The sequence below is a fragment of the Ambystoma mexicanum genome, chromosome 10, assembly GCF_040938575.1.
Source record: "Ambystoma mexicanum isolate Mex_15411 chromosome 10, UKY_AmexF1_1, whole genome shotgun sequence".
Classification (NCBI taxonomy): domain Eukaryota; kingdom Metazoa; phylum Chordata; class Amphibia; order Caudata; family Ambystomatidae; genus Ambystoma; species Ambystoma mexicanum.
In genome coordinates, this window is record NC_090932.1 from 580,787,521 (window position 1) to 580,859,609 (window position 72,089).

Below are 72,089 nucleotides of genomic sequence, written 5' to 3' on the forward strand. Positions count from 1 at the left end.
GGTTTGGTATTAGAAGTATTGAGATATCACATCTCATGCTATAGGAAGGGTCTCAGGATTGGAATGGGAAGGAGTTGGATATCACATCTCATGCTAAAGGAAGGGTCTCAGGTTTGGTAGAAGCATTGAGATATCACATCTCATGCTATAGGAAGGGTCTCAGGATTGGAATGGGAAGGAGTTTAATATCACATCTCATGCCGTAGGAAGGGTCTCAGGATTGGAATGGGAAGGAGTTGTATATGACATCTCATGCCGTAGGAAGGGTCTCAGGTTTGGTATAAGCATTGAGATATCACATCTCATGCTATAGGAAGGGTCTCAGGATTGGAATGGGAAGGAGTTGTATATGACATATCATGCCGTAGGAAGGGTCTCAGGTTTGGTATAAGCATTGAGATATCACATCTCATGCTATAGGAAGGGTCTCAGGATTGGAATGGGAAGGAGTTGGATATCACATCTCATGCTATAGGAAGGGTCTCAGGTTTGGTATAAGCATTGAGATATCACATCTCATGCTATAGGAAGGGTTTCAGGATTGGAATGGGAAGGAGTTGTATATGACATCTCATGCCGTAGGAAGGGTCTCAGGTTTGGTATAAGCATTGAGATATCACATCTCTGCTATCGGAAGGGTCTCAGGATTGGAATGGGAAGGAGTTGGATATCCCATCTCATGTTATAGGAAGAGTCTAAGGTTTGGTATTAGAAGCATTGAGATATCACATCTCATGCTATAGGAAGTGTCTCAGGATTGGAATGGGAAGGACTTGGATATCACATCTCATGCTATAGGGAGGCTCTAAAGTTTGATATTAGAAGCATTGAGATATCACATCTCATGCTATAGGAAGGGTCTCAGGATTGGAATGGGAAGGAGTTGGATATCACATCTCATGCTATAGGAAGGGTCTCAGGTTTGGTATAAGCAGTGAGATATCACATCTCATGCTATAGGACGTGTCTCAGGATTGGAATGGGAAGGAGTTGGATATCACATCTCATGTTATAGGAAGGATCTCAGGTTTGGTATTAGAAGCATTGAGATATCACATCTCATGCTATAGGAAGGGTCTAAGGTTTGGAAGGGGAAGGATTTGGGTATCACATCTCATGTTATAGGACCGGTCTCAGGTTTGGTATTAGAAGCATTGAGATATCAAGTCTCATGGTATAGGACGGGTCTCAGAATTGGAATGGGAAGGAGTTGGATATCACATCTCAAGCTATAGGAAGGGTCTCAGGATTGGAATGGGAAGGAGTTTGATATCACATCTCATGCCATTGTATGGGTCTCAAGTTTTGTAGAAGCATTGGGATATCACATCTCATGCTATCGGAAGGGTATCAGGATTGGATTTGGAAGGAGTTGGATATCCCATCTCATGCTATCGGAAGGGCCTAAGGTTGGAATGTGAAGGAGTTGGATATCACATCTCATGTTATAGGAAGGGTCTCAGGATTGGAATGGGAAGGACTTGGATATCACATCTCATTCTATAGGAAGGCTCTCAGGGTTGGAAGGGGAAGGAGTTGGATATCACATTTCATGTAGAGGTAGGATCTCAGGTTTGGTATTAGAGGCATTGAGATATCACATCTCATGCTATCAGAAGGGTCTCAGGATTGGAATGGGAAGGAGTTGGATATCACATCTCATGCTAAAGGGAGGGTCTAAGATTTGGAAGGGGAAGGATTTGGACATCACATCTCATGTTATATGAAGGATCTCAGGTTTGGTATTAGAAGCATTGAGATATCACATCTCATGCTATCGGAAGGGTCTCAGGTTTGGTATAAGCATTGAGATATCACATCTCTGCTATCGGAAGGGTGTCAGGATTGGAATGGGAAGGACTTGGATATCACAATTCATGTTATAGGAAGGGTCTCAGGTTTGGTATTAGAAGCATTGAGATATCACATCTCATGCTATAGGAAGGGTCTCAGGATTGGAATGGGAAGGACTTGGATATCACATCTCATGTTATAGGAAGGGTCTCAGGTTTGGTATTAGAAGCATTGAGATATCACATCTCATGCTATAGGAAGGGTCTCAGGAATGGAATGGGAAGGACTTGGATATCACATCTCATGATAAAGGAAGGGTCTAAGGTTCGGAAGGGGAAGGATTTGGATATCACATCTCATGTTATTGGACCGGTCTCAGGTTTGGTATTAGAAGCATTGAGATATCAAGTCTCATGGTATAGGACGGGAGTTTGATATCACATCATGCCATGGTATGGGTCTCAGGTTTTGTAGAAGCATTGGGATATCACATCTCATGCTATCGGAAGGGTATCAGGATTGGATTTGGAAGGAGTTGGATATCCCATCTCATGCTATAGGAAGGGTCTCAGGTTGGAATGGGAAAGAGTTGGATATCACATCTCATGTTATAGGAAGGGTCTCAGGATTGGAATGGGAAGGACTTGGATATCACATCTCATGCTGTAGGAAGGCTCTCAGGTTTGGAAAGGGAAGGAGTTGGATATCACATTTCATGTTAGAGGTAGGATCTCAGGTTTGGTATTAGAGGCATTGAGATATCACATCTCATGCTATCAGAAGGGTATCAGGATTGGAATGGGAAGGAGTTGGATATCACATCTCATGCTAAAGGGAGGGTCTCAGGTTTGGAAGGGAAAGGATTTGGATATCACATCTCATGTTATAGGAAGGATCTCAGGTTTGGTATTAGAAGCATTGAGATATCACATCTCATGCTATCAGAAGGATCTCAGGTTTGGTATTAGAAGCATTGAGATATCACATCTCATGCTATAGGAAGGGTCTCAGGATTGGAATGGGAAGGAGTTGGATATCACATCTCATGCTAAAGGAAGGGTCTCAGTTTTGGTAGAAGCATTGCGATATCACATCTCATGCTATAGGAAGGGTCTCAGGATTGGAATCGGAAGGAGTTGGATATCACATCTCATGCTATAGGAAGGGTCTCAGGTTTGGTGTAAGAATTGAAATATCACATCTCTGCTATCGGAAGGGTCTCAGGATTGGAATCGGAAGGACTTAGATATCACATCTCATGCTATAGGGAGGGTCTCAGTTTTGATATTAGAAGCATTGAGATATCACATCTCATGCTATCGGAAGGGTCTCAGGATTGGAATGGGAGGAGCTGGATATCACATCTCATGTTAAAGGAAGGGTCTCAGGTTTGGAAGGGGAAGGATTTGGATATCACATCTCATGCCATTGTATGGGTCTCAAGTTTTGTAGAAGCATTGGGATATCACATCTCATGCTATCGGAAGGGTATCAGGATTGGATTTGGAAGGAGTTGGATATCCCATCTCATGCTATAGGAAGGGCCTAAGGTTGGAATGTGAAGGAGTTGGATATCACATCTCATGTTATAGGAAGGGTCTCAGGATTGGAATGGGAAGGACTTGGATATCACATCTCATTCTATAGGAAGGCTCTCAGGGTTGGAAGGGGAAGGAGTTGGATATCACATTTCATGTAGAGGTAGGATCTCAGGTTTGGTATTAGAGGCATTGAGATATCACATCTCATGCTATCAGAAGGGTCTCAGGATTGGAATGGGAAGGAGTTGGATATCACATCTCATGCTAAAGGGAGGGTCTAAGATTTGGAAGGGGAAGGATTTGGACATCACATCTCATGTTATATGAAGGATCTCAGGTTTGGTATTAGAAGCATTGAGATATCACATCTCATGCTATCGGAAGGGTCTCAGGTTTGGTATAAGCATTGAGATATCACATCTCTGCTATCGGAAGGGTGTCAGGATTGGAATGGGAAGGACTTGGATATCACAATTCATGTTATAGGAAGGGTCTCAGGTTTGGTATTAGAAGCATTGAGATATCACATCTCATGCTATAGGAAGGGTCTCAGGATTGGAATGGGAAGGACTTGGATATCACATCTCATGTTATAGGAAGGGTCTCAGGTTTGGTATTAGAAGCATTGAGATATCACATCTCATGCTATAGGAAGGGTCTCAGGAATGGAATGGGAAGGACTTGGATATCACATCTCATGATAAAGGAAGGGTCTAAGGTTCGGAAGGGGAAGGATTTGGATATCACATCTCATGTTATTGGACCGGTCTCAGGTTTGGTATTAGAAGCATTGAGATATCAAGTCTCATGGTATAGGACGGGAGTTTGATATCACATCATGCCATGGTATGGGTCTCAGGTTTTGTAGAAGCATTGGGATATCACATCTCATGCTATCGGAAGGGTATCAGGATTGGATTTGGAAGGAGTTGGATATCCCATCTCATGCTATAGGAAGGGTCTCAGGTTGGAATGGGAAAGAGTTGGATATCACATCTCATGTTATAGGAAGGGTCTCAGGATTGGAATGGGAAGGACTTGGATATCACATCTCATGCTGTAGGAAGGCTCTCAGGTTTGGAAAGGGAAGGAGTTGGATATCACATTTCATGTTAGAGGTAGGATCTCAGGTTTGGTATTAGAGGCATTGAGATATCACATCTCATGCTATCAGAAGGGTATCAGGATTGGAATGGGAAGGAGTTGGATATCACATCTCATGCTAAAGGGAGGGTCTCAGGTTTGGAAGGGAAAGGATTTGGATATCACATCTCATGTTATAGGAAGGATCTCAGGTTTGGTATTAGAAGCATTGAGATATCACATCTCATGCTATCAGAAGGATCTCAGGTTTGGTATTAGAAGCATTGAGATATCACATCTCATGCTATAGGAAGGGTCTCAGGATTGGAATGGGAAGGAGTTGGATATCACATCTCATGCTAAAGGAAGGGTCTCAGTTTTGGTAGAAGCATTGCGATATCACATCTCATGCTATAGGAAGGGTCTCAGGATTGGAATCGGAAGGAGTTGGATATCACATCTCATGCTATAGGAAGGGTCTCAGGTTTGGTGTAAGAATTGAAATATCACATCTCTGCTATCGGAAGGGTCTCAGGATTGGAATCGGAAGGACTTAGATATCACATCTCATGCTATAGGGAGGGTCTCAGTTTTGATATTAGAAGCATTGAGATATCACATCTCATGCTATCGGAAGGGTCTCAGGATTGGAATGGGAGGAGCTGGATATCACATCTCATGTTAAAGGAAGGGTCTCAGGTTTGGAAGGGGAAGGATTTGGATATCACATCTCATGTTATAGGATGGGTCTCAGGTTTGGTATTAGAAGCATAGTGATATCACATCTCATGCTATAGGAAGTGTCTCAGGATTGGAATGGGAAGGAGTTGGATATCACATCTCATGCTATAGGAAGGGTTTCAGGTTTGGTAGAAGCATTGAGATATCACATCTCATGCTATAGGAAGAGTCTCAGGTTTGGGAAGGGAAGGATTTGTATTTCACATCTCATGTTATAGGATGGTTCTCATGTTTGGTTTTTGAAGCATTGAGATATCACATCTCATGCTATCGGAAGGGTCTCAGGTTTGGTATTAGAAGCATTGAGATATCACATCTCATGCTAAAGGAAGGGTCTCAGGTTTGGAATGGGAAGGAGTTGGATATGACATCTCTTGTTATAGGGAGGGTCTCAGGATTTGAATGGCAAGGAGTTGGATATCACATCTCATGCCATAGGAAGGGTCTCAGGTTTGGTATAAGCATTGAGATATCACATCTCTGCTATCGGAAGGGTCTCAGGATTGGATTGGGAAGGAGTTGGATATCACATCTCATGTTATAGGAAGGGTCTCCGGATTGGAATGTGAAGGATTTGGATATCACATCTCATGCTAAAGGAAGGGTCTCAGGTTTGGAATGGGAAGGAGTTGGATATGACATCTCGTGTTATAGGGAGGATCTCAGGATTTGAATGGCAAGGAGTTGGATATCACATCTCATGCTATAGGAAGGGTCTCAGGTTTGGTGTAAGAATTGAAATATCACATCTCTGCTATCGGAAGGGTCTCAGGATTGGAATCGGAAGGACTTAGATATCACATCTCATGCTATAGGGAGGGTCTCAGTTTTGATATTAGAAGCATTGAGATATCACATCTCATGCTATCGGAAGGGTCTCAGGATTGGAATGGGAGGAGCTGGATATCACATCTCATGTTAAAGGAAGGGTCTCAGGTTTGGAAGGGGAAGGATTTGGATATCACATCTCATGTTATAGGATGGGTCTCAGGTTTGGTATTAGAAGCATTGTGATATCACATCTCATGCTATAGGAAGTGTCTCAGGATTGGAATGGGAAGGAGTTGGATATCACATCTCATGCTATAGGAAGGGTTTCAGGTTTGGTAGAAGCATTGAGATATCACATCTCATGCTATAGGAAGAGTCTCAGGTTTGGGAAGGGAAGGATTTGGATTTCACATCTCATGTTATAGGATGGTTCTCATGTTTGGTTTTTGAAGCATTGAGATATCACATCTCATGCTATCAGAAGGGTCTCAGGTTTGGTATTAGAAGCATTGAGATATCACATCTCATGCTAAAGGAAGGGTCTCAGGTTTGGAATGGGAAGGAGTTGGATATGACATCTCTTGTTATAGGGAGGGTCTCAGGATTTGAATGGCAAGGAGTTGGATATCACATCTCATGCCATAGGAAGGGTCTCAGGTTTGGTATAAGCATTGAGATATCACATCTCTGCTATCGGAAGGGTCTCAGGATTGGATTGGGAAGGAGTTGGATATCACATCTCATGTTATAGGAAGGGTCTCCGGATTGGAATGTGAAGGATTTGGATATCACATCTCATGCTAAAGGAAGGGTCTCAGGTTTGGAATGGGAAGGAGTTGGATATGACATCTCGTGTTATAGGGAGGATCTCAGGATTTGAATGGCAAGGAGTTGTATATCACATCTCATGCCATAGGAAGGGTCTCAGGTTTGGTATAAGCATTGAGATATCACATCTCTGCTATCGGAAGGGTCTCAGGATTGGATTGGGAAGGAGTTGGATATCCCTTCTCATGCCATAGGAAGGGTCTCAGGTTGGAATGGGAAGGAGTTGGATATCACATCTCATGCTAAAGGAAGGGTCTCAGGTTTGGTAGAAGCATTGAGATATCACATCTCATGCTATAGGAAGGGTCTCAGGATTGGAATGGGAAGGACTTAGATATCACATATCATGCTATAGGGAGGGTTTCAGTTTTGATATTAGAAGCATTGAGATATCACATCTCATGCTATCGGAAGTGTCTCAGGATTGGAATGGGAAGGAGCTGGATATCACATCTCATGCTAAAGGAAGGGTCTCAGGTTTGGAACGGGAAGGAGTTGGATATCCGATCTCATGTTATAGGAAGGGTCTCAGGTTTGGTATAAGCATTGAGATACCACATCTCATGCTATCGGAAGGGTCTCAGGTTTGGTATAAGCATTGAGATATCACATCTCTGCTATCGGAAGGGTGTCAGGATTGGAATGGGAAGGACTTGGATATCACAATTCATGTTATAGGAAGGGTCTCAGGTTTGGTATTAGAAGCATTGAGATATCACATCTCATGCTATAGGAAGGGTCTCAGGATTGGAATGGGAAGGACTTGGATATCACATCTCATGTTATAGGAAGGGTCTCAGGTTTGGTATTAGAAGCATTGAGATATCACATCTCATGCTATAGGAAGGGTCTCAGGAATGGAATGGGAAGGACTTGGATATCACATCTCATGATAAAGGAAGGGTCTAAGGTTCGGAAGGGGAAGGATTTGGATATCACATCTCATGTTATTGGACCGGTCTCAGGTTTGGTATTAGAAGCATTGAGATATCAAGTCTCATGGTATAGGACGGGAGTTTGATATCACATCATGCCATGGTATGGGTCTCAGGTTTTGTAGAAGCATTGGGATATCACATCTCATGCTATCGGAAGGGTATCAGGATTGGATTTGGAAGGAGTTGGATATCCCATCTCATGCTATAGGAAGGGTCTCAGGTTGGAATGGGAAAGAGTTGGATATCACATCTCATGTTATAGGAAGGGTCTCAGGATTGGAATGGGAAGGACTTGGATATCACATCTCATGCTGTAGGAAGGCTCTCAGGTTTGGAAAGGGAAGGAGTTGGATATCACATTTCATGTTAGAGGTAGGATCTCAGGTTTGGTATTAGAGGCATTGAGATATCACATCTCATGCTATCAGAAGGGTATCAGGATTGGAATGGGAAGGAGTTGGATATCACATCTCATGCTAAAGGGAGGGTCTCAGGTTTGGAAGGGAAAGGATTTGGATATCACATCTCATGTTATAGGAAGGATCTCAGGTTTGGTATTAGAAGCATTGAGATATCACATCTCATGCTATCAGAAGGATCTCAGGTTTGGTATTAGAAGCATTGAGATATCACATCTCATGCTATAGGAAGGGTCTCAGGATTGGAATGGGAAGGAGTTGGATATCACATCTCATGCTAAAGGAAGGGTCTCAGTTTTGGTAGAAGCATTGCGATATCACATCTCATGCTATAGGAAGGGTCTCAGGATTGGAATCGGAAGGAGTTGGATATCACATCTCATGCTATAGGAAGGGTCTCAGGTTTGGTGTAAGAATTGAAATATCACATCTCTGCTATCGGAAGGGTCTCAGGATTGGAATCGGAAGGACTTAGATATCACATCTCATGCTATAGGGAGGGTCTCAGTTTTGATATTAGAAGCATTGAGATATCACATCTCATGCTATCGGAAGGGTCTCAGGATTGGAATGGGAGGAGCTGGATATCACATCTCATGTTAAAGGAAGGGTCTCAGGTTTGGAAGGGGAAGGATTTGGATATCACATCTCATGCCATTGTATGGGTCTCAAGTTTTGTAGAAGCATTGGGATATCACATCTCATGCTATCGGAAGGGTATCAGGATTGGATTTGGAAGGAGTTGGATATCCCATCTCATGCTATAGGAAGGGCCTAAGGTTGGAATGTGAAGGAGTTGGATATCACATCTCATGTTATAGGAAGGGTCTCAGGATTGGAATGGGAAGGACTTGGATATCACATCTCATTCTATAGGAAGGCTCTCAGGGTTGGAAGGGGAAGGAGTTGGATATCACATTTCATGTAGAGGTAGGATCTCAGGTTTGGTATTAGAGGCATTGAGATATCACATCTCATGCTATCAGAAGGGTCTCAGGATTGGAATGGGAAGGAGTTGGATATCACATCTCATGCTAAAGGGAGGGTCTAAGATTTGGAAGGGGAAGGATTTGGACATCACATCTCATGTTATATGAAGGATCTCAGGTTTGGTATTAGAAGCATTGAGATATCACATCTCATGCTATCGGAAGGGTCTCAGGTTTGGTATAAGCATTGAGATATCACATCTCTGCTATCGGAAGGGTGTCAGGATTGGAATGGGAAGGACTTGGATATCACAATTCATGTTATAGGAAGGGTCTCAGGTTTGGTATTAGAAGCATTGAGATATCACATCTCATGCTATAGGAAGGGTCTCAGGATTGGAATGGGAAGGACTTGGATATCACATCTCATGTTATAGGAAGGGTCTCAGGTTTGGTATTAGAAGCATTGAGATATCACATCTCATGCTATAGGAAGGGTCTCAGGAATGGAATGGGAAGGACTTGGATATCACATCTCATGATAAAGGAAGGGTCTAAGGTTCGGAAGGGGAAGGATTTGGATATCACATCTCATGTTATTGGACCGTTCTCAGGTTTGGTATTAGAAGCATTGAGATATCAAGTCTCATGGTATAGGACGGGAGTTTGATATCACATCATGCCATGGTATGGGTCTCAGGTTTTGTAGAAGCATTGGGATATCACATCTCATGCTATCGGAAGGGTATCAGGATTGGATTTGGAAGGAGTTGGATATCCCATCTCATGCTATAGGAAGGGTCTCAGGTTGGAATGGGAAAGAGTTGGATATCACATCTCATGTTATAGGAAGGGTCTCAGGATTGGAATGGGAAGGACTTGGATATCACATCTCATGCTGTAGGAAGGCTCTCAGGTTTGGAAAGGGAAGGAGTTGGATATCACATTTCATGTTAGAGGTAGGATCTCAGGTTTGGTATTAGAGGCATTGAGATATCACATCTCATGCTATCAGAAGGGTATCAGGATTGGAATGGGAAGGAGTTGGATATCACATCTCATGCTAAAGGGAGGGTCTCAGGTTTGGAAGGGAAAGGATTTGGATATCACATCTCATGTTATAGGAAGGATCTCAGGTTTGGTATTAGAAGCATTGAGATATCACATCTCATGCTATCAGAAGGATCTCAGGTTTGGTATTAGAAGCATTGAGATATCACATCTCATGCTATAGGAAGGGTCTCAGGATTGGAATGGGAAGGAGTTGGATATCACATCTCATGCTAAAGGAAGGGTCTCAGTTTTGGTAGAAGCATTGCGATATCACATCTCATGCTATAGGAAGGGTCTCAGGATTGGAATCGGAAGGAGTTGGATATCACATCTCATGCTATAGGAAGGGTCTCAGGTTTGGTGTAAGAATTGAAATATCACATCTCTGCTATCGGAAGGGTCTCAGGATTGGAATCGGAAGGACTTAGATATCACATCTCATGCTATAGGGAGGGTCTCAGTTTTGATATTAGAAGCATTGAGATATCACATCTCATGCTATCGGAAGGGTCTCAGGATTGGAATGGGAGGAGCTGGATATCACATCTCATGTTAAAGGAAGGGTCTCAGGTTTGGAAGGGGAAGGATTTGGATATCACATCTCATGTTATAGGATGGGTCTCAGGTTTGGTATTAGAAGCATTGTGATATCACATCTCATGCTATAGGAAGTGTCTCAGGATTGGAATGGGAAGGAGTTGGATATCACATCTCATGCTATAGGAAGGGTTTCAGGTTTGGTAGAAGCATTGAGATATCACATCTCATGCTATAGGAAGAGTCTCAGGTTTGGGAAGGGAAGGATTTGTATTTCACATCTCATGTTATAGGATGGTTCTCATGTTTGGTTTTTGAAGCATTGAGATATCACATCTCATGCTATCGGAAGGGTCTCAGGTTTGGTATTAGAAGCATTGAGATATCACATCTCATGCTAAAGGAAGGGTCTCAGGTTTGGAATGGGAAGGAGTTGGATATGACATCTCTTGTTATAGGGAGGGTCTCAGGATTTGAATGGCAAGGAGTTGGATATCACATCTCATGCCATAGGAAGGGTCTCAGGTTTGGTATAAGCATTGAGATATCACATCTCTGCTATCGGAAGGGTCTCAGGATTGGATTGGGAAGGAGTTGGATATCACATCTCATGTTATAGGAAGGGTCTCCGGATTGGAATGTGAAGGATTTGGATATCACATCTCATGCTAAAGGAAGGGTCTCAGGTTTGGAATGGGAAGGAGTTGGATATGACATCTCGTGTTATAGGGAGGATCTCAGGATTTGAATGGCAAGGAGTTGGATATCACATCTCATGCTATAGGAAGGGTCTCAGGTTTGGTGTAAGAATTGAAATATCACATCTCTGCTATCGGAAGGGTCTCAGGATTGGAATCGGAAGGACTTAGATATCACATCTCATGCTATAGGGAGGGTCTCAGTTTTGATATTAGAAGCATTGAGATATCACATCTCATGCTATCGGAAGGGTCTCAGGATTGGAATGGGAGGAGCTGGATATCACATCTCATGTTAAAGGAAGGGTCTCAGGTTTGGAAGGGGAAGGATTTGGATATCACATCTCATGTTATAGGATGGGTCTCAGGTTTGGTATTAGAAGCATTGTGATATCACATCTCATGCTATAGGAAGTGTCTCAGGATTGGAATGGGAAGGAGTTGGATATCACATCTCATGCTATAGGAAGGGTTTCAGGTTTGGTAGAAGCATTGAGATATCACATCTCATGCTATAGGAAGAGTCTCAGGTTTGGGAAGGGAAGGATTTGGATTTCACATCTCATGTTATAGGATGGTTCTCATGTTTGGTTTTTGAAGCATTGAGATATCACATCTCATGCTATCGGAAGGGTCTCAGGTTTGGTATTAGAAGCATTGAGATATCACATCTCATGCTAAAGGAAGGGTCTCAGGTTTGGAATGGGAAGGAGTTGGATATGACATCTCTTGTTATAGGGAGGGTCTCAGGATTTGAATGGCAAGGAGTTGGATATCACATCTCATGCCATAGGAAGGGTCTCAGGTTTGGTATAAGCATTGAGATATCACATCTCTGCTATCGGAAGGGTCTCAGGATTGGATTGGGAAGGAGTTGGATATCCCTTCTCATGCCATAGGAAGGGTCTCAGGTTGGAATGGGAAGGAGTTGGATATCACATCTCATGCTAAAGGAAGGGTCTCAGGTTTGGTAGAAGCATTGAGATATCACATCTCATGCTATAGGAAGGGTCTCAGGATTGGAATGGGAAGGACTTAGATATCACATATCATGCTATAGGGAGGGTTTCAGTTTTGATATTAGAAGCATTGAGATATCACATCTCATGCTATCGGAAGTGTCTCAGGATTGGAATGGGAAGGAGCTGGATATCACATCTCATGCTAAAGGAAGGGTCTCAGGTTTGGAACGGGAAGGAGTTGGATATCCGATCTCATGTTATAGGAAGGGTCTCAGGTTTGGTATAAGCATTGAGATACCACATCTCTGCTATCGGAAGTGTCTCAGGATTGGAATGCGAAGGAATTGGATATCCCATCTCAAGTTATAGGACGGGTCTCAGGATTGTTATTAGAATCATTGAGATATCATATTGCATGCTGTAGGAAGGGTCTAAGGATTGGAATGGGAAAGACTTGGATATCACATCTCATGCTATAGGAAGGGTCTCAGGTTTGGTATAAGCATTGAGATATCAAATCTCATGCTATAGGAAGGGTCTCAGGATTGGAATGGAAGGAGTTGGATATCACATCTCATGTTATAGGAAGGATCTCAGGTTTGGTATTAGAAGCATTGAGACATCACATCTCATGCTATAGGAAGGGTCTCAGGATTGGAATGGGAAGAAGTTGGATATCACATCTCATGCTATAGGAAGGGTCTCAGGTTTGGTATAAGCATTGAGATATCACATCTCATGCTATAGGAAGGGTCTCAGGATTGGAATGGGAAGGAGTTGTATATGACATCTCATGCCGTAGGAAGGGTCTCAGGTTTGGTATAAGCATTGAGATATCACATCTCTGCTATCGGAAGAGTCTCAGGATTGGAATGGGAAGGAGTTGGATATCCCATCTCATGTTATAGGAAGAGTCTCAGGTTTGGTATTAGAAGCATTGAGATATCACATCTCATGCTATAGGAAGGGTCTCAGGATTGGAATGGGAAGGACTTGGATATCACATCTCATGTTATAGGAAGGGTCTCAGGTTTGGTATTAGAAGCATTGAGATATCACATCTCATGCTATAGGAAGGGTCTCAGGAATGGAATGGGAAGGACTTGGATATCACATCTCATGAAAAAGGAAGGGTCTAAGATTTGGAAGGGGAAGGATTTGGACATCACATCTCATGTTATATGAAGGATCTCAGGTTTGGTATTAGAAGCATCGAGATATCACATCTCATGCTATCGGAAGGGTCTCAGGTTTGGTATAAGCATTGAGATATCACATCTCTGCTATCGGAAGGGTCTCAGGATTGGAATGGGAAGGACTTGGATATCACAATTCATGTTATAGGAAGGGTCTCAGGTTTGGTATTAGAAGCATTGAGATATCACATCTCATGCTATAGGAAGGGTCTCAGGATTGGAATGGGAAGGACTTGGATATCACATCTCATGTTATAGGAAGGGTCTCAGGTTTGGTATTAGAAGCATTGAGATATCACATCTCATGCTATAGGAAGGGTCTCAGGAATGGAATGGGAAGGACTTGGATATCACATCTCATGATAAAGGAAGGGTCTAAGGTTCGGAAGGGGAAGGATTTGGATATCACATCTCATGTTATTGGACCGGTCTCAGGTTTGGTATTAGAAGCATTGAGATATCAAGTCTCATGGTATAGGACGGGAGTTTGATATCACATCATGCCATGGTATGGGTCTCAGGTTTTGTAGAAGCATTGGGATATCACATCTCATGCTATCGGAAGGGTATCAGGATTGGATTTGGAAGGAGTTGGATATCCCATCTCATGCTATAGGAAGGGTCTCAGGTTGGAATGGGAAAGAGTTGGATATCACATCTCATGTTATAGGAAGGGTCTCAGGATTGGAATGGGAAGGACTTGGATATCACATCTCATGCTGTAGTGAGGCTCTCAGGTTTGGAAAGGGAAGGAGTTGGATATCACATTTCATGTTAGAGGTAGGATCTCAGGTTTGGTATTAGAGGCATTGAGATATCACATCTCATGCTATCAGAAGGGTATCAGGATTGGAATGGGAAGGAGTTGGATATCACATCTCATGCTAAAGGGAGGGTCTCAGGTTTGGAAGGGAAAGGATTTGGATATCACATCTCATGTTATAGGAAGGATCTCAGGTTTGGTATTAGAAGCATTGAGATATCACATCTCATGCTATCAGAAGGATCTCAGGTTTGGTATTAGAAGCATTGAGATATCACATCTCATGCTATAGGAAGGGTCTCAGGATTGGAATGGGAAGGAGTTGGATATCACATCTCATGCTAAAGGAAGGGTCTCAGTTTTGGTAGAAGCATTGCGATATCACATCTCATGCTATAGGAAGGGTCTCAGGATTGGAATCGGAAGGAGTTGGATATCACATCTCATGCTATAGGAAGGGTCTCAGGTTTGGTGTAAGAATTGAAATATCACATCTCTGCTATCGGAAGGGTCTCAGGATTGGAATCGGAAGGACTTAGATATCACATCTCATGCTATAGGGAGGGTCTCAGTTTTGATATTAGAAGCATTGAGATATCACATCTCATGCTATCGGAAGGGTCTCAGGATTGGAATGGGAGGAGCTGGATATCACATCTCATGCTAAAGGAAGGGTCTCAGGTTTGGAAGGGGAAGGATTTGGATATCACATCTCATGTTATAGGATGGGTCTCAGGTTTGGTATTAGAAGCATTGTGATATCACATCTCATGCTATAGGAAGTGTCTCAGGATTGGAATGGGAAGGAGTTGGATATCACATCTCATGCTATAGGAAGGGTTTCAGGTTTGGTAGAAGCATTGAGATATCACATCTCATGCTATAGGAAGAGTCTCAGGTTTGGGAAGGGAAGGATTTGGATTTCACATCTCATGTTATAGGATGGTTCTCATGTTTGGTTTTTGAAGCATTGAGATATCACATCTCATGCTATCGGAAGGGTCTCAGGTTTGGTATTAGAAGCATTGAGATATCACATCTCATGCTAAAGGAAGGGTCTCAGGTTTGGAATGGGAAGGAGTTGGATAAGACATCTCTTGTTATAGGGAGGGTCTCAGGATTTGAATGGCAAGGAGTTGGATATCACATCTCATGCCATAGGAAGGGTCTCAGGTTTGGTATAAGCATTGAGATATCACATCTCTGCTATCGGAAGGGTCTCAGGATTGGATTGGGAAGGAGTTGGATATCACATCTCATGTTATAGGAAGGGTCTCCGGATTGGAATGTGAAGGATTTGGATATCACATCTCATGCTAAAGGAAGGGTCTCAGGTTTGGAATGGGAAGGAGTTGGATATGACATCTCGTGTTATAGGGAGGATCTCAGGATTTGAATGGCAAAGAGTTGGATATCACATCTCATGCCATAGGAAGGGTCTCAGGTTTGGTATAAGCATTGAGATATCACATCTCTGCTATCGGAAGGGTCTCAGGATTGGATTGGGAAGGAGTTGGATATCCCTTCTCATGCTATAGGAAGGGTCTCAGGTTGGAATGGGAAGGAGTTGGATATCACATCTCATGCTAAAGGAAGGGTCTCAGGTTTGGTAGAAGCATTGAGATATCACATCTCATGCTATAGGAAGGGTCTCAGGATTGGAATGGGAAGGAGCTGGATATCACATCTCATGCTAAAGGAAGGGTCTCAGGTTTGGAACGGGAAGGAGTTGGATATCCGATCTCATGTTATAGGAAGGGTCTCAGGTTTGGTATAAGCATTGAGATACCACATCTCTGCTATCGGAAGTGTCTCAGGATTGGAATGCGAAGGAATTGGATATCCCATCTCATGTTATAGGACGGGTCTCAGGATTGTTATTAGAATCATTGAGATATCATATTGCATGCTGTAGGAAGGGTCTAAGGATTGGAATGGGAAAGACTTGGATATCACATCTCATGCTATAGGAAGGGTCTCAGGTTTGGTATAAGCTTTGAGATATCAAATCTCATGCTATAGGAAGGGTCTCAGGATTGGAATGCAAGGAGTTGGATATCACATCTCATGTTATAGGAAGGATCTCAGGTTTGGTATTAGAAGCATTGAGACATCACATCTCATGCTATAGGAAGGGTCTCAGGATTGGAATGGGAAGGAGTTGGATATCACATCTCATGCTATAGGAAGGGTCTCAGGTTTGGTATAAGCATTGAGATATCACATCTCATGCTATAGGAAGGGTCTGAGGTTGGAATGGGAAGGAGTTGGATATCACATCTCATGTTATAGGAAGGCTCTCAGGTTTGGAAGGGGAAAGAGTTGGATATCACATTTCATGTTAGAGGTAGGATCTCAGGTTTGGTATTAGAAGCATTGAGACATCACATCTCATGCTATAGGAAGGGTCTCAGGATTGGAATGGGAAGGAGTTGGATATCACATCTCATGCTATAGGAAGGGTCTCAGGTTTGGTATAAGCATTGAGATATCCCATCTCATGCTATAGGAAGGGTCTCAGGATTGGAATGGGAAGGAGTTGTATATGACATCTCATGCCGTAGGAAGGGTCTCAGGTTTGGTATAAGCATTGAGATATCACATCTCTGCTATCGGAAGAGTCTCAGGATTGGAATGGGAAGGAGTTGGATATCCCATCTCATGTTATAGGAAGAGTCTCAGGTTTGGTATTAGAAGCATTGAGATATCACATCTCATGCTATAGGAAGTGTCTCAGGATTGGAATGGGAAGGACTTGGATATCACATCTCATGCTATTGGGAGGGTCTCAAGTTTGATATTAGAAGCATTGAGATATCACATCTCATGCTATAGGAAGGGTCTCAGGATTGGAATGGGAAGGAGCTGGATGTCACATCTCATGCTAAAGGAAGGGTCTCAGGTTTGGAACGGGAAGGAGTTGGATATCCCATCTCATGTTATAGGAAGAGTCTCAGGTTTGGTATTAGAAGCATTGAGATATCACATCTCATGCTATAGGAAGTGTCTCAGGATTGGAATGGGAAGGACTTGGATATCACATCTCATGCTATAGATAGGCTCTCAGGTTTGGAAAGGGAAGGAGTTGGATATCACATTTCATGTTAGAGGAAGGATCTCAGGTTTGGTATTAGAGGCATTGAGATATCACATCTCATGCTATAGGAAGGGTCTGAGGTTGGAATGGGAAGGAGTTGGATATCACATCTCATGTTATAGGAAGGCTCTCAGGTTTGGAAGGGGAAAGAGTTGGATATCACATTTCATGTTAGAGGTAGGATCTCAGGTTTGGTATTAGAAGCATTGAGACATCACATCTCATGCTATAGGAAGGGTCTCAGGATTGGAATGGGAAGGAGTTGGATATCACATCTCATGCTATAGGAAGGGTCTCAGGTTTGGTATAAGCATTGAGATATCACATCTCATGCTATAGGAAGGGTCTCAGGATTGGAATGGGAAGGAGTTGTATATGACATCTCATGCCGTAGGAAGGGTCTCAGGTTTGGTATAAGCATTGAGATATCACATCTCTGCTATCGGAAGAGTCTCAGGATTGGAATGGGAAGGAGTTGGATATCCCATCTCATGTTATAGGAAGAGTCTCAGGTTTGGTATTAGAAGCATTGAGATATCACATCTCATGCTATAGGAAGTGTCTCAGGATTGGAATGGGAAGGACTTGGATGTCACATCTCATGCTATTGGGAGGGTCTCAAGTTTGATATTAGAAGCATTGAGATATCACATCTCATGCTATAGGAAGGGTCTCAGGATTGGAATGGGAAGGAGCTGGATGTCACATCTCATGCTAAAGGAAGGGTCTCAGGTTTGGAACGGGAAGGAGTTGGATATCACATCTCATGTTATAGGAAGGGTCTCAGGTTTGGTATAAGCATTGAGATATCACATCTCTGCTATCGGAAGTGTCTCAGGATTGGAATGCGAAGGAGTTGGATATCCCATCTCATGTTATAGGACGGGTCTCAGGTTTGTTATTAGAATCATTGAGATATCATATTGCATGCTGTAGGAAGGGTCTAAGGATTGGAATGGGAAGGACTTGGATATCACATCTCATGCTATAGATAGGCTCTCAGGTTTGGAAAGGGAAGGATTTGGATATCACATTTCATGTTAGAGGAAGGATCTCAGGTTTGGTATTAGAGGCATTGAGATATCACATCTCATGCTATAGGAAGGGTCTGAGGTTGGAATGGGAAGGAGTTGGATATCACATCTCATGTTATAGGAAGGCTCTCAGGTTTGGAAGGGGAAAGAGTTGGATATCACATTTCATGTTAGAGGTAGGATCTCAGGTTTGGTATTAGAGGCATTGAGATATCACATCTCATGCTATCAGAAGGGTCTCAGGATTGGAATGGGAAGGAGTTGGATATCACATCTCATGCTAAAGGGAGGGTCTCAGGTTTGGAAGGGGAAGGATTTGGATATCACATCTCATGTTATAGGAAGGATCTCAGGTTTGGTATTAGAAGCATTGAGATATCACATCTCATGCTATCGGAAGGATCTCAGGTTTGGTATTAGAAGCATTGAGATATCACATCTCATGCTATCAGAAGGGTCTCAGGATTGGAATGGGAAGGAGTTGGATATCACATCTCATGCTAAAGGGAGGGTCTCAGGTTTGGAAGGGGAAGGATTTGGATATCACATCTCATGTTATCGGAAGGATCTCAGGTTTGGTGTTAGAAGTATTGAGATATCACATCTCATGCTATAGGAAGGGTCTCAGGATTGGAATGGGAAGGAGTTGGATATCACATCTCATGCTAAAGGAAGGGTCTCAGGTTTGGTAGAAGCATTGAGATATCACATCTCATGCTATAGGAAGGGTCTTAGGATTGGAATGGGAAGGACTTAGATATCACATATCATGCTATAGGGAGGGTTTCAGTTTTGATATTAGAAGCATTGAGATATCACATCTCATGCTATCGGAAGTGTCTCAGGATTGGAATGGGAAGGAGCTGGATATCACATCTCATGCTAAAGGAAGGGTCTCAGGTTTGGAACGGGAAGGAGTTGGATATCCGATCTCATGTTATAGGAAGGGTCTCAGGTTTGGTATAACCATTGAGATATCACATCTCTGCTATCGGAAGTGTCTCAGGATTGGAATGGGAAGGAATTGGATATCCCATCTCATGTTATAGGACGGGTCTCAGGATTGTTATTAGAATCATTGAGATATCATATTGCATGCTGTAGGAAGGGTCTAAGGATTGGAATGGGAAAGACTTGGATATCACATCTCATGCTATAGGAAGGGTCTCAGGTTTGGTATAAGCATTGAGATATCAAATCTCATGCTATAGGAAGGGTCTCAGGATTGGAATGGAAGGAGTTGGATATCACATCTCATGTTATAGGAAGGATCTCAGGTTTGGTATTAGAAGCATTGAGACATCACATCTCATGCTATAGGAAGGGTCTCAGGATTGGAATGGGAAGGAGTTGGATATCACATCTCATGCTATAGGAAGGGTCTCAGGTTTGGTATAAGCATTGAGATATCCCATCTCATGCTATAGGAAGGGTCTCAGGATTGGAATGGGAAGGAGTTGTATATGACATCTCATGCCGTAGGAAGGGTCTCAGGTTTGGTATAAGCATTGAGATATCACATCTCTGCTATCGGAAGAGTCTCAGGATTGGAATGGGAAGGAGTTGGATATCCCATCTCATGTTATAGGAAGAGTCTCAGGTTTGGTATTAGAAGAATTGAGATATCACATCTCATGCTATCGGAAGTGTCTCAGGTTTGGAATGGGAAGGACTTGGATATCACATCTCATGCTATAGGGAGGGTCTCAAGTTTGATATTAAAAGCATTGCGATATCACACCTCATGCTATAGGAAGGGTCTCAGGATTGGAATGGGAAGGACTTAGATATCACATATCATTTTTGTTGGTCTCAGTTTTGATATCAGAAGCATTGAGATATCACATCTCATGCTATCGGAAGTGTCTCAGTATTGGAATGGGAAGGAGCTGGATATCACATCTCATGCTAAAGGAAGGGTCTCAGGTTTGGAACGGGAAGGAGTTGGATATCACATCTCATGTTATAGGAAGGGTCTCAGGTTTAGTATAAGCATTGAGATATCACATCTCTGCTATCGGAAGTGTCTCAGGATTGGAATGGGAAGGAGTTGGATATCCCATCTCATGTTATAGGACGCGTCTCAGGTTTGTTATTAGAATCATTGAGATATCATATTGCATGCTGTAGGAAGGGTCTAAGGATTGGAATGGGAAGGACTTGGATATCACATCTCATGCTATAGATAGGCTCTCCGGTTTGGAAAGGGAAGGAGTTGGATATCACATTTCATGTTAGAGGAAGGATCTCAGGTTTGGTATTAGAGGCATTGAGATATCACATCTCATGCTATAGGAAGGGTCTGAGGTTGGAATGGGAAGGAGTTGGATATCACATCTCATGTTATAGGAAGGCTCTCAGGTTTGGAATGGGAAAGAGTTGGATATCACATTTCATGTTAGAGGTAGGATCTCAGGTTTGGTATTAGAAGCATTGAGACATCACATCTCATGCTATAGGAAGGGTCTCAGGATTGGAATGGGAAGGAGTTGGATATCACATCTCATGCTATAGGAAGGGTCTCAGGTTTGGTATAAGCATTGAGATATCACATCTCATGCTATAGGAAGGGTCTCAGGATTGGAATGGGAAGGAGTTGTATATGACATCTCATGCCGTAGGAAGGGTCTCAGGTTTGGTATAAGCATTGAGATATCACATCTCTGCTATCGGAAGAGTCTCAGGATTGGAATGGGAAGGAGTTGGATATCCCATCTCATGTTATAGGAAGAGTCTCAGGTTTGGTATTAGAAGCATTGAGATATCACATCTCATGCTATAGGAAGTGTCTCAGGATTGGAATGGGAAGGACTTGGATATCACATCTCATGCTATTGGGAGGGTCTCAAGTTTGATATTAGAAGCATTGAGATATCACATCTCATGCTATAGGAAGGGTCTCAGGATTGGAATGGGAAGGAGCTGGATGTCACATCTCATGCTAAAGGAAGGGTCTCAGGTTTGGAACGGGAAGGAGTTGGATATCACATCTCATGTTATAGGAAGGGTCTCAGGTTTGGTATAAGCATTGAGATATCACATCTCTGCTATCGGAAGTGTCTCAGGATTGGAATGCGAAGGAGTTGGATATCCCATCTCATGTTATAGGACGGGTCTCAGGTTTGTTATTAGAATCATTGAGATATCATATTGCATGCTGTAGGAAGGGTCTAAGGATTGGAATGGGAAGGACTTGGATATCACATCTCATGCTATAGATAGGCTCTCAGGTTTGGAAAGGGAAGGAGTTGGATATCACATTTCATGTTAGAGGAAGGATCTCAGGTTTGGTATTAGAGGCATTGAGATATCACATCTCATGCTATAGGAAGGGTCTGAGGTTGGAATGGGAAGGAGTTGGATATCACATCTCATGTTATAGGAAGGCTCTCAGGTTTGGAAGGGGAAAGAGTTGGATATCACATTTCATGTGAGAGGTAGGATCTCAGGTTTGGTATTAGAGGCATTGAGATATCACATCTCATGCTATCAGAAAGGTCTCAGGATTGGAATGGGAAGGACTTGGATATCACATCTCATGCTATAGGAAGCGTCTCAGGATTGGAATGGGAAGGAGTTGGATATCACATCTCATGTTATAGGAAGGGTCTCAGGATTGGAATGGGAAGGATTTGGATATCACATCTCTTGCTATAGGATGGGTCTCAAGTTTTTTATTAGAAACATTGAGATATCACATTTCATGCTATAGGAAGGGTTTCAGGATTGGAATGGGAAGGATTTGGATATCACATCTCATGCTAAAGGAAGGGTCTCATGTTTGGAAGGGTAAGGATTTGGATATCATATCTCATGTTATAGGACGGGTCCAGGTTTGGTATTAGAAGCATTGAGATATCACATCTCATGGTATAGGAAGGGTCTCAGGATTGGAATGGGAAGGAGTTGGATATCCCTTCTCATGCTATAGGAAGGGTCTCAGGTTGGAATGGGAAGGAGTTGGATATCACATCTCATGTTATAGGAAGGGTCTCAGGATTCAAATGGGAAGGATTTGGATATCACATCTCTTGCTATAGGAAGGGTCTCAGGATTGGAATGGGAAGGAGTTGGATAGAACATCTCATGCTAAAGGAAGGGTCTCAGGTTTGATAGAAGCATTGGGATATCACATCTCATGCTATCGGAAGGGTCTCAGGATTGGAATGGGAAGGAGTTGGATATCACATCTCAAGCTATAGGAAGGGTCTCAGGTTTGGAAAGGGAAGGATTTGAATTTCACATATGTTATAGCATGGTTCTCAGGTTTGGTTTTAGAAGCATTAAGATATCACATCTCATGCTATAGGAAGGGTCTTAGGTTTGGAATGGGAAGGAGTTGGATACACATCTCATGTTATAGGAAGGATCTCAGGTTTGGTATTAGAAGCATTGAGATATCACATATCATGCTATAGGAAGCGTCTCAGGATTGGAATGGGAAGGAGTTGGATATCACATCTCATGTTATAGGAAGGGTCTCAGGATTGGAATGGGAAGGATTTGGATATCACATCTCTTGCTATAGGATGGGTCTCAAGTTTTTTATTAGAAACATTGAGATATCACATTTCATGCTATAGGAAGGGTTTCAGGATTGGAATGGGAAGGATTTGGATATCACATCTCATGCTAAAGGAAGGGTCTCAGGTTTGGAAGGGTAAGGATTTGGATATCATATCTCATGTTATAGGACGGGTCCAGGTTTGGTATTAGAAGCATTGAGATATCACATCTCATGGTATAGGAAGGGTCTCAGGATTGGAATGGGAAGGAGTTGGATATCCCTTCTCATGCTATAGGAAGGGTCTCAGGTTGGAATGGGAAGGAGTTGGATATCACATCTCATGTTATAGGAAGGGTCTCAGGATTCAAATGGGAAGGATTTGGATATCACATCTCTTGCTATAGGAAGGGTCTCAGGATTGGAATGGGAAGGAGTTGGATAGAACATCTCATGCTAACGGAAGGGTCTCAGGTTTGATAGAAGCATTGGGATATCACATCTCATGCTATCGGAAGGGTCTCAGGATTGGAATGGGAAGGAGTTGGATATCACATCTCAAGCTATAGGAAGGGTCTCAGGTTTGGAAAGGGAAGGATTTGGATTTCACATCTCATGTTATAGGATGGTTCTCATGTTTGGTTTAGAAGCATTGAGATATCACATCTCAAGCTATAGGAAGGGTCTCAGGTTTGGAAAGGGAAGGATTTGGATTTCACATCTCATGTTATAGGATGGTTCTCATGTTTGGTTTTAGAAGCATTGAGATATCACATCTCATGCTATCGGAAGGGTCTCAGGATTGGAATGGGAAGGAGTTGGATATCACATCTCATGCTATAGGAAGGGTCTCAGGATTGGAATGGGTTTTAGAAGCATTGAGATATCACATCTCATGCTATCGGAAGGGTCTCAGGATTGGAATGGGAAGGAGTTGGATATCACATCTCATGCTATAGGAAGGATCTCAGGTTTGGTATTAGAAGCATTGAGATATCACATCTCATGCTATAGGCAGGGTCTCAGGATTGGAATGGGAAGGAGTAGTATATGAAATCTCATGTCATAGGAAGGGTCTCAGGTTTGGTATAAGCATTGATATATCACATCTCTGCTATCGGAAGGGTCTCAGGATTGGAATGGGAAGGAGTTGGATATCACATCTCAAGCTATAGGAAGGGTCTCAGGTTTGGAAAGGGAAGGATTTGAATTTCACATATGTTATAGCATGGTTCTCAGGTTTGGTTTTAGAAGCATTAAGATATCACATCTCATGCTATAGGAAGGGTCTTAGGTTTGAAATGGGAAGGAGTTGGATACACATCTCATGTTATAGGAAGGATCTCAGGTTTGGTATTAGAAGCATTGAGATATCACATATCATGCTATAGGAAGGGTCTCAGGATTGGAATGGGAAGGAGTTGGATATCACATCTCATGTTATAGGAAGGGTCTCAGGATTGGAATGGGAAGGATTTGGATATCACATCTCTTGCTATAGGATGGGTCTCAAGTTTTTTATTAGAAACATTGAGATATCACATTTCATGCTATAGGAAGGGTTTCAGGATTGGAATGGGAAGGATTTGGATATCACATCTCATGCTAAAGGAAGGGTCTCAGGTTTGGAAGGGTAAGGATTTGGATATCATATCTCATGTTATAGGATGGGTCCAGGTTTGGTATTAGAAGCATTGAGATATCACATCTCATGGTATAGGAAGGGTCTCAGGATTGGAATGGGAAGGAGTTGGATATCCCTTCTCATGCTATAGGAAGGGTCTCAGGTTGGAATGGGAAGGAGTTGGATATCACATCTCATGTTATAGGAAGGGTCTCAGGATTCAAATGGGAAGGATTTGGATATCACATCTCTTGCTATAGGAAGGGTCTCAGGATTGGAATGGGAAGGAGTTGGATATCACATCTCATGCTAAAGGAAGGGTCTCAGGTTTGATAGAAGCATTGGGATATCACATCTCATGCTATCGGAAGGGTCTCAGGATTGGAATGGGAAGGAGTTGGATATCACATCTCAAGCTATAGGAAGGGTCTCAGGTTTGGAAAGGGAAGGATTTGGATTTCACATCTCATGTTATAGGATGGTTCTCATGTTTGGTTTAGAAGCATTGAGATATCACATCTCAAGCTATAGGAAGGGTCTCAGGTTTGGAAAGGGAAGGATTTGGATTTCACATCTCATGTTATAGGATGGTTCTCATGTTTGGTTTTAGAAGCATTGAGATATCACATCTCATGCTATCGGAAGGGTCTCAGGATTGGAATGGGAAGGAGTTGGATATCACATCTCATGCTATAGGAAGGGTCTCAGGATTGGAATGGGAAGGAGTTGGATATCACATCTCATGCTATAGGAAGGATCTCAGGTTTGGTATTAGAAGCATTGAGATATCACATCTCATGCTATCGGAAGGATCTCAGGTTTGGTAGAAGCATTGAGATATCACATCTCTCCTATCGGAAGTCTCTCATGATTGGGATGGGAAGGAGTTGGATATCACATCTCATGCTATACGAAGGGTCTCAGATTTGGAATGGGAAGGAGTTGGATATCCCATCTCATGTTATAAGACGGGTCTCAGGTTTGGTATTAGAAGCATTGAGATATCACATCGCATGCTGTAAGAAGGGTCTCAGGTTTGGAATGGGAAGGAATTGGATATCACATCTCATGTCATAGGAAGGATCTCAGGTTTGGTATTAGAAGCATTGAGATATCACATCTCATGCTATAGGAATGGTATCAGGATTGGAATGGGAAGGAGTTGGACATTACATTCTTGCTATAGGAAGGGTCTCATGTTTGGAATGGGAAGGAGTTGGATATCACATATGCTATAGGAAGGGTCTCAGGTTTGGAACGGGAAGGAGTTGGGTATCACATCTCATGTTATAGGAAGGGTCTCAGGTTTGGTATTAGAAGCATTGAGATGTCATGTCTCATGATATAGGAAGGGTCTCAGGATTGGAATAGGAAGGAGTTGGATATCACATCTCATGCTATATGAAGGGACTCAGGTTTGGTATTACAAGCATTGTGATATTACATCTCATGCTATAGGAAGGGTCTCAAGATTGGATTGGGAAGGAGTCGGATATCACATCTCATGCTATAGGAAGGGTCTCTGGTTTGGAATGGGAAGGATTTGTATATCACATCTTGCTATAGGAAGGGCCTCAGGTTTGGTATGAGAAACATTGAGATATCACATCTCATGGTATAGGAAGGATCTCAGGATTGGAATGGGAAGGAGTTGGATATCCCATCTCATGTTATAGGAAGGATATCAGGTTTGGTATTAGAAGCATTGAGATATCACATCTCATGCTATCGGAAGGATCTCAGGTTTGGTATTAGAAGCATTGGGATATCACATCTCATGCTATCAGAAGGGTCTCAGGATTGGAATGGGAAGGAGTCGGATATCACATCTCATGCTATATGAAGGGACTCAGGTTTGGTATTTCAAGCATTGTGATATTACATCTCATGCTATAGGAAGGGTCTCAGGATTGGATTGGGAAGGAGTCGGATATCACATCTCATGCTATATGAAGGGTCTCAGGTTTGGAATGGGAAGGATTTGTACATCACATCTTGCTATAGGAAGGGCCTCAGGTTTGGTATGAGAAACATTGAGATATCACATCTCATGGTATAGGATGGGTCTCAGGATTGGAATGGGAAGGAGTTGGATATCACATCTCATGCTATAGGAAGGATCTCAGGTTTGGTATTAGAAGCATTGAGATATCACATCTCATGCTATCGGAAGGATCTCAGGTTTGGTATTAGAAGCATTGGGATATCACATCTCATGCTATCAGAAGGGTCTCAGGATTGGAATGGGAAGGAGTCGGATATCACATCTCATGCTAAAGGGAGGGTCTCAGGTTTGGAAGTGGACGGATTTGGATATCACATCTCATGTTTTAGGAAGGATCTCAGGTTTGGTATTAGAAGCATTGAGATATCACATCTAATTCTATCGGAAGGATCTCAGGTTTGGTATTAGAAGCATTGAGATATCACATCTCATGCTATCAGAAGGGTCTCAGGATTGGAATGGGACAGAGTTTTATATCACATCTCATGCTATAGGAAGGATCCAGGTTTGGTATTAGAAGCATTGAGATATCACATCTCATGCTATAGGAAGGGTCTCAGGTTTGGTATAAGCAATGAGATATCACATCTCTGCTATCGGAAGTGTCTCATGATTGGGATGGGAAGGAGTTGGATATCACATCTCATGCTATACGAAGGGTCTCAGGTTTGGTATAAGCAATGAGATATCACATCTCTGCTATCGGAAGTGTCTCATGATTGGGATGGGAAGGAGTTGGATATCACATCTCATGCTATACGAAGGGTCTCAGGTTTGGTATAAGCAATGAGATATCACATCTCTGCTATCGGAAGTGTCTCATGATTGGGATGGGAAGGAGTTGGATATCACATCTCATGCTATACGAAGGGTCTCCGGTTTGGAATGGGAAGGAATTGGATATCACATCTCATTTCATAGGAAGGATCTCAGGTTTGGTATTAGAAGCATTGAGATATCACATCTCATGCTATAGGATTGGTCTCAGGATTGGAATGGGAAGGAGTTGGACATTACATTCTTGCTATAGGAAGGGTCTCATGTTTGGAATGGGAAGGAGTTGGATATCACATATGCTATAGGAAGGGTCTCAGGTTTGGAACGGGAAGGAGTTGGGTATCACATCTCATGTTATAGGAAGGGTCTCAGGTTTGGTATAGGCATTGAGATATCACATCTCTGCTATCGGAAGTGTCTCAGGATTGGAATGGGAAGGAGTTGGATATCCCATCTCATGCTATAGGAAGGGTCTCAGGTTTGGTATTAGAAGCATTGAGATGTCACGTCTCATGATATAGGAAGGGTCTCAGGATTGGAATAGGAAGGAGTTGGATATCAAATCTCATGTTATATGAAGGGACTCAGGTTTGGTATTACAAGCATTGTGATATTACATCTCATGCTATAGGAAGGGTCTCAGGATTGGATTGGGAAGGAGTCGGATATCACATCTCATGCTATATGAAGGGTCTCAGGTTTGGAATGGGAAGGATTTGTATATCACATCTTGCTATAGGAAGGGCCTCAGGTTTGGTATGAGAAACATTGAGATATCACATCTCATGGTATAGGAAGGATCTCAGGATTGGAATGGGAAGGAGTTGGATATCCCATCTCATGTTATAGGAAGGATATCAGGTTTGGTATTAGAAGCATTGAGATATCACATCTCATGGTATAGGAAGGGTCTCAGGATTGGAATGGGAAGGAGTTGGATATCACATCTCATGCTATAGGAAGGGTCTCAGATTTGGTAGAAGCATTGAGATATCACATCTCATGCTATAGGCAGGGTCTCAGGATTGGAATGGGAAGGAGTAGTATATGAAATCTCATGTCATAGGAAGGGTCTCAGGTTTGGTATAAGCATTGATATATCACATCTCTGCTATCGGAAGGGTCTCGGGATTGGAATGGGAAGGAGTTGGATATCCCATCTCATGTTATAGGAAGGGTCTCAGGTTTGGTATTAGAAGCATTGAGATACCACATCTCATGTTATAGGAAGAGTCTCAGGATTGGAATGGGAAGGACTTGGATATCACATCTCATGCTATAGGGAGGGTCTCAGGTTTGGTATTAGAAGCATTGAGATACCACATCTCATGTTATAGGAAGAGTCTCAGGATTGGAATGGGAAGGACTTGGATATCACATCTCATGCTATAGGGAGGGTCTCAGGTTTGATATTAGAAGCATTGAGATATCATATCTCATGCTATCGGAAAGGTCTCAGGATTGGAATGGGAAGGAGTTGGATATCACATCTCATGCTAAAGGAAGAGTCTCAGGCTTGGAAGGGGAAGGATTAGGATATTACATCTCATGTTATAGGACGGGTCTCAGGTTTAGTATTAGAAGCATTGAGATATCACATCTCATGGTATAGGAAGGGTCTCAGGATTGGAATGGGAAGGAGTTGGATATCCCTTCTCATGCTATAGGAAGGGTCTCAGGTTGGAATGGGAAGGAGTTGGATATCACATCTCATGTTATAGGAAGGGTCTCAGGATTCAAATGGGAAGGATTTGGATATCACATCTCTTGCTATAGGAAGGGTCTCAGGTTTTTTATTAAAAACATTGAGATATCACATCTCATGGTATAGGAAGGGTCTCAGGATTGGAATGGGAAGGAGTTGGTTATCACATCTCATCCAATAGGAAGGGTCTCAGGTTTGGAATGGGAAGGAATTGGATATCACATCTCATGTTATAGGAAGGATCTCAGGATTGGAATGGGAAGGATTTGGATATCACATCTCTTGCTATAGGAAGGGTCTCAGGTTTTTTATTAGAAACATTGAGATATCACATCTCATGCTATAGGAAGGGTTTCAGGATTGGAATGGGAAGGAGTTGGATATCACATCTCATGTTATAGAATGTTATAGAAAGGGTCTCAGGATTGGAATGGGAAGGATTTGGATATCACATCTCTTGCTATAGGAAGGGTCTCAGGTTTTTTATTAGAAACATTGAGATATCACATCTCATGCTATAGGAAGGGTTTCAGGATTGGAATGGGAAGGATTTGGATATCACATCTCATGCTATAGGAAGGGTTTCAGAATTGGAATGGGAAGGAGTTGGATATCACATCTCATGTTATAGAAAGGGTCTCAGGATTGGAATGTGAAGGATTTGGATATCACATCTCTTGCTATAGGAAGGGTCTCAGGTTTTTTATTAGAAACATTGAGATATCACATCTCATGCTATAGGAAGGGTCTCAGGATTGGAATGGGAAGGAGTTGGATATCACATCTCATGCTATATGAAGGGTCTCAGGTTTGGAATGGGAAGGATTTGTATATCACATCTTGCTATAGGAAGGGCCTCAGGTTTGGTATGAGAAACATTGAGATATCACATCTCATGGTGTTAAGACGGATTTCTGAACTCTGTCCTGGCGGCGCAGAAGTTCAGAAGGCCAACCTAATTACTTGGAACAGGGTAACCTCTGGACAAGCCAGACCAATCAAGGTAGCGATCGCGGCGGTCAAGACTAGGTCTCAAGAGGGGTGAGGGTGACTGAAAGCCCGCAATGAGCACACAAAGCAAGAGCGCTTACAAACTACTCCAAACAGGTGTTATATCAAAAATATAAACACATTTATTTTAAGGCCTTTAAAACAACGACCGTAGCGAGAAAATCACAATAACACAGTATTAAGCCAACACATACCAAATCAACACAATATATATACAAATACACAGTCGCAAGCGTTTAAAGCACGAAATATGTAGTCCACCTGAAAGGGAAGGAAAACAGGCAGTGCGATAATGCTTTAGACTTAGTTCGCCTTCATAGGCACCTAACTAGATGGAAGTCCGAGCCCTGCGAAGAGTGGAGCCTTGTGCTCAAAGTACCTGCACACGCTGGTGCCAACGGGCAAAAGGAGAAGCTCTTCGGAGGAAGTCAGGCAGTTCGGGTTAGTGCACAGCAGAAGAAGAACAGGGTCCGCAACTCAAGCGCAGCCTCCACAGCGGGCAGAAGCAGAGCGCGAGTACGGCAAAAAGGGTGCTGTTTTACACAGCGGGGAAAAGCAATGGGTTACTGCAGGAGGGCGACCAGATCCTAGATATACTACTCACCGGTCCCCGAAGCAAGCAGTCCCAGGCTCCTCCACGTTAGTTTCAGCAGCTGGCAGGTTCAGAAGAGCAGGGAATGCTTTGTAGTCGTGTAGATCAAAAAGACGTCCCAATCGACGAAACCGGTACAGTTTGTTGCCGCAGCAGGACAACGGAGCGGCCGTGCGTATCTGAGTCAAAAGTACACTCCTCCCTTCAGACCTGGGAACGCCAAGGGCACGAAGCGTGGGAGAGTGACAAGGACTCGAGATACGGCACAACCTGGCGGCGGTTACAGAGCAAGACTCCCTTGTAAGCTGGTCAGTCAACTGGATGGCCCAGAGACGCTTCCGAAGGCTTACTTGGCAGGAGATGATGTAGATGCCGGGAATAGCTGTTCCTGCTATTCCAAAGGTCGAAGCACCAGTACAGGCCTTCTGGTTCGATCAAAGGAGGACAGTGGCTCTCAGGACGACAGCAGTGCAAAGGAGGATTCCTTCAGCGGGTCACCAGCGATTCCTCGGTCCAGCCTCTTGGTTGCAGGATACTTGGCTCCTGTATTCCTTCGTTCGTGAGAACTCAGGAGATCGACATGGTAGTGGTGTTTCCAGCCCCCTCTTATCCACGGTTCCCTTCGCGCCAAAACGGAGGGGAACCAATGGGAGATCCGCTCATCAAAACACATACCATACGTGGACCAATCACGGACCACGGTGGTCCCAGGCATTCACACCACCCTAGACTCTCTGGCACCCAGGATGTGTATTGGGACCAGACATCCCAGCCCACACCCTGGAGGCACACAAACGGCATGTAGAAGCCCGCGAAAGCAACCACGTTTCGCGGGAAAGTACATGCCCAAATAAGGAAGGCCCCGGGTCGCCTCGACCTGGGGAAGGTGAAGGGAGCAAGACGGTCAGTGGACAAGACAAAGGAGCCTCGTGGTCTGGCCATTTTGGGAGCCAGGCCACCATTTTGGGTTCAGTGCAAAAACGTGCTCAGAACGGCAAAAGGAGCTCAAAATATTCAATACGATCGCTGCCACCATTCCAGTCCCTGAATGACTTGCACCGATCAAATACCATCCTAAAAGAGTATCTAGGGCCTGTAGAAGGCTAGAGACCCAAGAGAGCTGTAACTTAGCTTACTGTGCCCTCTTGTGTCGTGTTGCACTAAAGCTGCGACACGATAGAAGAAACTACGGGAAACAACGTTCCCCGGTACTGACTGTCTTAAGGGCATGTCAGTTTCCCCGTAAGAAAGGAGCGAAAGCCCAGAGAAGTGCGGCAGAAGGCTGTACTTCTCTGGCAAAGTCAAGAACAAGGTTAAAAACAATAGCAAAAAGTTTAGGGGTTGCCACATGGAAGGAAAATTCTCTACAATTAAGAAATCTTTCCTAACACTCGCCCCTCCCAGACTATGGACAGGGGGAACTAATCCACCCCTGGATGAGTCTCATGTTCAGGTCGGTTAAACATTCTGGACAACCCATCAGCATTGCTATGTTGGACACCTGGCCTATGCTCAATAGTGAAGTCGAAGCCTTGTAGACTTATGGACCACCTAAGCAACTTCGGATTCTCCCCCTTCATGTTCATTAGCCACTTTAACGGCTTATGGTCAGTTTGCACAGTGAAGTGGGTCCCATAGAGGTAGGGCCTCAGCTTCCTTAGGGCCCACACAACAGAGAAACATTCTTTCTCTACCGTGGACCATCTGAGCTCTCTGTCCTTAAGCTGGCGACTAATAAAACCGATAGGGTGTTCCTTACCCTTCTCATCTACTTGTGATAGTACAGCTCCTATCCCAGTGTCAGAGGCGTCCGTCTGCACGATAAAAGTTCTTTGATAATCCGGGGCCCTGAGGACAGGGGCCTGGCACAAGGAGTCTTTCAAGCCATTGAAGGCCTTCTCACACTCGTCAGTCCAAGTTACCTTCTTGGGTTTCTTCGGAGTTGTGAGAGCCGTCAGAGGAGCAGCTATGGTGCCATAGTCTGCCATAAAATTCCGGTAATACCCCGTGAGTCCTAAGAAGGCTCTCACTTGGGTTTGCGTAGTGGGGGTAGGCCAGTCTTGTACTGCTTGTACTTTACTGGGAAGAGGCTGTATCCTCCCTCCACCTACTTCATGTCCAAGGTAAACCACTGAGCCTTGTCCAATCTGGCATTTACTAGCCTTTATGGTCAAGTGGGCTTTCTGAAGAGCCTGGAGCACAATCCCGAGGTGTTTCACATGGTCTTCCCAGGTGGCACTGAAAACTGCGATATCGTCCAGATATGCGAGACAGAATTCGTCCAACCCATTCAACACATGATTCACAAGCCTCTGGAAAGTGGCAGGTGCATTCTTCAACCCGAACGGCATTACCCGGAATTGGTAAAGGCCGTCTGGAGTAGAAAATGCTGTCTTCTCCTTAGCATGTTCTGCTAACGCTATTTGCCAATAGCCAGCAGTAAGGTCAAACGTGCTGAGGTACTTGGAGGCACCCAAAGTATCCACCAGCTCATCTGTTCGAGGCAAGGGGTGTGCATCTGTCTTGGTGACAGCATTCAGAGCCCTGTAATCCACGCAGAACCTCAATTCAGAAGTGCCTGCCTTTGGAACCAAAACCACAGGGCTGGACCAAGGACTACTAGAGGGTTCAATCACCCCAAGGTCTAACATTTTGTTGACCTCGGTCTTAATATAAGACCGTACTTTATCCGACATCCTGTATCCCCTACTTTTGGTAGGTACACTGTCTCCTGTGTCAATGTTATGTTTGCACCAAGGTGTCAAACCAGGCGACTGTGAAAACAGGGGGGAAAACTGCCGAAGCAAACTTTTCACCTCAGCCTGCTGATCAGAAGTCAGGTGAGGGGCCACATGGACACCCTCAAAGGAGCTATCTGAAGGACCACCTTGGAACAGGTCGGGGAGAGGTTCAGACTCCTCTTCCTCAACGTCTGAAGCCAGTAGCAGTGCTGCGATTTCGACTCTTGGGACGAAAGCCTTCAGCCTATTCACGTGGAACACTTTTGGAGCCTGTCCAGGCCTTCCAAGGTCCACTAAATAGTTCACCTCACCCAGGGGCTCCACCACTGTGTAAGGGCCTGACCATTTGTCCTGTAAAGCGCGAGGCCTTATAGGATTCATGATCAGGACTTGCTGACCAGGTGTAAAGTTGATGAGGGAAGCTTTCTGGTCGTACCAATGTTTCACCAGCGCTTGCCCTGCCTTCAACTTATCACTAGCCAAGCCCATCAGAAGTACCATCCGTTTTCTGAGCCCTAGCACATAATCAACTACATTGGTAGTAACAGGGGGAGTGGGCATCTCCCATCCCTCTTTGACGATGGCTAAGGGTCCCCGTACGGGATGACCGAACAGAAGTTCGAAGGGGCTGAAGCCAACACCATCCTGTGGTACCTCTCGGTAGGCAAACAGCAAACATGGTAAAAGAAGATCCCATTTTCTTCTCTGGGGCTCCTCCAGAGCCCCAATCATGCTCTTTAACGTTCTGTTGAAGCGTTCCACCAGACCATTGGTCTGGGGGTGGTATGCAGAAGAGAACTTGTAGGTTACCCCACATTCTTTCCACATAGCCTGCATATACTTCGACATAAAGTTGCTGCCACGATCTGACACAACTTCTTTAGGGAAGCCAACCCTAGTAAATATGCCGAGTAAAGCTTTTGCAACTGACTTGGCAGTTACAGTTTTTAATGGGATGGCCTCAGGATACCTGGTTGCATGGTCGACCAGCACCAGGATAAACCTATTGCCCGAGGATGTTTGCGGGTCAAGGGGACCGACGATGTCGATCCCTACCCTTTCAAATGGTACCCCCACAACTGGGAGCGGTACCAACGGAGCTTGGATTGTCGCGCCAACCTTACCAGACAACTGGCAGGAGGCACAACTCCTGCAGAGACTTTCTACTTGCACCCCCATCTTGGGCCAGTAGAAGTGCATGGATAACCTTTGCTTGGTCCTCTTCATACCAAGGTGACCAGCAAGGGGAACTTCATGCGCCAACTGCAGGAGGAAGGGCCTAACAGCAAGGGGAACCACCAACCTCCTATGGTCTCCTTCTGTAGACTCTGTGGGCTCACTATACAGGAGTCCACCTTCCCAATAAATCCTATGCGTCCCATGAGGTTCACCCTCAAGCTGGGAGCAGGCCTGTCTCCTTAGGCCTTCCAGAGATGGGCACTCACGTTGGCCTTTACTGAATTCGTCCCTATCAGGACCTCCTTCAACTAACAAGTCTTTTAGTTCAGGATGATCGTTGGGGTCGAATACTTCAGGCATCGCCACTTCCTCGTCAGGCTCGGGCGATCGACCAACTTCCTCCACCGCAGTGGTAGGCGAGCTTGGGGGAATATTTTCTTTCCCTCGTCGTGACTTGTTGACTCCTTTCGCCTTGGGTTTCCCCTTCGGCTGGGGCGGCGTATTGGGCTTGGCCAATGCTGCCCGTGCTTGAGACCGTGTGTAGGGTCGTTCGGCAGTGTCTCCTACGAGCCCTAGAGCTCTGAGATCATTACCTAGTAAGACCTTTCCCGGGACGTTTCTCTGAATGCTCACTGGAATCCTAACTGCTGTACCATTTAAAGTAAGATTTACAGGGATCACGGGAAACATACGGAGGGGGCCGTCAGCCAACTTAGTGGGCATCAGAGTAGCTCTGGCAACTTCCTCTGAGTCTACCAAGGTAGAATCCACTACAGTGCGACTGCACCCACTATCCCTAAGAGCTGGAGTATCTACTCCATTGATCAGCACACTGTCTTTAAAGTAGTGCTTGGTATTATCCGGAATCCTAGCATACGCCTCTGCGACTTTAGGCTCCCAGGAACCCAGGGACACTAAAACTACCTCAGCCTCTATTCCGCTGGGAAATGAGTCTGAGGAGAAGGATGCTCCTGTAATCTCTTCTTCCTCGTAGGAGGAGAAGGCCAGATTAGCGGAGTGGACCCCCAAAGGTCTAACCTTACAACGGGGATCCCCCTTCACATGGTCAGTTGCTCCACAAGCAAAACAAGATCCAATGGGTCTGTTTACATAGGGAGGCTTATTGTAACCAGAGTTCTGTTTCGGAGGCGGACCTCCACTACCCTGTGAGTTCTCTTGTGTCTTACCCTTGTTTTTCTTTTTGTGGCCCTTTTGGGAAGAAGATTTAGCAGATTCTCCACCCTCCATATCTTTGGACTTTTTCCCTTCCTCCTGCTTACCAGGATGAGTTTTGTCCTTATGGGACAGTCGATGTGACACCCATAAGTCGGCGGCCATGGCCAGCTTCTTAGGATCTATCTCCTTCGAATCGGCCAAGTGCTGCTTAAGCTCCGGGGAAGAAGAAGCAAAAATGTGTTCCAGCATGACAAGATTTATCATGCCGGCGAAGGTAGAAACCTTATAGCCTTCGACCCAGCCAGTTAAGTTTTTCAAAGATTCAGTGACATAAGATACCCAAGTACCACCTTCCTTTTTCTTATACTCCGTGGATGAGAGGAGGCCCCAGACCCATGTCCAGGACCCGTGGACCCATTTGCAACCTGAAGCTTGGCCAGTTCCAACTGGTGATCCCTGTCTTTTTGTTTTTCTGCCTGTTCGATTTTCAGTTTGGCTATGCTGAATTCAAGCTCCTGCTGCCTAAACCGCAGCTCTTGCTTCTTGAATTCCAGCATAGCCTCCCCATCAGCACTGGCAGAGGAAACATTCGACATCTCGTCCTCCCTGTCCTCGTGGTCGCGGTGGAACAGTGCGGCGGCAGAACCGTCGGTTCTGCCAGTGAGAGCAGCCCCACCACCTTCCGCACTGTCCTCAGAAGTAATAGCGTCAAGCTGCGCTTCTTGCCATGCCACGATTCTTTGGATCATTTCCAATTTTGTGCCTTGAGAGGAAACACCTCTCTCCGCACACATCTTTTTCAGCGTTTCTGATTTGGAAGCATTTAAAGTTAACAACGTACTTGTTTCCATACTGTGTGATAGGACTATGGCCTTTCTAAAGTTATACTATAACAATTCACTACGTGTACTGGTTGGAATAACCTGAAATGCCCTAGTTCGAGCGCAACACTGGATACCTTCAGTCGTATCCCACCGCTGTACACCAATTTGTTAAGACGGATTTCTGAACTCTGTCCTGGCGGCGCAGAAGTTCAGAAGGCCAACCTAATTACTTGGAACAGGGTAACCTCTCGACAAGCCAGACCAATCAAGGTAGCGATCGCGGCGGTCAAGACTAGGTCTCAAGAGGGGTGAGGGTGACTGAAAGCCCGCAATGAGCACACAAAGCAAGAGCGGTTACAAACTACTCCAAACAGGTGTCATATCAAAAATATAAACACATTTATTTTAAGGCCTTTAAAACAACGACCGTAGCGAGAAAATCACAATAACACAGTATTAAGCCAACACATACCAAATCAACACAATATATATACAAATACACAGTCGCAAGCGTTTAAAGCACGAAATATGTAGTCCACCTGAAAGGGAAGGAAAACAGGCAGTGCGATAATGCTTTAGACTTAGTTCGCCTTCATAGGCACCTAACTAGATGGAAGTCCGAGCCCTGCGAAGAGTGGAGCCTTGTGCTCAAAGTACCTGCACACGCTGGTGCCAACGGGCAAAAGGAGAAGCTCTTCGGAGGAAGTCAGGCAGTTCGGGTTAGTGCACAGCAGAAGAAGAACAGGGTCCGCAACTCAAGCGCAGCCTCCACAGCGGGCAGAAGCAGAGCGCGAGTACGGCAAAAAGGGTGCTGTTTTACACAGCGGGGAAAAGCAATGGGTTACTGCAGGAGGGCGACCAGATCCTAGATATACTACTCACCGGTCCCCGAAGCAAGCAGTCCCAGGCTCCTCCACGTTAGTTTCAGCAGCTGGCAGGTTCAGAAGAGCAGGGAATGCTTTGTAGTCGTGTAGATCAAAAAGACGTCCCAATCGACGAAACCGGCACAGTTTGTTGCCGCAGCAGGACAACGGAGCGGCCGTGCGTATCTGAGTCAAAAGTACACTCCTCCCTTCAGACCTGGGAACGCCAAGGGCACGAAGCGTGGGAGAGTGACAAGGACTCGAGATACGGCACAACCTGGCGGCGGTTACAGAGCAAGACTCCCTTGTAAGCTGGTCAGTCAACTGGATGGCCCAGAGACGCTTCCGAAGGCTTACTTGGCAGGAGATGATGTAGATGCCGGGAATAGCTGTTCCTGCTATTCCAAAGGTCGAAGCACCAGTACAGGCCTTCTGGTTCGATCAAAGGAGGACAGTGGCTCTCAGGACGACAGCAGTGCAAAGGAGGATTCCTTCAGCGGGTCACCAGCGATTCCTCGGTCCAGCCTCTTGGTTGCAGGATACTTGGCTCCTGTATTCCTTCGTTCGTGAGAACTCAGGAGATCGACATGGTAGTCATGTTTCCAGCCCCCTCTTATCCACGGTTCCCTTCGCGCCAAAACGGAGGGGAACCAATGGGAGATCCGCTCATCAAAACACATACCATACGTGGACCAATCACGGACCACGGTGGTCCCAGGCATTCACACCACCCTAGACTCTCTGGCACCCAGGATGTGTATTGGGACCAGACATCCCAGCCCACACCCTGGAGGCACACAAACGGCATGTAGAAGCCCGCGAAAGCAACCACGTTTCGCGGGAAAGTACATGCCCAAATAAGGAAGGCCCCGGGTCGCCTCGACCTGGGGAAGGTGAAGGGAGCAAGACGGTCAGTGGACAAGACAAAGGAGCCTCGTGGTCTGGCCATTTTGGGAGCCAGGCCACCATTTTGGGTTCAGTGCAAAAACGTGCTCAGAACGGCAAAAGGAGCTCAAAATATTCAATACGATCGCTGCCACCATTCCAGTCCCTGAATGACTTGCACCGATCAAATACCATCCTAAAAGAGTATCTAGGGCCTGTAGAAGGCTAGAGACCCAAGAGAGCTGTAACTTAGCTTACTGTGCTCTCTTGTGTCGTGTTGCACTAAAGCTGCGACACGATAGAAGAAACTACGGGAAACAACGTTCCCCGGTACTGACTGTCTTAAGGGCATGTCAGTTTCCCCGTAAGAAAGGAGCGAAAGCCCAGAGAAGTGCGGCAGAAGGCTGTACTTCTCTGGCAAAGTCAAGAACAAGGTTAAAAACAATAGCAAAAAGTTTAGGGGTTGCCACATGGAAGGAAAATTCCCTACAATTACGAAATCTTTCCTAACACATGGTATAGGAAGGATCTCAGGATTGGAATGGTAAGGAGTTGGATATCCCATCTCATGTTATAGGAAGGATATCAGGTTTGGTATTAGAAGCATTGAGATATCACATCTCATGCTATAGGAAGGGTCTCAGGATTGGAATGGGAAGGAGTTGGATATCACATCTCATGCTATAGGAAGGGTCTCAGATTTGGTAGAAGCATTGAGATATCACATCTCATGCTATAGGCAGGGTCTCAGGATTGGAATGGGAAGGAGTAGTATATGAAATCTCATGTCATTGGAAGAGTCTCATGTTTGGTATAAGCATTGATATATCACATCTCTGCTATCGGAAGGGTCTCGGGATTGGAATGGGAAGGAGTTGGATATCCCATCTCATGTTATAGGAAGGGTCTCAGGTTTGGTATTAGAAGCATTGCGATACCACATCTCATGTTATAGGAAGAGTCTCAGGATTGGAATGGGAAGGACTTGGATATCACATCTCATGCTATAGGGAGGGTCTCAGGTTTGGTATTAGAAGCATTGAGATACCACATCTCATGTTATAGGAAGAGTCTCAGGATTGGAATGGGAAGGACTTGGATATCACATCTCATGCTATAGGGAGGGTCTCAGGTTTGATATTAGAAGCATTGAGATATCATATCTCATGCTATCGGAAAGGTCTCAGGATTGGAATGGGAAGGAGTTGGATATCACATCTCATGCTAAAGGAAGAGTCTCAGGCTTGGAAGGGGAAGGATTAGGATATTACATCTCATGTTATAGGACGGGTCTCAGGTTTAGCATTAGAAGCATTGAGATATCACATCTCATGGTATAGGAAGGGTCTCAGGATTGGAATGGGAAGGAGTTGGATATCCCTTCTCATGCTATAGGAAGGGTCTCAGGTTGGAATGGGAAGGAGTTGGATATCACATCTCATGTTGTAGGAAGGGTCTCAGGATTCAAATGGGAAGGATTTGGATATCAGATCTCTTGCTATAGGAAGGGTCTCAGGTTTTTTATTAGAAACACTGAGATATCACATCTCATGCTATAGGAAGGGTTTCAGGATTGGAATGGGAAGGATTTGGATGGCACATCTCATGCTAAAGGAAGGGTCTCAGGTTTGGAAGGGGAAGGATTTGGATATCATATCTCATGTTATAGGACGGGTCCCAGGTTTGGTATTAGAAGCATTGAGATATCACATCTCATGGTATAGGAAGGGTCTCAGGATTGGAATGGGAAGGAGTTGGTTATCACATCTCATCCAATAGGAAGGGTCTCAGGTTTGGAATGGGAAGGAATTGGATATCACATCTCATGTTATAGGAAGGATCTCAGGATTGGAATGGGAAGGATTTGGATATCACATCTCTTGCTATAGGAAGGGTCTCAGGTTTTTTATTAGAAACATTGAGATATCACATCTCATGCTATAGGAAGGGTTTCAGGATTGGAATGGGAAGGAGTTGGATATCACATCTCATGTTATAGAAAGGGTCTCAGGATTGGAATGGGAAGGATTTGGATATCACATCTCTTGCTATAGGATGGGTCTCAGGTTTTTATTAGAAACATTGAGATATCACATCTCATGCTATAGGAAGGGTTTCAGGATTGGAATGGGAAGGATTTGGATATCACATCTCATGCTAAAGGAAGGGTCTCAGGTTTGGAATGGGAAGGAATTGGATATCACATCTCATTTTATAGGAAGGATCTCAGGATTGGAATGGGAAGGATTTGGATATCACATCTCTTGCTATAGGAAGGGTCTCAGGTTTTTTATCAGAAACATTGAGATATCACATCTCATGCTATAGGAAGGGTTTCAGAATTGGAATGGGAAGGAGTTGGATATCACATCTCATGTTATAGAAAGGGTCTCAGGATTGGAATGTGAAGGATTTGGATATCACATCTCTTGCTATAGGAAGGGTCTCAGGTTTTTTATTAGAAACATTGAGATATCACATCTCATGCTATAGGAAGGGTCTCAGGATTGGAATGGGAAGGAGTTGGATATCACATCTCATCCAATAGGAAGGGTCTCAGGTTTGGAATGGGAAGGAATTGGATATCACATCTCATGTTATAGGAAGGATCTCAGGATTGGAATGGGAAGGATTGGGATATCACATCTCTTGCTATAGGAAGGGTCTCAGGGTTTTTATTAGAAACATTGAGATATCACATCTCATGCTATAGGAAGGGTTTCAGAATTGGAATGGGAAGGAGTTGGATATCACATCTCATGTTATAGAAAGGGTCTCAGGATTGGAATGGGAAGGATTTGGATATCACATCTCTTGCTATAGGAAGGGTTTCAGGTTTTTTTATTAGAAACATTGAGATATCACATCTCATGCTATAGGAAGGGTTTCAGGATTGGAATGGGAAGGATTTGGATATCACATCTCATGCTAAAGGAAGGGTCTCAGGTTTGGAAGGGGAAGGATTTGGATATCATATCTCATGTTATAAGACGGGTCCCAGGTTTGGTATTAGAAGCATTGAGATATCACATCTCATGGTATAGGAAGGGTCTCAGGTTGGAATGGGAAGGAGTTGGATATCACATCTCATGTTATAGGAAGGGTCTCAGGATTCAAATGGGAAGGATTTGGATATCACATCTCTTGCTATAGGAAGGGTCTCAGGTTTTTTATTAGAAACATTGAGATATCACATCTCATGCTATAGGAAGGGTTTCAGGATTGGAATGGGAAGGAGTTGGTTATCACATCTCATCCAATAGGAAGGGTCTCAAGTTTGGAATGGGAAGCAATTGGATATCACATCTCATGTTATAGGAAGGATCTCAGGATTGGAATGTGAAGGATTTGGATATCACATCTCTTGCTATAGGAAAGGTCTCAGGTTTTTTATTAGAAACATTGAGATATCACATCTCATGGTATAGGAAGGGTCTCAGGATTGGAATGGGAAGGAGTTGGTTATCACATCTCATCCAATAGGAAGGGTCTCAGGTTTGGAATGGGAAGGAATTGGATATCACATATCATGTTATAGGAAGGATCTCAGGATTGGAATGGGAAGGATTTGGATATCACATCTCTTGCTATAGGAAGGGTCTCAGGTTTTTTATTAGAAACATTGAGATATCACATCTCATGCTATAGGAAGGGTTTCAGGATTGGAATGGGAAGGAGTTGGATATCACATCTCATGTTATAGAAAGGGTCTCAGGATTGGAATGGGAAGGATTTGGATATCACATCTCTTGCTATAGGATGGGTCTCAGGTTTTTTATTAGAAACATTGAGATATCACATCTCATGCTATAGGAAGGGTTTCAGGATTGGAATGGGAAGGATTTGGATATCACATCTCATGCTAAAGGAAGGGTCTCAGGTTTGGAATGGGAAGGAATTGGATATCATATCTCATTTTATAGGAAGGATCTCAGGATTGGAATGGGAAGGATTTGGATATCACATCTCTTGCTATAGGAAGGGTCTCAGGTTTTTTATCAGAAACATTGAGATATCACATCTCATGCTATAGGAAGGGTTTCAGAATTGGAATGGGAAGGAGTTGGATATCACATCTCATGTTATAGGAAGGGTCTCAGGATTCAAATGGGAAGGATTTGGATATCACATCTCTTGCTATAGGAAGGGTCTCAGGTTTTTTATTAGAAACATTGAGATATCACATCTCATGCTATAGGAAGGGTTTCAGGATTGGAATGGGAAGGATTTGGATATCACATCTCATGCTAAAGGAAGGGTCTCAGGTTTGGAAGGGGAAGGATTTGGATATCATATCTCATGTTATAGGACGGGTCCCAGGTTTGGTATTAGAAGCATTGAGATATCACATCTCATGGTATATGAAGGGTCTCAGGATTGGAATGGGAAGGAGTTGGTTATTACATCCCATCCAATAGGAAGGGTCTCAGGTTTGGAATGGGAAGGAATTGGATATCACTTCTCATGTTATAGGAAGGATCTCAGGATTTGAATGGGAAGGATTTGGATATCACATCTCTTGCTATAGGAAGGATCTCAGGTTTTTTATTAGAAACATTGAGATATCACATCTCATGCTATAGGAAGGGTTTCAGGATTGGAATGGGAAGGAGTTGGATATCACATCTCATGTTATAGAAAGGGTCTCAGGATTGGAATGGGAAGGATTTGGATATCACATCTCATGCTAAAGGAAGGGTCTCAGGTTTGGAAGGGGAAGGATTTGGACATCATATCTCATGTTATAGGACGGGTCCCAGGTTTGGTCTTAGAAGCATTGAGATATCACATCTCATGGTATAGGAAGGGTCTCAGGATTGGAATGGGAAGGAATTGGATATCACATCTCATCCAATAGGAAGGATCTCAGGTTTGGAATGGGAAGGAATTGGATATCACATCTCATGTTATAGGAAGGATCTCAGGATTGGAATGGGAAGAATTTGGATATCACATCTCTTGCTATAGGAAGGGTTGCAGGTTTTTTATTAGAAACATTGAGATATCACATCTCATGCTATAGGAAGGGTTTCAGAATTGGAATGGGAAGGAGTTGGATATCCCTTCTCATGCTATAGGAAGTGTCTCAGGTTGGAATGGGAAGGAGTTGGATATCACATCTCATGTTATAGGAAGGGTTTCAGGATTGGAATGGGAAGGATTTGGATATCACATCTCATGCTAAAGGAAGGGTCTCAGGTTTGGAAGGGGAAGGATTTTGATATCATATCTCATGTTATATGACGGGTCCCAGGTTTGGTATTAGAAGCATTGAGATATCACATCTCATGCTATAGGAAGGGTCTCAGGATTGGAATGGGAAGGAGTAGTATATGAAATCTCATGTCATAGGAAGGGTCTCAGGTTTGGTATAAGCATTGATATATCACATCTCTGCTATCGGAAGGGTCTCAGGATTGGAATGGGAAGGAGTTGGATATCACATCTCAAGCTATAGGAAGGGTCTCAGGTTTGGAAATGGAAGGATTTGAATTTCACATATGTTATAGCATGGTTCTCAGGTTTGGTATTAGAAGCATTGAGATATCACATATCATGCTATAGGAAGGGTCTCAGGATTGGAATGGGAAGGAGTTGGATATCACATCTCATGTTATAGGAAGGGTCTCAGGATTGGAATGGGAAGGATTTGGATATCACATCTCTTGCTATAGGATGGGTCTCAAGTTTTTTATTAGAAACATTGAGATATCACATTTCATGCTATAGGAAGGGTTTCAGGATTGGAATGGGAAGGATTTGGATATCACATCTCATGCTAAAGGAAGGGTCTCAGGTTTGGAATGGTAAGGATTTGGATATCATATCTCATGTTATAGGACGGGTCCAGGTTTGGTATTAGAAGCATTGAGATATCACATCTCATGGTATAGGAAGGGTCTCAGGATTGGAATGGGAAGGAGTTGGATATCCCTTCTCATGCTATAGGAAGGGTCTCAGGTTGGAATGGGAAGGAGTTGGATATCACATCTCATGCTATCGGAAGGATCTCAGGTTTGGTATTAGAAGCATTGGGATATCACATCTCATGCTATCAGAAGGGTCTCAGGATTGGAATGGGAAGGAGTCGGATATCACATCTCATGCTATATGAAGGGACTCAGGTTTGGTATTTCAAGCATTGTGATATTACATCTCATGCTACAGGAAGGGTCTCAGGATTGGATTGGGAAGGAGTCGGATATCACATCTCATGCTATATGAAGGGTCTCAGGTTTGGAATGGGAAGGATTTGTACATCACATCTTGCTATAGGAAGGGCCTCAGGTTTGGTATGAGAAACATTGAGATATCACATCTCATGGTATAGGATGGGTCTCAGGATTGGAATGGGAAGGAGTTGGATATCACATCTCATGCTATAGGAAGGATCTCAGGTTTGGTATTAGAAGCATTGAGATATCACATCTCATGCTATCGGAAGGATCTCAGGATTGGTATTAGAAGCATTGGGATATCACATCTCATGCTATCAGAAGGGTCTCAGGATTGGAATGGGAAGGAGACGGATATCACATCTCATGCTAAAGGGAGGGTCTCAGGTTTGGAAGTGGACGGATTTGGATATCACATCTCATGTTTTAGGAAGGATCTCAGGTTTGGTATAAGAAGCATTGAGATATCACATCTAATTCTATCGGAAGGATCTCAGGTTTAGTATTAGAAGCATTGAGATATCACATCTCATGCTATCAGAAGGGTCTCAGGATTGGAATGGGACAGAGTTTTATATCACATCTCATGCTATAGGAAGGATCCAGGTTTGGTATTAGAAGCATTGAGATATCACATCTCATGCTATAGGAAGAGTCTCAGGATTGGAATGGGAAGGAGTTGGATATCACATCTCATGCCATAGGAAGGGTCTCAGGTTTGGTATAAGCAATGAGATATCACATATCTGCTATCGGAAGTGTCTCATGATTGGGATGGGAAGGAGTTGGATATCACATCTCATGCTATACGAAGGGTCTCAGGTTTGGAATGGGAAGGAATTGGATATCACATCTCATGTCATACGAAGGATCTTAGGTTTGGTATTAGAAGCATTGAGATATCACATCTCATGCTATAGGATTGGTCTCAGGATTGGAATGGGAAGGAGTTGGACATTACATTCTTGCTATAGGAAGGGTCTCATGTTTGGAATGGGAAGGAGTTGGATATCACATATGCTATAGGAAGGGTCTCAGGTTTGGAACGGGAAGGAGTTGGGTATCACATCTCATGTTATAGGAAGGGTCTCAGGTTTGGTATAAGCATTGAGATATCACATCTCTGCTATCGGAAGTGTCTCAGGATTGGAATGGGAAGGAGTTGGATATCCCATCTCATGCTATAGGAAGGGTCTCAGGTTTGGTATTAGAAGCATTGAGATGTCACGTCTCATGATATAGGAAGGGTCTCAGGATTGGAATAGGAAGGAGTTGGATATCAAATCTCATGCTATATGAAGGGACTCAGGTTTGGTATTACAAGCATTGTGATATTACATCTCATGCTATAGGAAGGGTCTCAGGATTGGATTGGGAAGGAGTCGGATATCACATCTCATGCTATATGAAGGGTCTCAGGTTTGGAATGGGAAGGATTTGTATATCACATCTTGCTATAGGAAGGGCCTCAGGTTTAGTATGAGAAACATTGAGATATCACATCTCATGGTATAGGAAGGATCTCAGGATTTGAATGGGAAGGAGTTGGATATCCCATCTCATGTTATAGGAAGGATATCAGGTTTGGTATTAGAAGCATTGAGATATCACATCTCATGCTATAGGAAGGGTCTCAGGATTGGAATGGGAAGGAGTTGGATATCACATCTCATGCTATAGGAAGGGTCTCAGATTTGGTAGAAGCATTGAGATATCACATCTCATGCTATAGGCAGGGTCTCAGGATTGGAATGGGAAGGAGTAGTATATGAAATCTCATGTCATAGGAAGGGTCTCAGGTTTGGTATAAGCATTGATATATCACATCTCTGCTATCGGAAGGGTCTCGGGATTGGAATGGGAAGGAGTTGGATATCCCATCTCATGTTATAGGAAGGGTCTCAGGTTTGGTATTAGAAGCATTGAGATACCACATCTCATGTTATAGGAAGAGTCTCAGGATTGGAATGGGAAGGACTTGGATATCACATCTCATGCTATAGGGAGGGTCTCAGGTTTGGTATTAGAAGCATTGAGATACCACATCTCATGTTATAGGAAGAGTCTCAGGATTGGAATGGGAAGGACTTGGATATCACATCTCATGCTATAGGGAGAGTCTCAGGTTTGATATTAGAAGCATTGAGATATCATATCTCATGCTATCGGAAAGGTCTCAGGATTGGAATGGGAAGGAGTTGGATATCACATCTCATGCTAAAGGAAGAGTCTCAGGCTTGGAAGGGGAAGGATTAGGATATTACATCTCATGTTATAGGACGGGTCTCAGGTTTAGTATTAGAAGCATAGAGATATCACATCTCATGGTATAGGAAGGGTCTCAGGATTGGAATGGGAAGGAGTTGGATATCCCTTCTCATGCTATAGGAAGGGTCTCAGGTTGGAATGGGAAGGAGTTGGATATCACATCTCATGTTATAGGAAGGGTCTCATTATTCAAATGGGAAGGATTTGGATATCACATCTCTTGCTATAGGAAGGGTCTCAGGTTTTTTATTAAAAACATTGAGATATCACATCTCATGCTATAGGAAGGGTTTCAGGATTGGAATGGGAAGGATTTGGATAGCACATCTCATGCTAAAGGAAGGGTCTCAGGTTTGGAAGGGGAAGGATTTGGATATCATATCTCATGTTATAGGACGGGTCCCAGGTTTGGTATTAGAAGCATTGAGGTATCACATCTCATGGTATAGGAAGGGTCTCAGGATTGGAATGGGAAGGAGTTGGTTATCACATCTCATCCAATAGGAAGGGTCTCAGGTTTGGAATGGGAAGGAATTGGATATCACATCTCATGTTATAGGAAGGATCTCAGGATTGGAATGAGAAGGATTTGGATATCACATCTCTTGCTATAGGAAGGGTCTCAGGCTTTTTATTAGAAACATTGAGATATCACATCTCATGCTATAGGAAGGGTTTCAGGATTGGAATGGGAAGGAGTTGGATATCACATCTCATGTTATAGAATGTTATAGAAAGGGTCTCAGGATTGGAATGGGAAGGATTTGGATATCACATCTCTTGCTATAGGATGGGTCTCAGGTTTTTTATTAGAAACATTGATATATCACATCTCATGCTATAGGAAGGGTTTCAGGATTGGAATGGGAAGGATTTGGATATCACATCTCATGCTATAGGAAGGGTTTCAGAATTGGAATGGGAAGGAGTTGGATATCACATCTCATGTTATAGAAAGGGTCTCAGGATTGGAATGTGAAGGATTTGGATATCACATCTCTTGCTATAGGAAGGGTCTCAGGTTTTTTATTAGAAACATTGAGATATCACATCTCATGCTATAGGAAGGGTCTCAGGATTGGAATGGGAAGGAGTTGGATATCACATCTCATGTTATAGAAAGGGTCTCAGGATTGGAATGGGAAGGATTTGGATATCACATCTCTTGCTATAGGATGGGTCTCAGGTTTTTATTAGAAACATTGAGATATCACATCTCATGCTATAGGAAGGGTTTCAGGATTGGAATGGGAAGGATTTGGATATCACATCTCATGCTAAAGGAAGGGTCTCAGGTTTGGAATGGGAAGGAATTGGATATCACATCTCATTTTATAGGAAGGATATCAGGATTGGAATGGGAAGGATTTGGATATCACATCTCTTGCTATAGGAAGGGTCTCAGGTTTTTTATCAGAAACATTGAGATATCACATCTCATGCTATAGGAAGGGTTTCAGAATTGGAATGGGAAGGAGTTGGATATCACATCTCATGTTATAGAAAGGGTCTCAGGATTGGAATGTGAAGGATTTGGATATCACATCTCTTGCTATAGGAAGGGTCTCAGGTTTTTTATTAGAAACATTGAGATATCACATCTCATGCTATAGGAAGGGTCTCAGGATTGGAATGGGAAGGAGTTGGATATCACATCTCATCCAATAGGAAGGGTCTCAGGTTTGGAATGGGAAGGAATTGGATATCACATCTCATGTTATAGGAAGGATCTCAGGATTGGAATGGGAAGGATTGGGATATCACATCTCTTGCTATAGGAAGGGTCTCAGGGTTTTTATTAGAAACATTGAGATATCACATCTCATGCTATAGGAAGGGTTTCAGAATTGGAATGGGAAGGAGTTGGATATCACATCTCATGTTATAGAAAGGGTCTCAGGATTGGAATGGGAAGGATTTGGATATCACATCTCTTGCTATAGGAAGGGTTTCAGGTTTTTTTATTAGAAACATTGAGATATCACATCTCATGCTATAGGAAGGGTTTCAGGATTGGAATGGGAAGGATTTGGATATCACATCTCATGCTAAAGGAAGGGTCTCAGGTTTGGAAGGGGAAGGATTTGGATATCATATCTCATGTTATCAGACGGGTCCCAGGTTTGGTATTAGAAGCATTGAGATATCACATCTCATGGTATAGGAAGGGTCTCAGGTTGGAATGGGAAGGAGTTGGATATCACATCTCATGTTATAGGAAGGGTCTCAGGATTCAAATGGGAAGGATTTGGATATCACATCTCTTGCTATAGGAAGGGTCTCAGGTTTCTTATTAGAAACATTGAGATATCACATCTCATGCTATAGGAAGGGTTTCAGGATTGGAATGGGAAGGAGTTGGTTATCACATCTCATCCAATAGGAAGGGTCTCAGGTTTGGAATGGGAAGCAATTGGATATCACATCTCATGTTATAGGAAGGATCTCAGGATTGGAATGTGAAGGATTTGGATATCACATCTCTTGCTATAGGAAAGGTCTCAGGTTTTTTATTAGAAACATTGAGATATCACATCTCATGGTATAGGAAGGGTCTCAGGATTGGAATGGGAAGGAGTTGGTTATCACATCTCATCCAATAGGAAGGGTCTCAGGTTTGGAATGGGAAGGAATTGGATATCACATATCATGTTATAGGAAGGATCTCAGGAATGGAATGGGAAGGATTTGGATATCACATCTCTTGCTATAGGAAGGGTCTCAGGTTTTTTATTAGAAACATTGAGATATCACATCTCATGCTATAGGAAGGGTTTCAGGATTGGAATGGGAAGGAGTTGGATATCACATCTCATGTTATAGAAAGGGTCTCAGGATTGGAATGGGAAGGATTTGGATATCACATCTCTTGCTATAGGATGGGTCTCAGGTTTTTTATTAGAAACATTGAGATATCACATCTCATGCTATAGGAAGGGTTTCAGGATTGGAATGGGAAGGATTTGGATATCACATCTCATGCTAAAGGAAGGGTCTCAGGTTTGGAATGGGAAGGAATTGGATATCACATCTCATTTTATAGGAAGGATCTCAGGATTGGAATGGGAAGGATTTGGATATCACATCTCTTGCTATAGGAAGGGTCTCAGGTTTTTTATCAGAAACATTGAGATATCACATCTCATGCTATAGGAAGGGTTTCAGAATTGGAATGGGAAGGAGTTGGATATCACATCTCATGTTATAGGAAGGGTCTCAGGATTCAAATGGGAAGGATTTGGATATCACATCTCTTGCTATAGGAAGGGTCTCAGGTTTTTTATTAGAAACATTGAGATATCACATCTCATGCTATAGGAAGGGTTTCAGGATTGGAATGGGAAGGATTTGGATATCACATCTCATGCTAAAGGAAGGGTCTCAGGTTTGGAAGGGGAAGGATTTGGATATCATATCTCATGTTATAGGACGGGTCCCAGGTTTGGTATTAGAAGCATTGAGATATCACATCTCATGGTATATGAAGGGTCTCAGGATTGGAATGGGAAGGAGTTGGTTATCACATCCCATCCAATAGGAAGGGTCTCAGGTTTGGAATGGGAAGGAATTGGATATCACTTCTCATGTTATAGGAAGGATCTCAGGATTGGAATGGGAAGGATTTGGATATCACATCTCTTGCTATAGGAAGGATCTCAGGTTTTTTATTAGAAACATTGAGATATCACATCTCATGCTATAGGAAGGGTTTCAGGATTGGAATGGGAAGGAGTTGGATATCACATCTCATGTTATAGAAAGGGTCTCAGGATTGGAATGGGAAGGATTTGGATATCACATCTCTTGCTATAGGATGGGTCTCAGGGTTTTTATTAGAAACATTGAGATATCACATCTCATGCTATAGGAAGGGTTTCAGGATTGGAATGGGAAGGAGTTGGATATCACATCTCATGTTATAGAAAGGGTCTCAGGATTGGAATGGGAAGGATTTGGATATCACATCTCTTGCTATAGGATGGGTCTCAGGTTTTTTATTAGAAACATTGAGATATCACATCTCATGCTATAGGAAGGGTTTCAGGATTGGAATGGGAAGGATTTGGATATCACATCTCATGCTAAAGGAAGGGTCTCAGGTTTGGAATGGGAAGGAATTGGATATCACATCTCATTTTATAGGAAGGATCTCGGGATTTGAATGGGAAGGATTTGGATATCACATCTCTTGCTATAGGAAGGGTCTCAGGTTTTTTATCAGAAACATTGAGATATCACATCTCATGCTATAGGAAGGGTTTCAGAATTGGAATGGGAAGGAGTTGGATATCACATCTCATGTTATAGGAAGGGTCTCAGGATTCAAATGGGAAGGAGTTGGATATCACATCTCATGCTAAAGGAAGGGTCTCAGGTTTGGAAGGGGAAGGATTTGGATATCATATCTCATGTTATAGGAGGGGTCCCAGGTTTGGTATTAGAAGCATTGAGATATCACATCTCATGGTATATGAAGGGTCTCAGGATTGGAATGGGAAGGAGTTGGTTATCACATCCCATCCAATAGGAAGGGTCTCAGGTTTGGAATGGGAAGGAATTGGATATCACTTCTCATGTTATAGGAAGGATCTCAGGATTGGAATGGGAAGGATTTGGATATCACATCTCTTGCTATAGGAAGGATCTCAGGTTTTTTATTAGAAACATTGAGATATCACATCTCATGCTATAGGAAGGGTTTCAGGATTGGAATGGGAAGGAGTTGGATATCACATCTCATGTTATAGAAAGGGTCTCAGGATTGGAATGGGAAGGATTTGGATATCACATCTCTTGCTATAGGATGGGTCTCAGGGTTTTTATTAGAAACATTGAGATATCACATCTCATGCTATAGGAAGGGTTTCAGGATTGGAATGGGAAGGATTTGGATATCACATCTCATGCTAAAGGAAGGGTCTCAGGTTTGGAAGGGGAAGGATTTGGACATCATATCTCATGTTATAGGGCGGGTCCCAGGTTTGGTCTTAGAAGCATTGAGATATCACATCTCATGGTATAGGAAGGGTCTCAGGATTGGAATGGGAAGGAATTGGATATCACATCTCATCCAATAGGAAGGATCTCAGGTTTGGAATGGGAAGGAATTGGATATCACCTCTCATGTTATAGGAAGGATCTCAGGATTGGAATGGGAAGAATTTGGATATCACATCTCTTGCTATAGGAAGGGTTGCAGGTTTTTTATTAGAAACATTGAGATATCACATCTCATGCTATAGGAAGGGTTTCAGAATTGGAATGGGAAGGAGTTGGATATCCCTTCTCATGCTATAGGAAGTGTCTCAGGTTGGAATGGGAAGGAGTTGGATATCACATCTCATGTTATAGGAAGGGTTTCAGGATTGGAATGGGAAGGATTTGGATATCACATCTCATGCTAAAGGAAGGGTCTCAGGTTTGGAAGGGGAAGGATTTTGATATCATATCTCATGTTATAGGACGGGTCCCAGGTTTGGTATTAGAAGCATTGAGATATCACATCTCATGCTATAGGAAGGGTCTCAGGATTGGAATGGGAAGGAGTAGTATATGAAATCTCATGTCATAGGAAGGGTCTCAGGTTTGGTATAAGCATTGATATATCACATCTCTGCTATCGGAAGGGTCTCAGGATTGGAATGGGAAGGAGTTGGATATCACATCTCAAGCTATAGGAAGGGTCTCAGGTTTGGAAATGGAAGGATTTGAATTTCACATATGTTATAGCATGGTTCTCAGGTTTGGTATTAGAAGCATTGAGATATCACATATCATGCTATAGGAAGGGTCTCAGGATTGGAATGGGAAGGAGTTGGATATCACATCTCATGTTATAGGAAGGGTCTCAGGATTGGAATGGGAAGGATTTGGATATCACATCTCTTGCTATAGGATGGGTCTCAAGTTTTTTATTAGAAACATTGAGATATCACATTTCATGCTATAGGAAGGGTTTCAGGATTGGAATGGGAAGGATTTGGATATCACATCTCATGCTAAAGGAAGGGTCTCAGGTTTGGAAGGGTAAGGATTTGGATATCATATCTCATGTTATAGGACGGGTCCAGGTTTGGTATTAGAAGCATTGAGATATCACATCTCATGCTATCGGAAGGATCTCAGGTTTGGTATTAGAAGCATTGGGATATCACATCTCATGCTATCAGAAGGGTCTCAGGATTGGAATGGGAAGGAGTCGGATATCACATCTCATGCTATATGAAGGGACTCAGGTTTGGTATTTCAAGCATTGTGATATTACATCTCATGCTATAGGAAGGGTCTCAGGATTGGATTGGGAAGGAGTCGGATATCACATCTCATGCTATATGAAGGGTCTCAGGTTTGGAATGGGAAGGATTTGTACATCACATCTTGCTATAGGAAGGGCCTCAGGTTTGGTATGAGAAACATTGAGATATCACATCTCATGGTATAGGATGGGTCTCAGGATTGGAATGGGAAGGAGTTGGATATCACATCTCATGCTATAGGAAGGATCTCAGGTTTGGTATTAGAAGCATTGAGATATCACATCTCATGCTATCGGAAGGATCTCAGGTTTGGTATTAGAAGCATTGGGATATCACATCTCATGCTATCAGAAGGGTCTCAGGATTGGAATGGGAAGGAGTCGGATATCACATCTCATGCTAAAGGGAGGGTCTCAGGTTTGGAAGTGGACGGATTTGGATATCACATCTCATGTTTTAGGAAGGATCTCAGGTTTGGTATTAGAAGCATTGAGATATCACATCTAATTCTATCGGAAGGATCTCAGGTTTAGTATTAGAAGCATTGAGATATCACATCTCATGCTATCAGAAGGGTCTCAGGATTGGAATGGGACAGAGTTTTATATCACATCTCATGCTATAGGAAGGATCCAGGTTTGGTATTAGAAGCATTGGGATATCACATCTCATGCTATAGGAAGAGTCTCAGGCTTGGAATGGGAAGGAGTTGGATATCACATCTCATGCCATAGGAAGGGTCTCAGGTTTGGTATAAGCAATGAGATATCACATCTCTGCTATCGGAAGTGTCTCATGATTGGGATGGGAAGGAGTTGGATATCACATCTCATGCTATACGAAGGGTCTCAGGTTTGGAATGGGAAGGAATTGGATATCACATCTCATGTCATACGAAGGATCTTAGGTTTGGTATTAGAAGCATTGAGATATCACATCTCATGCTATAGGATTGGTCTCAGGATTGGAATGGGAAGGAGTTGGACATTACATTCTTGCTATAGGAAGGGTCTCATGTTTGGAATGGGAAGGAGTTGGATATCACATATGCTATAGGAAGGGTCTCAGGTTTGGAACGGGAAGGAGTTGGGTATCACATCTCATGTTATAGGAAGGGTCTCAGGTTTGGTATAAGCATTGAGATATCACATCTCTGCTATCGGAAGTGTCTCAGGATTGGAATGGGAAGGAGTTGGATATCCCATCTCATGCTATAGGAAGGGTCTCAGGTTTGGTATTAGAAGCATTGAGATGTCACGTCTCATGATATAGTAAGGGTCTCAGGATTGGAATAGGAAGGAGTTGGATATCAAATCTCATGCTATATGAAGGGACTCAGGTTTGGTATTACAAGCATTGTGATATTACATCTCATGCTATAGGAAGGGTCTCAGGATTGGATTGGGAAGGAGTCGGATATCACATCTCCTGCTATATGAAGGGTCTCAGGTTTGGAATGGGAAGGATTTGTATATCACATCTTGCTATAGGAAGGGCCTCAGGTTTGGTATGAGAAACATTGAGATATCACATCTCATGGTATAGGAAGGATCTCAGGATTTGAATGGGAAGGAGTTGGATATCCCATCTCATGTTATAGGAAGGATATCAGGTTTGGTATTAGAAGCATTGAGATATCACATCTCATGCTATAGGAAGGGTCTCAGGATTGGAATGGGAAGGAGTTGGATATCACATCTCATGCTATAGGAAGGGTCTCAGATTTGGTAGAAGCATTGAGATATCACATCTCATGCTATAGGCAGGGTCTCAGGATTGGAATGGGAAGGAGTAGTATATGAAATCTCATGTCATAGGAAGGGTCTCAGGTTTGGTATAAGCATTGATATATCACATCTCTGCTATCGGAAGGGTCTCGGGATTGGAATGGGAAGGAGTTGGATATCCCATCTCATGTTATAGGAAGGGTCTCAGGTTTGGTATTAGAAGCATTGAGATACCACATCTCATGTTATAGGAAGAGTCTCAGGATTGGAATGGGAAGGACTTGGATATCACATCTCATGCTATAGGGAGGGTCTCAGGTTTGGTATTAGAAGCATTGAGATACCACATCTCATGTTATAGGAAGAGTCTCAGGATTGGAATGGGAAGGACTTGGATATCACATCTCATGCTATAGGGAGGGTCTCAGGTTTGATATTAGAAGCATTGAGATATCATATCTCATGCTATCGGAAAGGTCTCAGGATTGGAATGGGAAGGAGTTGGATATCACATCTCATGCTAAAGGAAGAGTCTCAGGCTTGGAAGGGGAAGGATTAGGATATTACATCTCATGTTATAGGACGGGTCTCAGGTTTAGTATTAGAAGCATAGAGATATCACATCTCATGGTATAGGAAGGGTCTCAGGATTGGAATGGGAAGGAGTTGGATATCCCTTCTCATGCTATAGGAAGGGTCTCAGGTTGGAATGGGAAGGAGTTGGATATCACATCTCATGTTATAGGAAGGGTCTCATTATTCAAATGGGAAGGATTTGGATATCACATCTCTTGCTATAGGAAGGGTCTCAGGTTTTTTATTAAAAACATTGAGATATCACATCTCATGCTATAGGAAGGGTTTCAGGATTGGAATGGGAAGGATTTGGATAGCACATCTCATGCTAAAGGAAGGGTCTCAGGTTTGGAAGGGGAAGGATTTGGATATCATATCTCATGTTATAGGACGGGTCCCAGGTTTGGTATTAGAAGCATTGAGATATCACATCTCATGGTATAGGAAGGGTCTCAGGATTGGAATGGGAAGGAGTTGGTTATCACATCTCATCCAATAGGAAGGGTCTCAGGTTTGGAATGGGAAGGAATTGGATATCACATCTCATGTTATAGGAAGGATCTCAGGATTGGAATGAGAAGGATTTGGATATCACATCTCTTGCTATAGGAAGGGTCTCAGGCTTTTTATTAGAAACATTGAGATATCACATCTCATGCTATAGGAAGGGTTTCAGGATTGGAATGGGAAGGAGTTGGATATCACATCTCATGTTATAGAATGTTATAGAAAGGGTCTCAGGATTGGAATGGGAAGGATTTGGATATCACATCTCTTGCTATAGGATGGGTCTCAGGTTTTTTATTAGAAACATTGAGATATCACATCTCATGCTATAGGAAGGGTTTCAGGATTGGAATGGGAAGGATTTGGATATCACATCTCATGTTATAGAAAGGGTCTCAGGATTGGAATGTGAAGGATTTGGATATCACATCTCTTGCTATAGGAAGGGTCTCAGGTTTTTTATTAGAAACATTGAGATATCACATCTCATGCTATAGGAAGGGTCTCAGGATTGGAATGGGAAGGAGTTGGATATCACATCTCATGCTATATGAAGGGTCTCAGGTTTGGAATGGGAAGGATTTGTATATCACATCTTGCTATAGGAAGGGCCTCAGGTTTGGTATGAGAAACATTGAGATATCACATCTCATGGTATAGGAAGGATCTCAGGATTGGAATGGGAAGGAGTTGGATATCCCATCTCATGTTATAGGAAGGATATCAGGTTTGGTATTAGAAGCATTGAGATATCACATCTCATGCTATAGGAAGGGTCTCAGGATTGGAATGGGAAGGAGTTGGATATCACATCTCATGCTATAGGAAGGGTCTCAGATTTGGTAGAAGCATTGAGATATCACATCTCATGCTATAGGCAGGGTCTCAGGATTGGAATGGGAAGGAGTAGTATATGAAATCTCATGTCATAGGAAGGGTCTCAGGTTTGGTATAAGCATTGATATATCACATCTCTGCTATCGGAAGGGTCTCGGGATTGGAATGGGAAGGAGTTGGATATCCCATCTCATGCTATAGGAAGGGTCTCAGGTTTGGTATTAGAAGCATTGAGATGTCACGTCTCATGATATAGGAAGGGTCTCAGGATTGGAATAGGAAGGAGTTGGATATCAAATCTCATGCTATATGAAGGGACTCAGGTTTGGTATTACAAGCATTGTGATATTACATCTCATGCTATAGGAAGGGTCTCAGGATTGGATTGGGAAGGAGTCGGATATCACATCTCATGCTATATGAAGGGTCTCAGGTTTGGAATGGGAAGGATTTGTATATCACATCTTGCTATAGGAAGGGCCTCAGGTTTGGTATGAGAAACATTGAGATATCACATCTCATGGTATAGGAAGGATCTCAGGATTTGAATGGGAAGGAGTTGGATATCCCATCTCATGTTATAGGAAGGATATCAGGTTTGGTATTAGAAGCATTGAGATATCACATCTCATGCTATAGGAAGGGTCTCAGGATTGGAATGGGAAGGAGTTGGATATCACATCTCATGCTATAGGAAGGGTCTCAGATTTGGTAGAAGCATTGAGATATCACATCTCATGCTATAGGCAGGGTCTCAGGATTGGAATGGGAAGGAGTAGTATATGAAATCTCATGTCATAGGAAGGGTCTCAGGTTTGGTATAAGCATTGATATATCACATCTCTGCTATCGGAAGGGTCTCGGGATTGGAATGGGAAGGAGTTGGATATCCCATCTCATGTTATAGGAAGGGTCTCAGGTTTGGTATTAGAAGCATTGAGATACCACATCTCATGTTATAGGAAGAGTCTCAGGATTGGAATGGGAAGGACTTGGATATCACATCTCATGCTATAGGGAGGGTCTCAGGTTTGGTATTAGAAGCATTGAGATACCACATCTCATGTTATAGGAAGAGTCTCAGGATTGGAATGGGAAGGACTTGGATATCACATCTCATGCTATAGGGAGGGTCTCAGGTTTGATATTAGAAGCATTGAGATATCATATCTCATGCTATCGGAAAGGTCTCAGGATTGGAATGGGAAGGAGTTGGATATCACATCTCATGCTAAAGGAAGAGTCTCAGGCTTGGAAGGGGAAGGATTAGGATATTACATCTCATGTTATAGGACGGGTCTCAGGTTTAGTATTAGAAGCATAGAGATATCACATCTCATGGTATAGGAAGGGTCTCAGGATTGGAATGGGAAGGAGTTGGATATCCCTTCTCATGCTATAGGAAGGGTCTCAGGTTGGAATGGGAAGGAGTCGGATATCACATCTCATGTTATAGGAAGGGTCTCAGGATTCAAATGGGAAGGATTTGGATATCACATCTCTTGCTATAGGAAGGGTCTCAGGTTTTTTATTAAAAACATTGAGATATCACATCTCATGCTATAGGAAGGGTTTCAGGATTGGAATGGGAAGGATTTGGATAGCACATCTCATGCTAAAGGAAGGGTCTCAGGTTTGGAAGGGGAAGGATTTGGATATCATATCTCATGTTATAGGACGGGTCCCAGGTTTGGTATTAGAAGCATTGAGATATCACATCTCATGGTATAGGAAGGGTCTCAGGATTGGAATGGGAAGGAGTTGGTTATCACATCTCATCCAATAGGAAGGGTCTCAGGTTTGGAATGGGAAGGAATTGGATATCACATCTCATGTTATAGGAAGGATCTCAGGATTGGAATGAGAAGGATTTGGATATCACATCTCTTGCTATAGGAAGGGTCTCAGGCTTTTTATTAGAAACATTGAGATATCACATCTCATGCTATAGGAAGGGTTTCAGGATTGGAATGGGAAGGAGTTGGATATCACATCTCATGTTATAGAATGTTATAGAAAGGGTCTCAGGATTGGAATGGGAAGGATTTGGATATCACATCTCTTGCTATAGGATGGGTCTCAGGTTTTTTATTAGAAACATTGAGATATCACATCTCATGCTATAGGAAGGGTTTCAGGATTGGAATGGGAAGGATTTGGATATCACATCTCATGCTATAGGAAGGGTTTCAGAATTGGAATGGGAAGGAGTTGGATATCACATCTCATGTTATAGAAAGGGTCTCAGGATTGGAATGTGAAGGATTTGGATATCACATCTCTTGCTATAGGAAGGGTCTCAGGTTTTTTATTAGAAACATTGAGATATCACATCTCATGCTATAGGAAGGGTCTCAGGATTGGAATGGGAAGGAGTTGGATATCACATCTCATGCTATATGAAGGGTCTCAGGTTTGGAATGGGAAGGATTTGTATATCACATCTTGCTATAGGAAGGGCCTCAGGTTTGGTATGAGAAACATTGAGATATCACATCTCATGGTATAGGAAGGATCTCAGGATTGGAATGGGAAGGAGTTGGATATCCCATCTCATGTTATAGGAAGGATATCAGGTTTGGTATTAGAAGCATTGAGATATCACATCTCATGCTATAGGAAGGGTCTCAGGATTGGAATGGGAAGGAGTTGGATATCACATCTCATGCTATAGGAAGGGTCTCAGATTTGGTAGAAGCATTGAGATATCACATCTCATGCTATAGGCAGGGTCTCAGGATTGGAATGGGAAGGAGTAGTATATGAAATCTCATGTCATAGGAAGGGTCTCAGGTTTGGTATAAGCATTGATATATCACATCTCTGCTATCGGAAGGGTCTCGGGATTGGAATGGGAAGGAGTTGGATATCCCATCTCATGTTATAGGAAGGGTCTCAGATTTGGTAGAAGCATTGAGATATCACATCTCATGCTATAGGCAGGGTCTCAGGATAGGAATGGGAAGGAGTAGTATATGAAATCTCATGTTATAGGAAGGGTCTCAGGTTTGGTATTAGAAGCATTGAGATACCACATCTCATGTTATAGGAAGAGTCTCAGGATTGGAATGGGAAGGACTTGGATATCACATCTCATGCTATAGGGAGGGTCTCAGGTTTGGTATTAGAAGCATTGAGATACCACATCTCATGTTATAGGAAGAGTCTCAGGATTGGAATGGGAAGGACTTGGATATCACATCTCATGCTATAGGGAGGGTCTCAGGTTTGATATTAGAAGCATTGAGGTATCATATCTCATGCTATCGGAAAGGTCTCAGGATTGGAATGGGAAGGAGTTGGATATCACATCTCATGCTAAAGGAAGAGTCTCAGGCTTGGAAGGGGAAGGATTAGGATATTACATCTCATGTTATAGGACGGGTCTCAGGTTTAGCATTAGAAGCATTGAGATATCACATCTCATGGTATAGGAAGGGTCTCAGGATTGGAATGGGAAGGAGTTGAATATCCCTTCTCATGCTATAGGAAGGGTCTCAGGTTGGAATGGGAAGGAGTTGGATATCACATCTCATGTTATAGGAAGGGTTTCAGGATTGGAATGGGAAGGATTTGGATAGCACATCTCATGCTAAAGGAAGGGTCTCAGGTTTGGAAGGGGAAGGATTTGGATATCATATCTCATGTTATAGGACAGGTCCCAGGTTTGATATTAGAAGCATTGAGATATCACATCTCATGGTATAGGAAGGGTCTCAGGATTGAAATGGGAAGGAGTTGGTTATCACATCTCATCCAATAGGAAGGGTCTCAATTTTGGAATGGGAAGGAATTGGATATCACATCTCATGTTATAGGAAGGATCTCAGGATTGGAATGGGAAGGATGTGGATATCACATCTCTTGCTATAGGAAGGGTCTCAGGTTTTTTATTAGAAACATTGAGATATCACATCTCATGCTATAGGAAGGGTTTCAGGATTGGAATGGGAAGGAGTTGGATATCACATCTCATGTTATAGAAAGGGTCTCAGGATTGGAATGTGAAGGATTTGGATATCACATCTCTTGCTATAGGAAGGGTCTCAGGTTTTTTATTAGAAACATTGAGATATCACATCTCATGCTATAGGAAGGGTCTCAGGATTGGAATGGGAAGGAGTTGGATATCAAATCTCATGCTATATGAAGGGTCTCAGGTTTGGAATGGGAAGGATTTGTATATCACATCTTGCTATAGGAAGGGCCTCAGGTTTGGTATGAGAAACATTGAGATATCACATCTCATGGTATAGGAAGGATCTCAGGATTGGAATGGGAAGGAGTTGGATATCCCATCTCATGTTATAGGAAGGATATCAGGTTTGGTATTAGAAGCATTGAGATATCACATCTCATGCTATAGGAAGGGTCTCAGGATTGGAATGGGAAGGAGTTGGATATCACATCTCATGCTATAGGAAGGGTCTCAGATTTGGTAGAAGCATTGAGATATCACATCTCATGCTATAGGCAGGGTCTCAGGATTGGAATGGGAAGGAGTAGTATATGAAATCTCATGTCATAGGAAGGGTCTCAGGTTTGGTATAAGCATTGATATATCACATCTCTGCTATCGGAAGGGTCTCGGGATTGGAATGGGAAGGAGTTGGATATCCCATCTCATGTTATAGGAAGGGTCTCAGATTTGGTACAAGCATTGAGATATCACATCTCATGCTATAGGCAGGGTCTCAGGATTGGAATGGGAAGGAGTAGTATATGAAATCTCATGTCATAGGAAGGGTCTCAGGTTTGGTATAAGCATTGATATATCACATCTCTGCTATCGGAAGGGTCTCGGGATTGGAATGGGAAGGAGTTGGATATCCCATCTCATGTTATAGGAAGGGTCTCAGGTTTGGTATTAGAAGCATTGAGATACCACATCTCATGTTATAGGAAGAGTCTCAGGATTGGAATGGGAAGGACTTGGATATCACATCTCATGCTATAGGGAGGGTCTCAGGTTTGGTATTAGAAGCATTGAGATACCACATCTCATGTTATAGGAAGAGTCTCAGGATTGGAATGGGAAGGACTTGGATATCACATCTCATGCTATAGGGAGGGTCTCAGGTTTGATATTAGAAGCATTGAGATATCATATCTCATGCTATCGGAAAGGTCTCAGGATTGGAATGGGAAGGAGTTGGATATCACATCTCATGCTAAAGGAAGAGTCTCAGGCTTGGAAGGGGAAGGATTAGGATATTACATCTCATGTTATAGGACGGGTCTCAGGTTTAGCATTAGAAGCATTGAGATATCACATCTCATGGTATAGGAAGGGTCTCAGGATTGGAATGGGAAGGAGTTGAATATCCCTTCTCATGCTATAGGAAGGGTCTCAGGTTGGAATGGGAAGGAGTTGGATATCACATCTCATGTTATAGGAAGGGTCTCAGGATTCAAATGGGAAGGATTTGGATATCACATCTCTTGCTATAGGAAGGGTCTCAGGTTTTTTATTAGAAACACTGAGATATCCCATCTCATGTTATAGGAAGGGTCTCAGATTTGGTAGAAGCATTGAGATATCACATCTCATGCTATAGGCAGGGTCTCAGGATTGGAATGGGAAGGAGTAGTATATGAAATCTCATGTTATAGGAAGGGTCTCAGGTTTGGTATTAGAAGCATTGAGATACCACATCTCATGTTATAGGAAGAGTCTCAGGATTGGAATGGGAAGGACTTGGATATCACATCTCATGCTATAGGGAGGGTCTCAGGTTTGGTATTAGAAGCATTGAGATACCACATCTCATGTTATAGGAAGAGTCTCAGGATTGGAATGGGAAGGACTTGGATATCACATCTCATGCTATAGGGAGGGTCTCAGGTTTGATATTAGAAGCATTGAGATATCATATCACATGCTATCGGAAAGGTCTCAGGATTGGAATGGGAAGGAGTTGGATGTCACATCTCATGCTAAAGGAAGAGTCTCAGGCTTGGAAGGGGAAGGATTAGGATATTACATCTCATGTTATAGGACGGGTCTCAGGTTTAGCATTAGAAGCATTGAGATATCACATCTCATGGTATAGGAAGGGTCTCAGGATTGGAATGGGAAGGAGTTGAATATCCCTTCTCATGCTATAGGAAGGGTCTCAGGTTGGAATGGGAAGGAGTTGGATATCACATCTCATGTTATAGGAAGGGTCTCAGGATTCAAATGGGAAGGATTTGGATATCACATCTCTTGCTATAGGAAGGGTCTCAGGTTTTTTATTAGAAACACTGAGATATCACATCTCATGCTATAGGAAGGGTTTCAGGATTGGAATGGGAAGGATTTGGATAGCACATCTCATGCTAAAGGAAGGGTCTCAGGTTTGGAAGGGGAAGGATTTGGATATCATATCTCATGTTATAGGACAGGTCCCAGGTTTGATATTAGAAGCATTGAGATATCACATCTCATGGTATAGGAAGGGTCTCAGGATTGGAATGGGAAGGAGTTGGTTATCACATCTCATCCAATAGGAAGGGTCTCAATTTTGGAATGGGAAGGAATTGGATATCACATCTCATGTTATAGGAAGGATCTCAGGATTGGAATGGGAAGGATGTGGATATCACATCTCTTGCTATAGGATGGGTCTCAGGTTTTTATTAGAAACATTGAGATATCACATCTCATGCTATAGGAAGGGTTTCAGGATTGGAATGGGAAGGATTTGGATATCACATCTCATGCTAAAGGAAGGGTCTCAGGTTTGGAATGGGAAGGAATTGGATATCACATCTCATTTTATAGGAAGGATCTCAGGATTGGAATGGGAAGGATTTGTATATCACATCTTGCTATAGGAAGGGCCTCAGGTTTGGTATGAGAAACATTGAGATATCACATCTCATGTTATAGGAAGGATCTCAGGATTGGAATGGGAAGGATGTGGATATCACATCTCTTGCTATAGGATGGGTCTCAGGTTTTTATTAGAAACATTGAGATATCACATCTCATGCTATAGGAAGGGTTTCAGGATTGGAATGGGAAGGAGTTGGATATCACATCTCATGTTATAGAATGTTATAGAAAGGGTCTCAGGATTGGAATGGGAAGGATTTGGATATCACATCTCTTGCTATAGGATGGGTCTCAGGTTTTTTATTAGAAACATTGAGATATCACATCTCATGCTATAGGAAGGGTTTCAGGATTGGAATGGGAAGGATTTGGATATCACATCTCATGCTATAGGAAGGATTTCAGAATTGGAATGGGAAGGAGTTGGATATCACATCTCATGTTATAGAAAGGGTCTCAGGATTGGAATGTGAAGGATTTGGATATCACATCTCTTGCTATAGGAAGGGTCTCAGGTTTTCTATTAGAAACATTGAGATATCACATCTCATGCTATAGGAAGGGTCTCAGGATTGGAATGGGAAGGAGTTGGATATCACATCTCAAGCTATATGAAGGGTCTCAGGTTTGGAATGGGAAGGATTTGTATATCACATCTTGCTATAGGAAGGGCCTCAGGTTTGGTATGAGAAACATTGAGATATCACATCTCATGGTATAGGAAGGATCTCAGGATTGGAATGGGAAGGAGTTGGATATCCCATCTCATGTTATAGGAAGGATATCAGGTTTGGTATTAGAAGCATTGAGATATCACATCTCATGCTATAGGAAGGGTCTCAGGATTGGAATGGGAAGGAGTTGGATATCACATCTCATGCTATAGGAAGGGTCTCAGATTTGGTAGAAGCATTGAGATATCACATCTCATCCTATAGGCAGGGTCTCAGGATTGGAATGGGAAGGAGTAGTATATGAAATCTCATGTCATAGGAAGGGTCTCAGGTTTGGTATAAGCATTTATATATCACATCTCTGCTATCGGAAGGGTCTCGGGATTGGAATGGGAAGGAGTTGGATATCCCATCTCATGTTATAGGAAGGGTCTCAGGTTTGGTATTAGAAGCATTGAGATACCACATCTCATGTTATAGGAAGAGTCTCAGGATTGGAATGGGAAGGACTTGGATATCACATCTCATGCTATAGGGAGGGTCTCAGGTTTGGTATTAGAAGCATTGAGATACCACATCTCATGTTATAGGAAGAGTCTCAGGATTGGAATGGGAAGGACTTGGATATCACATCTCATGCTATAGGGAGGGTCTCAGGTTTGATATTAGAAGCATTGAGATATCATATCTCATGCTATCGGAAAGGTCTCAGGATTGGAATGGGAAGGAGTTGGATATCACATCTCATGCTAAAGGAAGAGTCTCAGGCTTGGAAGGGGAAGGATTAGGATATTACATCTCATGTTATAGGACGGGTCTCAGGTTTAGCATTAGAAGCATTGAGATATCACATCTCATGGTATAGGAAGGGTCTCAGGATTGGAATGGGAAGGAGTTGAATATCCCTTCTCATGCTATAGGAAGGGTCTCAGGTTGGAATGGGAAGGAGTTGGATATCACATCTCATGTTATAGGAAGGGTCTCAGGATTCAAATGGGAAGGATTTGGATATCACATCTCTTGCTATAGGAAGGGTCGCAGGTTTTTTATTAGAAACACTGAGATATCCCATCTCATGTTATAGGAAGGGTCTCAGATTTGGTAGAAGCATTGAGATATCACATCTCATGCTATAGGCAGGGTCTCAGGATTGGAATGGGAAGGAGTAGTATATGAAATCTCATGTTATAGGAAGGGTCTCAGGTTTGGTATTAGAAGCATTGAGATACCACATCTCATGTTATAGGAAGAGTCTCAGGATTGGAATGGGAAGGACTTGGATATCACATCTCATGCTATAGGGAGGGTCTCAGGTTTGGTATTAGAAGCATTGAGATACCACATCTCATGTTATAGGAAGAGTCTCAGGATTGGAATGGGAAGGACTTGGATATCACATCTCATGCTATAGGGAGGGTCTCAGGTTTGATATTAGAAGCATTGAGATATCATATCTCATGCTATCGGAAAGGTCTCAGGATTGGAATGGGAAGGAGTTGGATGTCACATCTCATGCTAAAGGAAGAGTCTCAGGCTTGGAAGGGGAAGGATTAGGATATTACATCTCATGTTATAGGACGGGTCTCAGGTTTAGCATTAGAAGCATTGAGATATCACATCTCATGGTATAGGAAGGGTCTCAGGATTGGAATGGGAAGGAGTTGAATATCCCTTCTCATGCTATAGGAAGGGTCTCAGGTTGGAATGGGAAGGAGTTGGATATCACATCTCATGTTATAGGAAGGGTCTCAGGATTCAAATGGGAAGGATTTGGATATCACATCTCTTGCTATAGGAAGGGTCTCAGGTTTTTTATTAGAAACACTGAGATATCACATCTCATGCTATAGGAAGGGTTTCAGGATTGGAATGGGAAGGATTTGGATAGCACATCTCATGCTAAAGGAAGGGTCTCAGGTTTGGAAGGGGAAGGATTTGGATATCATATCTCATGTTATAGGACAGGTCCCAGGTTTGATATTAGAAGCATTGAGATATCACATCTCATGGTATAGGAAGGGTCTCAGGATTGGAATGGGAAGGAGTTGGTTATCACATCTCATCCAATAGGAAGGGTCTCAATTTTGGAATGGGAAGGAATTGGATATCACATCTCATGTTATAGGAAGGATCTCAGGATTGGAATGGGAAGGATGTGGATATCACATCTCTTGCTATAGGAAGGGTCTCAGGTTTTTTATTAGAAACATTGAGATATCACATCTCATGCTATAGGAAGGGTTTCAGGATTGGAATGGGAAGGAGTTGGATATCACATCTCATGTTATAGAAAGGGTCTCAGGATTGGAATGGGAAGGATTTGGATATCACATCTCTTGCTATAGGATGGGTCTCAGGTTTTTATTAGAAACATTGAGATATCACATCTCATGCTATAGGAAGGGTTTCAGGATTGGAATGGGAAGGATTTGGATATCACATCTCATGCTAAAGGAAGGGTCTCAGGTTTGGAATGGGAAGGAATTGGATATCACATCTCATTTTATAGGAAGGATCTCAGGATTGGAATGGGAAGGATTTGTATATCACATCTTGCTATAGGAAGGGCCTCAGGTTTGGTATGAGAAACATTGAGATATCACATCTCATGCTATAGGAAGGGTTTCAGGATTGGAATGGGAAGGAGTTGGATATCACATCTCATGTTATAGAATGTTATAGAAAGGGTCTCAGGATTGGAATTGGAAGGATTTGGATATCACATCTCTTGCTATAGGATGGGTCTCAGGTTTTTTATTAGAAACATTGAGATATCACATCTCATGCTATAGGAAGGGTTTCAGGATTGGAATGGGAAGGATTTGGATATCACATCTCATGCTATAGGAAGGGTTTCAGAATTGGAATGGGAAGGAGTTGGATATCACATCTCATGTTATAGAAAGGGTCTCAGGATTGGAATGTGAAGGATTTGGATATCACATCTCTTGCTATAGGAAGGGTCTCAGGTTTTTTATTAGAAACATTGAGATATCACATCTCATGCTATAGGAAGGGTCTCAGGATTGGAATGGGAAGGAGTTGGATATCACATCTCAAGCTATATGAAGGGTCTCAGGTTTGGAATGGGAAGGATTTGTATATCACATCTTGCTATAGGAAGGGCCTCAGGTTTGGTATGAGAAACATTGAGATATCACATCTCATGGTATAGGAAGGATCTCAGGATTGGAATGGGAAGGAGTTGGATATCCCATCTCATGTTATAGGAAGGATATCAGGTTTGGTATTAGAAGCATTGAGATATCACATCTCATGCTATAGGAAGGGTCTCAGGATTGGAATGGGAAGGAGTTGGATATCACATCTCATGCTATAGGAAGGGTCTCAGATTTGGTAGAAGCATTGAGATATCACATCTCATGCTATAGGCAGGGTCTCAGGATTGGAATGGGAAGGAGTAGTATATGAAATCTCATGTCATAGGAAGGGTCTCAGGTTTGGTATAAGCATTGATATATCACATCTCTGCTATCGGAAGGGTCTCGGGATTGGAATGGGAAGGAGTTGGATATCCCATCTCATGTTATAGGAAGGGTCTCAGGTTTGGTATTAGAAGCATTGAGATACCACATCTCATGTTATAGGAAGAGTCTCAGGATTGGAATGGGAAGGACTTGGATATCACATCTCATGCTATAGGGAGGGTCTCAGGTTTGGTATTAGAAGCATTGAGATACCACATCTCATGTTATAGGAAGAGTCTCAGGATTGGAATGGGAAGGACTTGGATATCACATCTCATGCTATAGGGAGGGTCTCAGGTTTGATATTAGAAGCATTGAGATATCATATCTCATGCTATCGGAAAGGTCTCAGGATTGGAATGGGAAGGAGTTGGATATCACATCTCATGCTAAAGGAAGAGTCTCAGGCTTGGAAGGGGAAGGATTAGGATATTACATCTCATGTTATAGGACGGGTCTCAGGTTTAGTATTAGAAGCATAGAGATATCACATCTCATGGTATAGGAAGGGTCTCAGGATTGGAATGGGAAGGAGTTGGATATCCCTTCTCATGCTATAGGAAGGGTCTCAGGTTGGAATGGGAAGGAGTTGGATATCACATCTCATGTTATAGGAAGGGTCTCAGGATTCAAATGGGAAGGATTTGGATGTCACATCTCTTGCTATAGGAAGGGTCTCAGGTTTTTTATTAAAAACATTGAGATATCACATCTCATGCTATAGGAAGGGTTTCAGGATTGGAATGGGAAGGATTTGGATAGCACATCTCATGCTAAAGGAAGGGTCTCAGGTTTGGAAGGGGAAGGATTTGGATATCATATCTCATGTTATAGGACGGGTCCCAGGTTTGGTATTAGAAGCATTGAGATATCACATCTCATGCTATAGGAAGGGTTTCAGGATTGGAATGGGAAGGAGTTGGATATCACATCTCATGTTATAGAATGTTATAGAAAGGGTCTCAGGATTGGAATGGGAAGGATTTGGATATCACATCTCTTGCTATAGGATGGGTCTCAGGTTTTTTATTAGAAACATTGAGATATCACATCTCATGCTATAGGAAGGGTTTCAGGATTGGAATGGGAAGGATTTGGATATCACATCTCATGCTATAGGAAGGATTTCAGAATTGGAATGGGAAGGAGTTGGATATCACATCTCATGTTATAGAAAGGGTCTCAGGATTGGAATGTGAAGGATTTGGATATCACATCTCTTGCTATAGGAAGGGTCTCAGGTTTTTTATTAGAAACATTGAGATATCACATCTCATGCTATAGGAAGGGTCTCAGGATTGGAATGGGAAGGAGTTGGATATCACATCTCAAGCTATATGAAGGGTCTCAGGTTTGGAATGGGAAGGATTTGGATATCACATCTCTTGCTATAGGATGGGTCTCAGGTTTTTATTAGAAACATTGAGATATCACATCTCATGCTATAGGAAGGGTTTCAGGATTGGAATGGGAAGGATTTGGATATCACATCTCATGCTAAAGGAAGGGTCTCAGGTTTGGAATGGGAAGGAATTGGATATCACATCTCATTTTATAGGAAGGATCTCAGGATTGGAATGGGAAGGATTTGTATATCACATCTTGCTATAGGAAGGGCCTCAGGTTTGGTATGAGAAACATTGAGATATCACATCTCATGCTATAGGAAGGGTTTCAGGATTGGAATGGGAAGGAGTTGGATATCACATCTCATGTTATAGAATGTTATAGAAAGGGTCTCAGGATTGGAATTGGAAGGATTTGGATATCACATCTCTTGCTATAGGATGGGTCTCAGGTTTTTTATTAGAAACATTGAGATATCACATCTCATGCTATAGGAAGGGTTTCAGGATTGGAATGGGAAGGATTTGGATATCACATCTCATGCTATAGGAAGGGTTTCAGAATTGGAATGGGAAGGAGTTGGATATCACATCTCATGTTATAGAAAGGGTCTCAGGATTGGAATGTGAAGGATTTGGATATCACATCTCTTGCTATAGGAAGGGTCTCAGGTTTTTTATTAGAAACATTGAGATATCACATCTCATGCTATAGGAAGGGTCTCAGGATTGGAATGGGAAGGAGTTGGATATCACATCTCAAGCTATATGAAGGGTCTCAGGTTTGGAATGGGAAGGATTTGTATATCACATCTTGCTATAGGAAGGGCCTCAGGTTTGGTATGAGAAACATTGAGATATCACATCTCATGGTATAGGAAGGATCTCAGGATTGGAATGGGAAGGAGTTGGATATCCCATCTCATGTTATAGGAAGGATATCAGGTTTGGTATTAGAAGCATTGAGATATCACATCTCATGCTATAGGAAGGGTCTCAGGATTGGAATGGGAAGGAGTTGGATATCACATCTCATGCTATAGGAAGGGTCTCAGATTTGGTAGAAGCATTGAGATATCACATCTCATGCTATAGGCAGGGTCTCAGGATTGGAATGGGAAGGAGTAGTATATGAAATCTCATGTCATAGGAAGGGTCTCAGGTTTGGTATAAGCATTGATATATCACATCTCTGCTATCGGAAGGGTCTCGGGATTGGAATGGGAAGGAGTTGGATATCCCATCTCATGTTATAGGAAGGGTCTCAGGTTTGGTATTAGAAGCATTGAGATACCACATCTCATGTTATAGGAAGAGTCTCAGGATTGGAATGGGAAGGACTTGGATATCACATCTCATGCTATAGGGAGGGTCTCAGGTTTGGTATTAGAAGCATTGAGATACCACATCTCATGTTATAGGAAGAGTCTCAGGATTGGAATGGGAAGGACTTGGATATCACATCTCATGCTATAGGGAGGGTCTCAGGTTTGATATTAGAAGCATTGAGATATCATATCTCATGCTATCGGAAAGGTCTCAGGATTGGAATGGGAAGGAGTTGGATATCACATCTCATGCTAAAGGAAGAGTCTCAGGCTTGGAAGGGGAAGGATTAGGATATTACATCTCATGTTATAGGACGGGTCTCAGGTTTAGTATTAGAAGCATAGAGATATCACATCTCATGGTATAGGAAGGGTCTCAGGATTGGAATGGGAAGGAGTTGGATATCCCTTCTCATGCTATAGGAAGGGTCTCAGGTTGGAATGGGAAGGAGTTGGATATCACATCTCATGTTATAGGAAGGGTCTCAGGATTCAAATGGGAAGGATTTGGATGTCACATCTCTTGCTATAGGAAGGGTCTCAGGTTTTTTATTAAAAACATTGAGATATCACATCTCATGCTATAGGAAGGGTTTCAGGATTGGAATGGGAAGGATTTGGATAGCACATCTCATGCTAAAGGAAGGGTCTCAGGTTTGGAAGGGGAAGGATTTGGATATCATATCTCATGTTATAGGACGGGTCCCAGGTTTGGTATTAGAAGCATTGAGATATCACATCTCATGGTATAGGAAGGGTCTCAGGATTGGAATGGGAAGGAGTTGGTTATCACATCTCATCCAATAGGAAGGGTCTCAGGTTTGGAATGGGAAGGAATTGGATATCACATCTCATGTTATAGGAAGGATCTCAGGATTGGAATGAGAAGGATTTGGATATCACATCTCTTGCTATAGGAAGGGTTTCAGGCTTTTTATTAGAAACATTGAGATATCACATCTCATGCTATAGGAAGGGTTTCAGGATTGGAATGGGAAGGAGTTGGATATCACATCTCATGTTATAGAATGTTATAGAAAGGGTCTCAGGATTGGAATGGGAAGGATTTGGATATCACATCTCTTGCTATAGGATGGGTCTCAGGTTTTTTATTAGAAACATTGAGATATCACATCTCATGCTATAGGAAGGGTTTCAGGATTGGAATGGGAAGGATTTGGATATCACATCTCATGCTATAGGAAGGGTTTCAGAATTGGAATGGGAAGGAGTTGGATATCACATCTCATGTTATAGAAAGGGTCTCAGGATTGGAATGTGAAGGATTTGGATATCACATCTCTTGCTATAGGAAGGGTCTCAGGTTTTTTATTAGAAACATTGAGATATCACATCTCATGCTATAGGAAGGGTCTCAGGATTGGAATGGGAAGGAGTTGGATATCACATCTCAAGCTATATGAAGGGTCTCAGGTTTGGAATGGGAAGGATTTGTATATCACATCTTGCTATAGGAAGGGCCTCAGGTTTGGTATGAGAAACATTGAGATATCACATCTCATGGTATAGGAAGGATCTCAGGATTGGAATGGGAAGGAGTTGGATATCCCATCTCATGTTATAGGAAGGATATCAGGTTTGGTATTAGAAGCATTGAGATATCACATCTCATGCTATAGGAAGGGTCTCAGGATTGGAATGGGAAGGAGTTGGATATCACATCTCATGCTATAGGAAGGGTCTCAGATTTGGTAGAAGCATTGAGATATCACATCTCATGCTATAGGCAGGGTCTCAGGATTGGAATGGGAAGGAGTAGTATATGAAATCTCATGTCATAGGAAGGGTCTCAGG